Raw genomic sequence first — 72,089 nt, forward strand, 5'->3', positions numbered from 1 at the left:
GGTTTGTGATCGCTTTTCTAAGATGGTCCATTTGGTACCTTTGTCTAAATTGCCTTCCTCCTCTGATTTGGTGCCATTATTTTTCCAGCATGTGGTTCGTTTACATGGTATCCCGGAGAACATCGTTTCTGACAGAGGTTCCCAGTTTGTTTCGAGGTTTTGGCGATCCTTTTGTGTTAGGATGGCCATTGATTTGTCTTTTTCCTCGGCTTTCCATCCTCAGACAAATGGCCAAACCGAACGAACTAATCAAACTTTGGAAACATATCTGAGATGCTTTGTTTCTGCTGATCAGGATGATTGGGTGTCCTTTTTGCCGTTGGCTGAGTTCGCCCTTAATAATCGGGCCAGCTCGGCTACTTTGGTTTCGCCGTTTTTCTGCAATTCTGGTTTCCATCCTCGTTTCTCTTCAGGGCAGGTTGAGTCTTCGGACTGTCCTGGTGTAGATACTGTGGTGGATAGGTTGCAGCAGATTTGGACTCATGTGGTGGACAATTTGACATTGTCCCAGGAGAAGGCTCAACGTTTCGCAAACCACCGGCGCTGTGTGGGGCCCTCGACTTCGTGTTGGTGATATGGTTTGGTTGTCGTCTCGTTATGTTCCTATGAAGGTTTCCTCTCCTAAGTTTAAGCCTCGTTTCATTGGTCCGTATAAGATTTCTGAGGTTATCAATCCTGTGGCATTTCGTTTGGCCCTTCCTGCTTCTTTTGCCATCCATAATGTGTTCCATAGGTCGTTAGTGCGGAGATACGTGGCGCCTGTGGTTCCATCCGTTGATCCTCCTGCCCCGGTGTTGGTTGAGGGGGAGTTGGAGTATGTGGTGGAGAAGATTTTGGATTCTCGTATTTCGAGACGGAAACTCCAGTACCTGGTCAAGTGGAAGGGTTATGGTCAGGAAGATAATTCCTGGGTTTTTGCCTCTGATGTTCATGCTGCCGATCTGGTTCATGCCTTTCATTTGGCTCTGGTGAGGGTTCAGTGACCCCTCCTCAAGGGGGGGTACTGTTGTGAATTCTGTGGTCAGGCTCCCTCCTGTGGTCATGAATGGTACTTCGGCTGGTTCTGTCCATGGACTTCCTCTGGGTGTTTCTGAGTTTCCTTCCACAGGTGACGAGGCTAAGTCGTTAGTGGGCTGCTCTATTTAACTCCACTTAGATCTTTGCTCCATGCCACCTGTCAATGTTCCAGTATTGGTCTAGTTCACTCCTGGATCGTTCTTGTGACCTGTCTTCCCATCAGAAGCTAAGTTCCTGTTTGTTTTTCTTTGGTTTGCTATTTTTCTGTCCAGCTTGCTATTTTTATTATTGTCTTGCTTGCTGGAAGCTCTGGGACGCAGAGGGAGCGCCTCCGCACCGTGAGTCGGTGCGGAGGGTCTTTTTGCGCCCTCTGCGTGGTCTTTTTGTAGGTTTTTGTGCTGACCGCAAAGCAACCTTTCCTATCCTCAGTCTGTTCAGTAAGTCGGGCCTCGCTTTGCTAAATCTATTTCATCTCTGTGTTTGTATTTTCATCTTTACTCACAGTCATTATATGTGGGGGGCTGCCTTTTCCTTTGGGGAATTTCTCTGAGGCAAGGTAGGCTTTATTTTTCTATCTTCAGGGCTAGCTAGTTCCTTAGGCTGTGCCGAGTTGCATAGGGAGTGTTAGGCGCAATCCACGGCTATTTCTAGTGTGTGTTATAGGATTAGGGATTGCAGTCAGCAGAGTTCCCACGTCCCAGAGCTCGTCCTTAATTATCAGTGACTATCAGGTCATTCTGTGTGCTCTTAACCACCAGGTCCATTATAGTCCTGACTACCAGGTCATAACAGCTCACAGTCAGTGCGGGAAGCTGACAGCGGGGGACGTGACAGACACCGGAATGTGAGTATGTACTGTTTTTTTTACTTTTACAATGGTAACCATGGTAAATATTGGGTTACTAAGCGCGGCCCTGCGCTTAGTAACCCGATGTTTACCCTGGTTACAAGTGAACACATCGCTGGATCGGCGTCACACACGCCGATCCAGCGATGACAGCAGGTGATCCAGCGACAAAATAAAGTTCTGGCCTTCTAGCTCCGACCAGCGATGTCACAGCAGGATCCTGATCGCTGCTGCGTGTCAAACACAATGATATCGCTATCCAGGACGCTGCAACGTCACGGATCGCTATCGTTCTCGTTCAAAAGTTGCTCATTGTGAAGGTACCTTTACCAGTCATTTGACATGAGGCCAAAATTGCAGTCATGTTATCTTTTTAGGTTGTAGCGAGCCTGGCTTGGATTAAATGTAGGAATATGGGGACACTGGGACGTCTTGGTATTTAACGTTCAACTCTCAGACAAGGATCTGGAGTTCACTGTAGAGTAGCGATGAGCAAAAAGTTTTTCACTACTTTGGTCCAGTGTCCAGTCGGATCCTGAGTGGAAGCCGGACATAGGCAGTGTTCCCTTCTGCACTTGCAATCCTCTTCCCAGTATCCTATGCATCTCTACCAACTATTAGTAACTGGTGCTCAAGTAAGGTCATAATGTTATGGAGGCTCCCAAGAGATGCCAAACAAGTGCACAACAACCTGGTTCGGCTGTAATGAGATCCTGTTCTTCAGGTAGATGCAGTACGATCAACATGTATGGGACATTTATGGCAAATCGACAGGATGTCCCAGATGGGGACACCTCTTTAAGTATCCTTCATCAGACGAATATTGGGTGAAGAAGACAAACTAGGGTGTGAGCTGGCCCTTTATGAGGTAAAGATTCTCATAGGCCATGCGATGTTCCTCTGGGAAATCAAATATTTCATGGCCTTTAAGTCTCCTTACACTTTCATGGTACCCTCCACAAGGAGAGACGTTACCCCTTATAGACCTGAATCAGAGGTCTCTCATCCAGCCAAATTAGATCTGATGCTTTGCACTTTGGAGGGGCAAACACCCCGAAACAGATGACTGCAAATTCATTATTTGGTTTAGCTTTTATCCTAAGTCATATGGCACAGCATGGCTCCTTAATATGGCACTAGAGTCCTAGACCTCCTATTCTCTGAAAAGGCAGTTTTCATACTAGCCCACCATAGAGACAGCACCAGAAGGATGACCTAGAGGAGGATGTGACCTAAGTCATGTGACTGCTGGAGGAGAGCGGGGGACAGCAATAGAGCAGCATGATTTCATAGCTCAGGTACAAAACAAAGACACATTTGAAATGGCCTAACAAATGGCCTCAAAGTAACGGATGACAAATTTTTAATGACTCTTTATAGCCCTTTTAATCCAGGTCATGTAAAAAAAACAATGTGTTGGGAAAGCATTGACTTGCCTCTAACATTACTTTGTGTGCATCATTTTGGTGCAAGCATCTCATTAATAGGTGTGCCTTGTAGATTTAGCAAATAATGCTGTGAGATTGCATCTCTGAAGTCTGCACAATGGTGAATGCAGCTTTCATATTTATATAGGCTATAAAGGTAAGAATCAGTAAGAGTTAAATAATTGATTGGATTTGGAGAAGTGCTCTGCTTTTGAAGTATTTTTTACATTATTTAGGATTGCATATAGGGGCTCAGAGCAGGACACTTTCATTAGTCCCCTTCGCTCATGCTAATTGCTGTCATCTGGCGAAGGTGAGATGCTGAGATTTATTTGTGTTAAGCTTGTGATATTAACTAGAGAGCGTTGGTAACTTATTTCCATCATGTTATCTGGCTCTGACTATTACTGTGTGAACCAGGCAGCATTATTGTTGAATTTTGTAATGGACTGTACTATTATACAATGTGAGACCGCACTATTATACAGTTTTCTATCTGGTGGGGTTCATAGTTTTATCCAGTATAGAAAGTTATGAAACTTTGCAAATCAATCTATTATGGGATTTGTCTTCATTCCTGCAAAATAAATATCATTTAACAAATGACTTCCAGACCCCGGCTTTTCCCAAGTCTGTTTCCTGCCTTCAGCTGTATTGATATCAGATTGCACGCATTACAGTACAGATGATGGCAGTGATGGGACAGCTTCTGTCTCCTCCTCTGTTGTTCTTAAGGTACCTTCACACATAACGATTTCGTTAACGATATCGTTGCAACATCACGCTTTTTGTGACGCAGCAACGATCCCGCTAACGATCTCGTTACGTGTGACAGCGACCAACGATCAGGCCCCTGCTGGGAGATCGTTGGTCGTTGGGGAATGATCAGGACCTTTTTTTGGTGTGTGACGCCGATCCAGCGATGTGTTCACTTGTAACCAGGGTAAATATCAGGTTATTAAGCACAGGGCCGCGCTTAGTAACCCGATATTAACCCTGGTTACCATTGTAAAAGTAAAAAAAAAAAAAACAGTACATAATCACATTCCGATGTCTGTCACGTTCCCCGCCGTCAGCTTCCCTGCACTGACTGTCAGCGCCGGCCGTAAAGCAGAGCACAGCGGTGATGTCACTGACACAGTGCGGGAAGCTGACGGCGGGGGACGTGACAGACATCGGAATGTGAGTATGTAGTGTTTTTTTTTTTTACTTTTACAATGGTAACCAGGATAAATATCGGGTTACTAAGTGCGGCCCTGCCCTTAGTAACCCGATGTTTACCCTGGTTACCCAGGGACTTCGGCATCGTTGAAGACAGTTTCAACGATGCCGAAGTCTTTCCCCTGATCGTTGGTCGCTGGAGAGAGCTGTCTGTGTGACAGCTCCCCAGCGACCACACAACGACTTACCAACGATCACGGCCAGGTCGTATCGCTGGTCGTGATCGTTGGTAAGTCGTTTAGTGTAACGGTACCTTTAGAAGTCGCTCACATAAGTGTATAACTCAGACAAGTGCTATCTAATGTTTTATCGGACAGCACTTGGCCCAACATTGTACTATTGGGCAGTGCACAGCGGCGATTATTTTCTCATGCAGATTCAGATTGCACACACTTATACAAGTCAATGGGTGCATGTGAAATAGTGGACAGCATTTCGATGTTATTCAAGTGCAGTTTGATGTATGCTCACAGAGACAATGTGCTGTGATTCTCTCATGGGAGAGCATCGGATCACACTCAGATGACACTCGGATCACACTCAGATGACACTCGGATCACACTCAGATGACACTCGGATCACACACGGATGACACTCGGATGACACTCGGATCACACTCGGATGACGCTCGGATCACACTCGGATGACACTCGGATCACACTCGGATCACACTCGGACCACACTCAGACGATACTCAGATGACACTCGAATAACACTCAGATAAAACACATCACACTTAAATGACACTCACATGATACGCAGATGACACTCGGATGACACTTGGATCACATTCGGATAGCACTCAGATGACACTCGCATCACACTCAGATGAAACTCGGATGACACTTGAATCACACTCGGATGACACTCAGATTTCACTCAGATAATACTAGCATTGCACTCAAATGACAGTCGGAAAACACTCAGATGAAACTCACATCAAACTCAGATGACACACGGATGATACTCGGATGACACTTGGATCACACTAAAATGACACTCGCATCACACTCAGATCACACTCGGATGACACTTGAATCACACTCAGATAACACAGGGAAGATATATATCTTGGTACCGTGTTAGCCAGTGGATAGAAAAATATTTAGAATTGAGAGTGGTTGATACCTTTTAATGGCTAACTGAAAAGATGGTAACAAATTGCAAGCTTTTGAGACTACTCAGGTCTATGCCTGATGAAGAGACCTGAGTAGTCTCGAAAGCTTGCAATTTGTTACCATCTTTTCAGTTAGCCATTAAAAGGTATCAACCACTGAGGACTCTCAATTCTAAATACTCTGATGACAATCAGATGACACTCGCACTACACTCGGATGAAACTCACATCGCACTCAGATGACACTCGGATGATACTCAAATGACACTCGGATGTCACTTGGATCACAATCGGATGACACTCGGATGATACTCAGATGACACTCGCATCACACTCAGATGACACTCAGATAACACTCAGATGAGACTCACATCACACTCAAATGCCACTCAGATCACACTCAGATCACACTGGCATCAGAACAGATAACACTCGGATCACACTCAGATGAACAGATAACACTCGGATCACACTCAGATGACACTCGGTTCATTCACAGATGACACATGGATAATACTCAGATCACACTTGGATCAGACTCAGATGACACTTGGATCACAGTGGATTACACTCAGATAACACTCTGATCACACTCAGAGGACACTCGGATCACACTCAGATGACACTTGTATCATACTCAGCGATACAATGAATATACCAGCGCACTACTAATCACCCATATAAATCAGTAAGGGGTGCAAACGAGTGGTAATATAGTATAAGACCCACAAAAGAAAAAAGAGCCACTCGAAAATACTGCACACCACAAAATATAATTGAAAATATAACAAGGTAAACTTTTATTGGTATACAGATAAAAACATCTAAAAACAGTGAAAAATAACAAACTCCATACTAATCCCTGCAAATGACAGTAGCTATAGAGAGCACATATCCTGCACACTGCATGAATAAAGCATCACATCAATAAGACAATAAAGACGCAGTATATGATGCAAGAAATACCCTATCTGATATAGCCCCATAAACACAATAAAACCTCAAACATGAGAAATATGACAAATATATATACACTGCCTGAGGGGGCCAGAGTGAGAAAAGAAATATATATATAATACCTAACAATATGCTCACAGATATATCCGCCCACTAATAAGAGCAGCGATAAAGAGCCCAGGACCCATGTAAATAATACAATGTGCAACTAGTAAAGACATGTAATTACCATGGACAAGGAGCAAGCATGAAGGTCCCAGGTCCAGCCATATAACTGGTACAGAGCATGTAAAAAAATGCCAGCAGAGGTAGATGAAAGGGCAAAAGGCAAGGAAAAGTGTGGAGAGACACCCCACGCGTATCGCCGTTACAGGGACGGCTTCGTCAGGGGAAGAGTGGTAAAACCGCTACCAAAGCAAGTTTAAATACCATATGGTATGATCAGGAATGAGCGAGGCGCACCTGGAGCCCGGAACCGGAAGTGACACAAAGTCCGGGCGGAAGAGCATGAAAGGGCAGACGTCTCTGCCAGTACTGCACAATGCGCATGCGCCCGGATCCCCAGCGCAGCGCATTGTGCATAGGTAGTAAAAATATAAACAGAAGTCCCCCAAAGAGGGAAAAAGGGGGAAAAAAGGTGGAAAAGGGGGGGCGGGCAGAGCAAACACCGAGAAAGGCACATGCATAAAAAGCGGGGAGGAGCCAACCAAACCAATGCACACACATAGATATTAATAGGGAGACAGAATGTACCAGTCGTAAGGGGAAATAGTCCCCACAAGAAGTAATCAAACAACAGAATAAAGAAATCATTATAGCATAATGGTGTAATCTTTTATTCAAAAAAGAAAAAGAAAGAAAACATGTAAAGAAAAATAATAATAATGGAAAACCAAAATAAAAATAATGTATTCCTATTATAGCCAATATATATCTCCAAAAGGTAAGCCTATTTTTCTTAATGGTCCCATAGTACCAACAATAAGAATCCACAGATATCTAAAGTATAATATTAGTACTCCTAAATTCCTGGCCCCAAACGGACTGCCATCCAAATTTACATATAAAGATATTACAAGCCATGTATGAAAGAAGCTTGGTCCAGCTTGTATCCATGTGTCCAGGATCCTAGTCCAGAAGTAGAAAGGACCAAAATAGATAATGAGCTCCATAGTAAACGGGACCTAAAAAATGAATAACAGAAAACATATACGGTCAAAAATCAGTCATCCCAAGAAGCCAGTAAAAAACAGGTCCTCATTGATACCAAGAGGAGCTGTAGAATGTAACAAAAAAATCCAGCGTGCTTCTACCTGTAAAAGTTTGCGCTCAAGTGATTCTCCTCTACCCGAACCTCGGACATGCTCTAGACCAACAATACTGGTCCCTGCGTGTCTACCTGCATGTTGTGTTAAAAAATGAGATGCCACTGTGGTAAGAGTTTTACCCTTACGGGAGTCAGCCGATGCAGTGTTGATCGTAGATAGATGCTTCTGAATACGTCGACGAAGCTCCTAAGACGTCTGTCCCACATATATACGTGGGCATGGGCAAATGATTGCATAAATGACGTTTGTAGTCTTGCAATTGATGTAAGATTTTAACCCGTGTGTGATGTGATCAGTAGGGTTACAAAAACAATCCCTTACTGGGCGCATATACTGGCAGACGTTACAATCTCCGCAGGGAAAGGAGCCCTTAAGCGAGATTCCCCGATTCAATCTTACCGTGGGCCTGATGTAATGACTTCTCGTAACAATGTCTCTCAAATTTGGTGCCCTCCTGGCCGTCATCAAGGGCCGCTCACTGACAATTTGTGATGTTACCAAATCCGTGGTTAGGATGCCCCAATGTTTTTGCAAAATGCTTCTTACCTTGGACCAGTGGGTGTTATATCCCGTAATGAAACGGACAAATTTATCTGGCGGCTTCTTTTTTGGCTCCAACAAAGAAACCTGCGACTGGTTATTGGCCCTCTGGTAAGCTTGTGACACACATCTCTTGGGGTATGTCCTCCTTTTAAATCTCATAGTAAGATCTCGTGCTTCTCTTTGAAAATCTTCATCGAGCGTACAATTTCTCCTGGCTCTAAGAAATTGCCCGACAGGGACCCCCCTTTTGGTATGGAATGGGTGGAAGCTGCGAAATTCCAATAGACTGTTGGTGGCTGTAGGCTTACGGTACAAGCAAGTTGACAAAAAGCCGTCCCGATTGACGACGTTAAGGTCCAGAAAGCTCACTGAGGAAGGGGAACATGAAAAGGTCAAAAACACTTTATTAAATCTTTACAAGGTATCACCCTGGATCAGGGTGATATCATGGTTACATGTGATGTTGAGTCTCTATACTCAAACATTGATCACGACCATGGTTTGCAGGCTGTTCTTTTCTTTCTCGACTCACAACAGAATTCGGACAGGTTACATGACTCTTTCATTGTTGATCTTCTTGATTTCATTCTTAAGCACAATTTTTTCTTGTTCGACAGGAATTTCTATCTCCAAGTTTCCGGCGTGGCTATGGGGGCCCGCTGTGCCCCGGCGCTTGCAAATATCTTTTTGGGGTGGTGGGAGTCTACTGTTGTCTATAACTCCACATGGTACAAGTCTAAGGTACGTTGTTGGTCCAGATTTATAGACGATGTGTTTTTCATCTGGTCAGGCTCCCAGGAGGAAGTTGGGGCCTTTATAAATTCACTCAATGAAAATCCTTTCAATATTTTTTTGACCTTTTCATGTTCCCCTTCCTCAGTGAGCTTTCTGGACCTTAACGTCGTCAATCGGGACGGCTTTTTGTCAACTTGCTTGTACCGTAAGCCTACAGCCACCAACAGTCTATTGGAATTTCGCAGCTTCCACCCATTCCATACCAAAAGGGGGGTCCCTGTCGGGCAATTTCTTAGAACCAGGAGAAATTGTACGCTCGATGAAGATTTTCAAAGAGAAGCACGAGATCTTACTATGAGATTTAAAAGGAGGACATACCCCAAGAGATGTGTGTCACAAGCTTACCAGAGGGCCAATAACCAGTCGCAGGTTTCTTTGTTGGAGCCAAAAAAGAAGCCGCCAGATAAATTTGTCCGTTTCATTACGGGATATAACACCCACTGGTCCAAGGTAAGAAGCATTTTGCAAAAACATTGGGGCATCCTAACCACGGATTTGGTAACATCACAGATTGTCAGTGAGCGGCCCTTGATGACGGCCAGGAGGGCACCAAATTTGAGAGACATTGTTACGAGAAGTCATTACATCAGGCCCACGGTAAGATTGAATCGGGGAATCTCGCTTAAGGGCTCCTTTCCCTGCGGAGATTGTAACGTCTGCCAGTATATGCGCCCAGTAAGGGATTGTTTTTGTAACCCTACTGATCACATCACACACGGGTTAAAATCTTACATCAATTGCAAGACTACAAACGTCATTTATGCAATCATTTGCCCATGCCCACGTATATATGTGGGACAGACGTCTCAGGAGCTTCGTCGACGTATTCAGAAGAATCTATCTACGATCAACACTGCATCGGCTGACTCCCGTAGGGGTAAAACTCTTACCACAGTGGCATCTCATTTTTTAACACAACATGCAGGTAGACACGCAGGGACCAGTATTGTTGGTCTAGAGCATGTCCGAGGTTCGGGTAGAGGAGAATCACTTGAGCGCAAACTTTTACAGGTAGAAGCACGCTGGATTTTTTTGTTACATTCTACAGCTCCTCTTGGTATCAATGAGGACCTGTTTTTTACTGGCTTCTTGGGATGACTGATTTTTGACCGTATATGTTTTCTGTTATTCATTTTTTAGGTCCCGTTTACTATGGAGCTCATTATCTATTTTGGTCCTTTCTACTTCTGGACTAGGATCCTGGACACATGGATACAAGCTGGACCAAGCTTCTTTCATACATGGCTTGTAATATCTTTATATGTAAATTTGGATGGCAGTCCGTTTGGGGCCAGGAATTTAGGAGTACTAATATTATACTTTAGATATCTGTGGATTCTTATTGTTGGTACTATGGGACCATTAAGAAAAATAGGCTTACCTTTTGGAGATATATATTGGCTATAATAGGAATACATTATTTTTATTTTGGTTTTCCATTATTATTATTTTTCTTTACATGTTTTCTTTCTTTTTCTTTTTCTTTTTTGAATAAAAGATTACACCATTATGCTATAATGATTTCTTTATTCTGTTGTTTGATTACTTCTTGTGGGGACTATTTCCCCTTACGACTGGTACATTCTGTCTCCCTATTAATATCTATGTGTGTGCATTGGTTTGGTTGGCTCCTCCCCGCTTTTTATGCATGTGCCTTTCTCGGTGTTTGCTCTGCCCGCCCCCCCTTTTCCACCTTTTTTCCCCCTTTTTCCCTCTTTGGGGGACTTCTGTTTATATTTTTACTACCTATGCACAATGCGCTGCGCTGGGGATCCGGGCGCATGCGCATTGTGCAGTACTGGCAGAGACGTCTGCCCTTTCATGCTCTTCCGCCCGGACTTTGTGTCACTTCCGGTTCCGAGCTCCAGGTGCGCCTCGCTCATTCCTGATCATACCATATGGTATTTAAATTTGCTTTGGTAGCGGTTTTACCACTCTTCCCCTGACGAAGCCGTCCCTGTAACGGCGATACGCGTGGGGTGTCTCTCCACACTTTTCCTTGCCTTTTGCCCTTTCATCTACCTCTGCTGGCATTTTTTTACATGCTCTGTACCAGTTATATGGCTGGACCTGGGACCTTCATGCTTGCTCCTTGTCCATGGTAATTACATGTCTTTACTAGTTGCACATTGTATTATTTACATGGGTCCTGGGCTCTTTATCGCTGCTCTTATTAGTGGGCGGATATATCTGTGAGCATATTGTTAGGTATTATATATGTATTTCTTTTCTCACTCTGGCCCCCTCAGGCAGTGTATATATATTTGTCATATTTCTCATGTTTGAGGTTTTATTGTGTTTATGGGGCTATATCAGATAGGGTATTTCTTGCATCATATACTGCGTCTTTATTGTCTTATTGATGTGATGCTTTATTCATGCAGTGTGCAGGATATGTGCTCTCTATAGCTACTGTCATTTGCAGGGATTAGTATGGAGTTTGTTATTTTTCACTGTTTTTAGATGTTTTTATCTGTATACCAATAAAAGTTTACCTTGTTATATTTTCAATTATATTTTGTGGTGTGCAGTATTTTCGAGTGGCTCTTTTTTCTTTTGTGGGTTGTATCATACTCAGATCACACTTGGATCACACTCAGATAACAATTGGATCACACTCGGATCACACTCAGATGGCACTCAGATCGGCACTCAGATCGGCACTCGGATCACACTCAGATGACACTTGGATAGCACTCAGATGACACTCGAATCACACTCAGATGACACTCGGATCACACTCAGATGACACTTGGATAACACTCAGATGACACTCGAATCACACTCAGATGACACTCGGATCACACTCAGATCACACTCACATGATGCTTAGATCACATTTGGATCACAGTCAGATGACACTGGTATCACACTCGGATAACACTCAGATGACATTCGAATCACACTCAGATGACACTTGGATCACACTCAGGTCACACGCAGGTCACACTCAAATGACACTCAGATAACACTCAGATGAAATTCGAATCACACTCAAATGACACTCAGATCACATCCAGATCAGTCGCATCACAACAGATAACACTCGTATCACACTCAGATGACACTCGGATCACAACAGATAACACTCAGATCACACTCAGATGACACTCGGATCACTCTCAGATGACACTCGGTTCACTCACAGATGACACTTGGATAATACTCAGATCACACTTGGATCACACTCAGATCACACTTGTATCACACTGGATTACACTCAGATGACACTCTGATCACACTCAGAAGATACTCGGATCACGCTCAGATAACACTTGCAGCATACTCAGATCACACTTGGATCACACTCAGATGACAATTGGATCACACTAAAATGGCACACGAATCACACTCAGATGACACTTGGATCACACTCAGATGACACTTGGATAATACTCAGATGACACTCGAAGCACACTCAGATGACACTCAGATGACACTTGGATCACACTCATAACAGTCGGGTCACACTCAGATGACATTGGATCACACTCAGATGACACTTGGATCACACTCGGATGACACTCAGATGACACTTTGATCACACTCAGATGACGCTTAGATCACACTTGGATCACACTCAGTTGACACTCAGATGACACTTTGATCACACTAAGATGATGCTTAGATCACACTTGGATCACACTCGGATGACACTCAGATGACACTTTGATCACACTCAGATGACGCTTAGATCACACTTGGATCACACTCAGATGACACTTAGATCACACTCAGATGATGCTTAGATCACACTTGGATCACACTCAGATAACACTCAGATGACATTCGAATCACACTCAGACGACATTTGGATCACACTCAGATGACACTTGGATCACACTTAGATCACACACAGATCACACTCAAATGACACTCAGATCACACTCAGATGACACTCGGATCACACTCAGATGACACTTGAATCACACTGGATTACCCTCAGACACCACTCGGATAACACTCAGATGACATTGGATCACATTCAGATGACACTTGGATCACACTCAGATGACACTCAGATGACACTTTGATCACACTCAGATGACACTTAGATCACACTTGGATCACACTCAGTTGACACTCAGATGACGCTTATGCAGCGCCCCAGGGTCCTGGTCGTTGCAGTAATATTGTTCTCCTCTAGGCGGGAGTGATGTTACGTCTGAAGGCAATAAAGGAGATCTCTTTACCAGGTATCATAAACCATGCAACACATTTCACACTCCAGTCCACCAGGGGGAGCTATACTCCTATTTATTAGGGCACTCTTCACAATTAGGTAAAACTTGACGTCTGGATAGGAAGTGAGTCAGAAGCTGGCTGAACTTCACTCAGTCCAGTCCCTGTCAGGCAGACAGAGGGAAAGGAGGAACATCTAGCAGCTGCTAACAGGGTGGTCCCTGACAGGGGTGGGATCCTGTCGGAGGCCTAGACAGAAGGCAATGGAGCTGTGACTGCCTACCGATGCGGCAGCATCCTAGGAAAGAGACACGAACAGCGAATTGTATTGTAGAGGGTGAGAAACGAAGTCATAGCAGAAGGAATTCTGCCCAACACAGGCTGCCTCCTTCTGAGGCGCAGGATCCGGTAGCCGGAACACCGAGGGAGCAATAGTCTCCATGCCTTGCTCCAGAGACCGGCAGGACAGCTAATTCCACGTTACCGGACCGACCTATACCCAGGAGGCATGGTGGCAACTTGTGGGGGCTGGGGCATGCTAGAGTCCCTGTAAAAAGCCTCAGGCCACCAGTCATACAGGTTTGTTCCTATACATCTGGGGGACAGAGAGAGACATAACATCTACAACAGTTGTGAGGACCTTATGAGAGGCTCAGCAGTAAGGTACTACAACATCCAGGCGCTAGAGGAAGGCTACTGATTTCCACCTGGATAAGGGGACTCTGGATTTGCCTTCAGACCGGCCGGACTCTGCCAGCCCTTTGATATGGTGCTCTGGACTGTGGACGCTGAAGCTTTCAGTAAAGGTAAAGAGACTGCAACCTTGTGTCCTCATTCTTCACTGCACCTGACACCATCCACCATCTACACACTGGGATGCCCTGGGGATACACTTCACCTGTGGGAAGGTATACCATCTAGCTGCCATAACATCACCCCAGCAGACCCCTAAGCAGCATCGGTCACCCTGACCGAATACCACAGGTGGCGTCACGAACATTTCCCCTTTAAAGACCTTTCCCTTTTACAATGGACCTCCCGAGGGCCACGGATCGGGTCAGCCACCGTGACATCCCCCTTGAGGACCGAAGGACCTGGTACCGAGTACCCCACTGCCCTTAAGGGGGGGCTCTAATCTGATCACACTTGGATCACACTCAGTTGGCACTCAGATGACACTAGGATAACACTTGGATGACACTTTGATCACAATCTAATAGAGCTTGATCCAAATGACATTAGCATAAACCATACACGGCCTGATTCTCTGGCCTTCAGTGCAATCTCCTGGAGATGTCCCCTGCTGCAGGAAATTGTTCTGATAAGTACAACACTCAGGAGGAGACAGGGGCTGACCCATCAATGCCATCATCTTTACTCCAATTGAGTACGCTTGATAACAATGCAGCAGAAGGCAGGAAAATAGCCCTGGGAAAAGCCAAAGTCTTGTAGCCACTTACATGTAATTTCTTTACAGGAATGCAGACTAATCCGCTAAAAGGTTGATTTCCAAAATTTCATTACTTTCCATGCTGGACCCATTAAATAAAAAAAAAAAAGTTTAGTTACTCTTTATTTACCATGACCGTGTATGGCCAAAATGGCTCCTTCTTACCCATAAAACCGTCACCTACTAACCTGTGTACACAAAACACCAAACTTTAAATAAAAACGAAACACAGTAGCTTCTTTTTGGATAATTTTGGCCACAGCGGCCAGTTTATTAACAAACAATAACAAACATTTACTTTAAGCATTAACATACATTTATGCAAAAATTCGAGGGGAGGGTTCTTGGAGCCCTCCGGGAAAAATTCTGGCTTAAAATATTTTGGCAAAACCAAAAACAGAATTTAAACACCTCAATTTTCCCTCAGCTGTACCACCAGCTCGAGGGCACCATAATTCCCATTCCGGGAAAAAATTAACCACCACCAGCTCCCAGGGTAAAACCCCGTCCAGAGCCTGTAACCAAAATGCCAGAACAACAAACCCATTTAACTGTCCGGAATTTCCTTCAAATTCCTTCCCCGCTGAATCTGCATCAACTCCAAGAACCCCACCCCCGCCACAAAACTCACAGCCCTGAACACCTCAGGCTTGTGAGTGCCCCAATGCCACCACAGCTCTCTCAATTCCTTCCTGTATTGACAGGGCCCACAAGTCAATGCCAATCTCATTAAGGTGAACCCCGTCTTCCCTCCAATAATTACCAACACACGCTTCCAAATCGAAATGCCGAACACTTATACCCCCGTTCCTCGATACAAACTTTGCAACCGCCCTGTTCAACTTCACCCTAGCCCTATTGATTCCCTTAAAAGATCGCGCGAACATCCACTTCTTACGAGGAACAATATCTGACCAGACCGTTAACACCCCCGGGAATGCCATCCACAACCGGAGAAAATCAAATCGAATGTCCCTTATCAAGTCTCTGACCGGTTTGGAGAGTAAGTCATTCCCCCCCAAATGAACCTCCAAGATATTGGGTGTTCTATCCAAATGGGCAGCTCATGAAAAATAAGAAATCACCGTGCTCCAAACCATTCCCCGAAAACCGAGCCACCGAACAACAACCTGCTCCCTACTGAAACCTAAATGCCTACCGTCCGGCCTGGCGTCCACCCGGAGTGCCCCCCAATAGACAAAAGAATGTCCAAAAATCCTGGCAAGGTATGGGTCCCGACCTGAAATATAATAACAACAGTAACCGTTAAGTAAAGACCATTACACGACAAAGCTACCGCAATTAGTGCCGTACATAAGACAAATAACGGCCTGAGCTCCAGCGTCCGATCCGCTTGATCACTTCCGACCCCAGGCCAAGGCTATCAGCCTCCGACGCTGCCCCGATCCTGAACGAATGCGATCCGAACTCGTCCCGCGAAAAACCCAAATCCCTTAAACTTTTGTGAAGAATCGCAATAAACTGAAAACGGGACAGAAAACCCCGTCTTGATGGCACAACAATGGGCCCGCCCGACTGGACCACAAACTCCAATAAGCCTTTAAACACTGCTCCGGGCACATCAATGACCCAACAACTCTGCCCAACACTACCCGTTTTCCCGCCCCAGCTTGATCCGTCTTGGAACGCCAGATCAAAAACACAATACCACCAGTCCAAAAATCAACATCTTGAACCGATAATCCACCCGCAATAACTCTGCTACGGGACACCAACTCCCCTATTCATAAAGCCCAAAAAAAGGCCAAAGAAAAAGCCAAACAAAACAATACCATTTCAAAATGAGAGCAGCAAATACCATCCAATATGCCGCCTAAACGTTCAAGGACATTAAACGATATAGGCCAGCGCCCGTCTACGCTCCTATTACCCCTCTGAAAACCTTTCAACGCTTGCCGCACCAGAAATTTTTTTGTCACATCAACCGAGCTCTCTAGCTTGAAACCAAAAGCTAAGCCGGCCACAAATTTGTTCACCTTAGAGATAGATCAGCCTAAATCTGCCGCCCTACCAACCAAACACAAAACGGCTAACAACTTGTCGTCCTCCGACCCTAACGCACCCCACTGTAACACCGAACTCTGCCAAATATTCCATGATGCTTCATATGCCGCCCAAGTCTGTCTCGTAACTGAGACTCGAATCAACCATCCTGCTCCTCCATAGGAATCAGCCACAAGTGCGAAGGGCATACCGCTCCTGCTGCGTCCGCTTCTGGTGCCAGCTCCCGGAAATGCTCCCACTGTAAACGAGATAAGGCATCTGCTAACGAATTTTGCACACCTGATACATGCACCGCTGAAATCCATGCATTGATCTCCAGACATCGTAAGACAAGTTCTCTCACCAACTTTATCACGGGAGGCGATGACACTGACAGCGTGTTGATCACCGACACCACCCTCATATTGTCGCAATGAAACCTAATTCTGCGATTCGCAAACACCTCACCCCAAATTAAAACTGCCACCACAATGGGAAACAATTCCAACAAAGCGAGGTTTTTTGTGAGACCTTCCTTATGCCAACAGTCTGGCCACTTTCCAACGCTCCACTGGCCTGCGCAATAGGCCCCATAACCAACGCTGCCTGCCGCGTCCGTATAAATCTCGAAATCAAAATTATTCACCAACTGCTGCTGTATCAGAGAGCGACCATTATAGTGCACCAAAAAACTCTGCCACACCAACAAATCATCCTTATGCTCTTGTCGCAGTCGAATGAAATGGTGCAGGGCCTGCACCCCCGCCGTCGCCCGGGACAACCTACGGAAAAAAATTTGTCCCATGGGCATGATCCTACAAGCAAAATTCAAGCGGCCGAGCAAAGACTGCAACTCTTTCAAAGTCACCTTTTTGAGCCTGACAATGCGACCAACCTCCTGTTTCAGGGACAACAGTTTATCCTCTGGCAATCGACATTCCATTTTTTCCAAGTCTATCAGTATACCCAGAAAACTTAAAACAGTGCAAGGGCCCTCAGTTTTTTCCTTATCCAAGGGGACACCAAAAAGCTCCGCCACCCATTCCATGGCGGCCAAAGTATTTCTACACACATTAGAATTGGGAGGACCTATAAACAAAAAATCATCCAAGAGACACCAGCCACCTCTTTGACCACCCATTCTAAAAAGGTACTAAACGTCTTGAACAAGGAACATGAAATGGCACAACCCATCGGCAAACATCTGTCTAGATAATAACCGCCATTCCAAGAACATCCCAACAATGGAATACTGTCCGGGTGAATCGGAAATAATCTAAAGGCCGACTCCACATCCGTCTTTGCCAACAAAGCTCCCGTGCCGTAACTGCGCACCCAGTGCAACGCCATATCAAATGACGTATAGACCACGGAACATAACTCCTGCGAAATGCCATCGTTAACAGTCAACCCCTTCGGGTACAACAAATGCTGAATTAAACAAAATTTATTTGGTTCCTTTTTTGGGACCACCCCCAACGGGGAGACAATCATCCCTTCAACAGATAAACCTGAAAAAGGACCAGCCATTCTCCCTAATTCCACCTCCCTTTTTAACTTGTCACTGACCACTGCTGCATGTAACGCAGCCAACCTCAAATTCTTAACCGAAAACGGAACCACGTGGTTAGGGGGGATATGAAAACCTTCCCAAAACCCCTACTAATAACTCCAGCCTTCTCCTGATCAGGGTACCTACTTAGAAAAGGGGCCATCTTTTGAAGCCTCACCAGCGTCTCCCCCTTGATCGGCACCCACTGCCGGCTTCCCTCTTGCTTTCTTAAAGCATTTGGCGGCCCCATGGGAACTTCCATTACAGTGGGAGCACACATGTTTAAACTTGCAGGCATTCCCGAATTTGCACTGGCCCTCGTTAAATTGCCAGCACGTTCCTGATTTCTCCTTTGCTCCCTGTGACCCCTGACCACTACTGCCATGGCCTGCCTGCTGGGTGCCGCTCCCCCCGCTCCCATGAAAGGACTGCCCGTACCTGACTGGCGCCATGACTTTTAACCAAAGTCCTATGTCTTTTTGGTCCCACCGTATCTCCGGCCTGACCGCCTTCCTCTGCCTAAACTGTTCATCATATTGCAACCAGGCCTGCCCTCCATACGTACGGTGCGCTTCCCCAATCGCATCAAGATAACAGAATAAGCCGGAACAATTTTCAGGAGACTTCTCACCTATTACACTCACTAAGATTGCAAACGCTTGCAACCAAATAGCAAACATCTGTGGAATAAGTTGCCACCTCCTCTTTTCCTCATCCTCCTTCTTACTGTCATCCTTTTTTCCCTTGTCCAGATTAAACTTCTCTAATGGGAGTAGGGAAAAAATCTCCACATAGTCGTCGCGCCAAATCTTTTCTTTGACCTCCTTCTTCAAATGAACCCCTAACAGCCCTTCAAAACATACATACACCTCACCCTTAGCCCTGTCATCCAACTTCACTGTGTCCTCTTTATCTTTTTCCATTTGCACGGATACGGATACACCGGACACCGACGGCGACTGCCCAATCACTACCGGTCTACCTGGTTCCGATACCAGCTTACCCGCAACCCCTGCCCCCAAGAGCCATGCCCCGACCGGTGATGCCACCGCCTCTCTCGCTGCCCCGCTCTGCAATCTGCTCAAAAGTTGTGACACGCTAACCAAGACGTCTCGCAGCCCGGGTTCAACCGACCCACTGGTACCTCCTAAATCCATCGCCCTCCCACTCGACGCCTGATTACCCCTAACCTCAGCTGCTAAAACCCCCATGGGCAACAAACTAGACATAGATTGATACTCACCGATCTGCGCAGGTGCTGTGTCCCAGCCAGCCGTACATCCCGAATTCCGACGTTCCCCATCCGCCTCTGGATCGTTGTCAGTAAGAGTCTTCAGCGCCACTGCACTGCTCCTGGCCCGTGCCCCTGGCTTCCACATCACCTGGGGGGACCGGAGTGTCTGCCTTGCCTTGCCCCACCAACCTCATCCTGGATCTGGACCATGCTTGCTCTGCAGGCCGTGAATTCCTGTCCGGCTCTCGTCCTCTGCGTCTGCCAGGCAGTGAGGCCCCACTGCCCGCCGCACATCCCATCTGGTGCAGATCTTCTGAACCTTGCTGCCGGGACGTCCCCTGCACCGCTGTGCCCGCCGAAGTCCTTTTACCCGCACTCCTGCTAACAGGCCCTGATCCTGTGGCCGTGTTGCTGATGTCCACCACTCTGGTGACATCTTGCCCAGTGTCCGCCACTCCAGGCGTGCGCCTGCCTGACAGCAGTGCAGCCGTGCCGCTCCTTGAGTCCGGTCTTCTCCCAGCTGTGCCCTGCTGAGGTGCTGCAGGCCTCACTTCCGGTGCGGTCCTCGCTTCCTGTGCAGCCCTCTCCACCGCTGCGCTCCTGCGTCCTATGCCAGCTGGCCGGCGAGGAGGATTCCTGCCAGAGGGGGCACAGTGGGGGGACGCCGCACCGCTGCACCTAGCCTCTGCAGGATCCCCGGAAGGGCTCCTAAGCCTGCGCCTGCAGAGCGTGCTCACCTCCGGTGAGAGTCTCTGCGGGGGCCTCGTCCGCCTGCCGCGCCTGCTGCCGGTGTCCTGCACTCCTGCGTTTCCGAGCAGCGAAGTGAGCTTCTCCTCCAGCCATCCTCCCCTTCTGGACCTGGCGACGTCTCTCAGGCGCCCCACCAAGTCATCCACCGACTCCATCGCAGTAAAGGTAATCCAACAGGCTGTGGAGGGGAGGCTGCTCTCTCTCTTCACTCTGGCTTTCCCGGTGTCAAGTGACACCTTTCCCGCACTTTTTCCCTATATACCCACGCCCCTCCACTAAAACCCCTCCCTACACTCCCCCTTTTACCCAATCATCTTCTCCTGGCACAAGTTTTAAAAAATGCCTATGACCAAGCACAGTCATGGGGGGCCTACATTGAGCTGTACTTATCCCTGCCCCCTCCTTTCTCTGCTGCTTTAGAGGACCCACGGGTCTATGTCAACAGTGATGGTTTGCAGACGTATTCTCATCACTGATAGAGTTGGCATGTGACTGCTGAACCCAGAAAATGGCTGCAGTGGTCTCATACGCATAGTTGGCAAGTTATTAGTGTGGATAGTCACTCGGGACCACCAAAATGGCAGTACTGGGTCTCTAAGTGTTAGTAAGTGTTGCATTCCTTCCTGGTTTCGTTTAGCATTGCTCAGTTGTGGGACGAGGATCTCCGTGGAGTTGTGTTCACCTATAAGGTAAACATCTACACTTTCACATCCACCCCTCCCCCTGTATCTTATCATACTCACTCTATGTATGCCTATTTGTTTTTCTTTCTTTTTGTATATGCATCATCAATGGTTCAAGGTGAGTATCACTTACTTAGCAGGATTTTATCACTTCCCCTGCTTAGTGACCATTTTTGAAATTCTTGGTCAACCCCTTTAAAGCAAATCTGTCAGCAGGATTGTGCTGATTAACCTACAGGCACTGTCAGGCTGGCGCCGTTACACTGATTAAAATGATACCTTGGTTGAGGAAATCCGTCCTGTGGTTGTTGTTGTTTAATCTTCCAATAAAGGCCACTGCGACGACACTTTGATAGAGAAAAAAAAATGTGGGCAGGTGCCGGCGCCATTTTGCTAGAGAAGAAAAAAAAATTGGCTGCAGTAAAATGGCGCCGACGGCTATTGCACTTGCACAGTAGCATCTATCAGAATGCGCATGCGCCCTGGCTGACACCATTTTGATGAAGGTATTTTTTTTTTACCCAACAATATTATAAGCATAATGCTTTACATGTTAGTCCGCAGGCATCACCGCCGGCGCCATTTTGCTCAATGTATATGCAGTCTGTAAAATAGGGGGCAGGTCACTGAAGGATAAGTATTAGTCATTCTGTCATTAGTCCATACAGATGCCTATGTGAGCAGAGCACCATATATAGGCCCCGCCCACAGGCTGCATTAAAGCACTAGAATCTCATTAACTGAAAATTACAAATAAAGATTAAACAACAACCACAAGACGGATTTTACCAACCAAGATATCATTGTAATCAGTATAACGGTTCCGACCTGACACTATCTGTAGGTTACTGAGCACAACCCTGCTAACAGGTTCCCTTTAAGTGAATGGGACTCTGCTGTAGTACCAGGCACAACCATAAGCATGAATGGCGCTGTGCTTTGTAAGCAGTGAAGGGTGCCATTATTCAACTGCTCTGGACAGAAGCTGGACCCTGTCAAATGCTGTAGTATCTAAAAAGAACTAGTGTGAAACATACAATAATAATATTCAAAGTAAAGAGTCATTGAAGGCTCTTGGGAGTTACTGAATATTTTTTGAATGACTGTATAATATTTTCCCAGGAAAGGCCACTTTATTTATGGAGTACGATATTTGCAGTTCCTAGTGTTAATACAAATGTAGTAAGATGTTTTTTCCATTCTTCTGGAACGAAATACGAGGCATTTAAGGTAAACAACAGTCTTTTTGGGAACTCTATTCTGAGCCAAGAGCTTACCAAACATTTCCATCGGATTCTGAGGTCAGAAAGTGCATTGCCGGAAAAGAAAATAGCTGGATCACATAAGTAGATCAATTCTTACTCCAGTGCCTGCCTTAAACAATCACTCCTTAGGCAGGTTTAGATGCCCATGCACATGTAGGGCAGCTAGAACTATCGTATAAAGTGGCAAGCAAAAGTTAGGGCACCCCTGATCAAAATTACTGTTATTGTGAACAGTTAACCCCTTCGCCCCCAGGGTGGTTTGCACGTTAATGACCGGGCCAGTTTTTACAATTCTGACCACTGTCCCTTTATGAGGTTATAACTCTTCAACGCTTCAACGGATACTGGTGATTCTGACATAGTTTTCTCGTGACATATTGTACTTCATGATAGTGGTAAAATTTATTTGATATTATCTGTGTTTATTTGTGAAAAAAATGGAAATTTGGCAAAAATTTTGAAAAATTTCGCAATTTTCCATCTTTGAATTTTTATGCAATTAAATCACAGAGATATGTCACACAAAATACTTAATAAGTAACATTTCCCACATGTCTACTTTACATTAGCACAATTGTGGAACCAACTTTTTTTTTTGTTAGGAAGTTATAAGGGTTAAAAGTCAAACAGCGATTTCTCATTTTTAAAACACCATTTTTTTTAGGGACCACATCACATTTGAAGACACTTTGAGGGGTCTATATGCAGGGCCGTATTTAGAGTTTCTGCTGCCCTAGGCACTTTTAGTGCTGCCTCCCCCATTGGTGAGTATGACACTATCGGCATAGACTTTGGCAAGAATCGCTGATGTGAAAGTCGCCTTTTGGAGCAGATCCGGCAGTTTTTCTGCATCTGCTGCGTAACGGATTACTTACAGCAACACTGCGTTTGGCCTCATTCATTCCCTATGGGATTTGCAGCACTTGCCGTGATCTGGCAAATGCGGTACCATACCTCCCAACTTTTGAAGAAGGGAAAGAGGTATAAAGTTTGCGGCACGCGTAGTGTGCCGTGGCAAATTTTAGGCCACGCCCCTGACCACACCCATTTCACAACTAGTCACACCCATATCCTCGTCCCAACCACACCCATTTAGCACTGCTGATCACACTGTTTCATAAACAATAATTATAAACAAAAAAAATATGGCCACACAGTGCACCATACTGTACAATGGCCACACATGATGCTCAATACTGTATAATGGCCACACATGATGCTACATACTGTATAATGGCCACACATGATGCTCAATACTGTATAACGGCCACCACATATGATGCTCCATACTGTATAATGGCCCCACATGATGCTCAATACTGTATAATGGCCACAGATGATGCTCCATACTGTATAATGGCCACACATCATACTCCATACTGTATAAAGGCCACACAAGATGCCACTGTATAATGACACCAGATTATGCTTAATACTGTAAAATGGCCACACATGATGCTCCATACTGTATAATGACCCAATATGATGCTCAATACTGTATAGTGGCCCCACATGATGCTCAATACTGTATAATGGCCCCACATGATGCTCCATACTGTATAATGGCCACACATGATGCTCCATACTGTATAATGGCCACACAAGATGCTCCATACTGTATAATGGCCACACATGATGCTCTATACTCTATAATGGCCCCAAATAATGCTCCATACTGTATAATGTTTCCTTCCCATCTTGTATATGCAGCGCCCCAGAGTCCTGGTCATTGCAGGAATGTTGTTCTTCCACCACGGGGGAGCGATGTTGCGTTTGACGGCACCATAGGAGTTCACCCTGCCAGGTATCACAGCTACACACACACTTCACACGCCAGCCACCAGGGGGAGCAAAAGTTTCTATCTATTAGGCCACTCCTCACACTTGGGTAAAACTGGGGGTTGGTTAGGAAGTCAGACAGAAGCTGACTGGAGGGAGAAGGAGATAGTCAGGAGGAGAGGAGCAGACTGGGCTCGGCCCAGGAAAGGGAAAGAAGGATACGGAGCTGCGCCTGCAACCCATGCAGCAGCCTCCTAGGAAAGGACAAGAAAGGATGTGTGCTGAAGTGAGTGAGCTCAGAAGTCGTAGCAATAGGAGTAAAACACCAGTGGGAGACCAGCTAGGAGCAGGCTGCCTCCCACTGAGCGCAGATCCGGTGGCCAGAACATCAAGGGAGTAATAGACTCTACGCTTTACTTCAGAGACCGGCAGGACAGTCGATTCCAAGTTGGCTGTCCGACCAATGAACCTAAGCAGACAAGGTGGCAACGTGGAGGAGGGGCGACGCTAGGGTCTCTATAAAATAGCCTCAGGCCACCACCGTCATATGGGTTTGTCCTATCCATCTGGGGGACAGAGAGAGAAGAGTAACAAGAGTGATGACCTTATTGGAGCTTATGCAAGTAGGGACTTACTAAGTTACTGTGCGCAAGGGGTAGGCTACTGATTTCCACCCGGATAAGGGGACTCTGGAATTGCCATCAGACCGGCCGGACTCTGCCTACCCTGTCATCCGGCACCCTGGACTGTGGATGCTGAAGCCATCAGTAAAGGTAAAGAGACTGCACCCCTTTTGTCCTCGTTATTCACCGCGCCTGGCACCATCAACACCTACAATCCTGGGACCCCTGGGGATATACTTCACCTGTGGGAAGGTTTACCATCTAGCTGCCATTCCATCACCCCAGCGGACCCCTAAGCAGCGTCGGTCACTCTGACTGAATACCACAGTTGGCATCATGAATACTACCATTATCTACAAACTCTACCCTTTTATTTGGCGCCCCTCATAGGGCCACGGTCCGGGTCGGGCCACCGTGACATCCCAGCTGAGGGAACTGAAGGACCCAGTACCGAGTACCCCATTGCCCTTACGTGGGGGGGCGGCAAAATCTTGGCGTCATGAACAGGATCTACTTAAGCCTGAAAATCAGGTCATGTGCACCTAAGAACTGTGCTAGAATTGTATTGGAACTGTGAATTGCTTAAAAACTGCGTATTGCTGGTTACCCGGGTGACACCGTGATATATACCAGGCACTTCGGTGAGAAGGGCTGGTTTGCCCTCAACATGCATAAAAAGAGGGACGCTGTCGTGCATCAGGCTAAAGCCCCTGCTCAATCTACTCCCATGGCAACAGTGCCTCCTTGTGTTCAGACGTCCGCTGTCACGAAGACTACAATTGCTACTCCGACGAGCGCCATTGTCAGGACCACTACCTGTACGGTAGCCACCACTACCACCGTGGTTGCCAAAGAGTCGACTGCAGTAATGGTTTGTGCACCAGCTGCGCCTACGTAGAGAACTGTGGGTACGCAGACCCCTGTGTGGAGTGAGGGAGCCCCTTATGTGGCACCGGGTAGCCGCCAGTATCCGGCTGGGCTACCTCGACCTTTGCTACCACCAGAACCTCGAGTAAACCTCGAAGCCCTGAAAAACTGTAAATAGTTAACTGTTTCTTTCTTTGCTACTTTAAACCCGTCCAGGGTTAATTCTTAATGGGATCCCTTAGTTTACCCGGGGTCCCTATTTTGTTCCAGTTTTGCACACAAGTTCATCATGGTTTTAAAGGAACATTGGAATCATGGACGGTGAATGGTTCCCGAACTGTCCTCTGTAAATAGTTTGCACCTTCTTAAGGGTGCTCTCTACTGGTTTTACAAGCAAGAAGACTTTGCGAAGAAACTGTTCCGGATGATGACGTGAAAGTTTCTATGGTCTTAAAGTTTATTAGTGACTTGTTGATTGTTTGCACTACCTCAGAAAAGACTAGTTTCTCTCTTAAAGGGAATGTTCGGTTGTTGCACATTGATAATGTTTACATAGCTGATAATATGTATTTAGATAGTGATAGAATGTTAATGACGTACTTTAGATAAAAGTGAGGTTTTAAGAAGAAAAATGCAGTAGGCCCGTAGGGGTAGACAGATAGTCCTGCATGTGAAGAAGAAGAATAAGGAATATGTTAAATTGCACATTAAGGGTTAATGATAGTATACCCTTAGAGGGTAATTGCACTTAGTAGATAGAATACCTGTATGGGTAATCGTATGCCATAGTAAGTTAGTAATTCTTATTCTTCTACTTTTGCCTTAAAAGGTAATACGCACAATGTGAATATGTTTTCTTGTTTGCAACGTTCAAGTGTTCTCACCTCCCATAAAGGGAAGCACTGTTAATTTATTTGTTTAAAGCATTCCAAAATTTTGCATGTCTTTTGCTAACCTGTAATTGTTGTGTTCTTTCCCCAGCCTGGGAGTGCTGGATTTAACGGGGGGGGGGGGGGGGGAAGTGCAGCGCCCCAGAGTCCTGGTCATTGCAGTAATGTCGTTCTTCCACCAGGGGGAAGCGATGTTACGTCTGATGGCAATAAAGGAGTTCACCCTGCCAGGTATCACAGCCACACACACACTTCACACGCCGGCCACCAGGGGGAGCAAAAGGTTCTATCTATTTGGCCACTCCTCACACTTGGGTAAAACTGGGGGTTGGTTAGGAAGTCAGACAGAAGCTGACTGGAGGGAGGAGATAGTCAGGAGGAGAGGAGAGGAGCAGACTGGGCTCAGCCCAGGAAAGGGAAAGAAGGATACGGAGCTGCGCCTGCAACCCATGCGGCAGCCTCCTAGGAAAGGACAAGACAGGAAGTGTGCCGTAGTGAGTGAGCACAGAAGTCATAGCAATAGGAGCAAAACACCAGTGGGAGACCAGCTAGGAGCAGGCTGCCTCCCACTGAGCGCAGATCCGGTGGCCGGAACACCAAGGGAGTAATAGACTCTACGCTTTACTTCAGAGACCGGCAGGACAGTCGATTCCAAGTTGGCTGTCTGACCTAAGAACTTAAGCAGACAAGGTGGCAATGCGGAGGAGGGGTGACGCTAGGGTCCCTATAAAATAGCCTCAGGCCACCACTGTCATACGGGTTTGTCCTATCCATCTGGGGGACAGAGAGAGAAGAGTAACAAGAGTGAGGACCTTATTGGAGCTTATGCAAGTAAGGACCTACTACGTTACTGTGCGCAAGGGGTAGGCTACTGATTTCCACCCGGATAAGGGGACTCTGGAATTGCCATCAGACCGGCCGGACTCTGCCTACCCTGTCATCCGGCACCCTGGACTGTGGATGCTGAAGCTATCAGTAAAGGTAAAGAGACTGCACCTCTTGTGTCCTCGTTATTCACCGTGCCTGGCACCATCCACCATCAACACCTACACTTCTGGGAAGCCCTGGGGATATACTTCACCTGTGGGAAGGTTTACCATCTAGCTGCCATTCCATCACCCCAGCGGACCTCTAAGCAGCATCGGTCACTCTGACCGAATACCACAGGTGGCGTCACGAACACTACCGTTATCTACAAACTCTACCCTTTTATTTGGCGCCCCTCATAGGGCCACCGTCCGGGTCGGGCCACCGTGACATCCCAGCTGAGGGAACTGAAGGACCCGGTACCGAGTACCCCATTGCACTTACGTGGGGGCGCAGCATTTGCATGGCTCATCTCCCCCCTATCCTGTATGCATGGCTCATCTCCCTCTCATCCTGTATGCATGGCTCATATCCTCCCTCCTGTGTGCATGGCTCATATCCCTCCCCCCTGTATGCATGGCTCATCTCCTTCCCATCCCATATGCATGGCTCATATTCCCCCCTCCTTCATGTATGGCTCATATTCCCCCCTCCTGTATGCATGGCTCATCTCCCTCCTATCCCATATGCATGGCTCATATTCCCCCTCCTGTATGCATGGCTCATATTCCCCCCCCCCTCCTGTATGCATGACTCATCTCCCTCCCATCCCATGTGCATGGCTCATATTCCCCCCCATATGCATGGCTCATATTCCCCCCCAACTGTATGCATGGCTCATATTCCCCCCTCCTGTATGCATGGCTCATATTCCCCTCCCCTCCTGTATGCATGGCTCATATTCCCCCCCCCTGTATGCATGGCTCATATTACCCCCGCCTGTATGCAATGCTCATATTCCCCCCCTCCTGTATGCATGGCTCATATTCCCCCCCTCCTGTATGCATGGCTCATATTCCCCCCCTCCTGTATGCATGGCTCATCTCTCAACACTCCCGCTCCTGCTCTCATCTTGCATGGCTTGGCTCCCCGTCCTCCTTCATCCCACCGTCCCCTGTCCCCCAGTCCCTCATACTCACCTTTCCCACACAGCGCGGCCGCGCCGAACATCCCTCTAGCTCTGTCCCGACTTCTGGCGCAGCACCTTTTTCCTGCGTGAGCGGTCACGTGGTACCACTCATTTAGGTCATGAATATGCCCATATTCATGACCTTAATGAGCGGTACCACGTGACCACTCACTCAGGACAAGCTGCAGGTGCTGAGACCAGGCATCGCTGGAGCAGGGTGAGTATGACGCCTTCAAAGAGGGTGGGAGGCAGGTGGGCCGGCGGGCAGGCGCCGGGGGGGCAGGTGACCAAGGACACCATTCTAAAATCTGCACCCCTCCCTCAAGGTGCTCAAAACCACATTCAAGATGTTTCTTAACCCTTCAGGTGCTTCACAGGAATTTTTGGAATGTTTAAAAAAAAATGTATTCACAAAAAATTTAATTCAGACCAAATTTTTTTTATTCTTCCAAGGGAAACAGGAGAAATTGGACCCCAAAAGTTGTTGTGCAATTTGTTCTGAGAATGCTGATATCTCATATGTGGAGGTAAACCACTGTTTGGAGCATGGCAGCGCTCAGAAGGGAAGGAGCGCCGTTTTACTTTTTCAATACAAATTGGCTGGAATTAAGATCAGACGCCATGTCGCATTTGGAGAGCCCCTGACGTGCCTAAACAGTGGAAACTCCCCACAAGTGACACCATTTTGGAAACTAGACCCCCTAAGGAACTTATCTAGATGTGTGGTGAGCACTTTGAATCCCCAAGTGCTTCACATAAGTTTATAACGTAGAGCCGTAAAAATAGAAAGCCCTGGACCCGTGGAAGCGCACAAGCGCGAAACAATCGTAGTCCTGTTCTTTCTCCCCGCACCGCTGATCTCTCCCAGCCGCCTCTCCTTACTATGTCCGTTGTTACGTTACGATGAATAAAGGACTTTGATTCGCAATCTACCTGGGTGAGTGCCGCATTTTCCTTTTTCTCCTTGGATATTTGTTCACTGCTTTTTATGCTGAACACCACCCGAACATTGCAGACTATATACGTGCTATAGGAGTCTTGCAGTGGAATCCTCAGGCTGCGGCTACACCGCCTGCTGCGATAACACCTAGTGCCGTTCATATTTTGTGCTTTTTGTAAAAATAGAAAGTCATATTTTTTTAACAAAAATGATCTTTTCGCCCCCAATTTTTTATTTTCCCAAGGGTAACAGAGAAATTGGACCCAAAAAGTTATTATGCAATTTTTTCTGAGTACGCTGAAATCCCCTATGTGGGGATAAACCACTGTTTGGGTGCATGGCAGAGCTCAGAAGGGAAGGAGCGCCACATTTTACTGTTATGGTTTGCAGGTGCCATGACCCACTGGGAGAGCCCATGAGGTGCCAATACAGCAGATACATGACCCCATTTTAAGAACTAAACCTCTCATTGAATTCATCTAGGGGTGCAGTGATCAAATTAACACCATGGGTGTGTCACAAAATTTTATACCATTGGGCAGTGAGGACAAAATAACTATATTTTTACCACCAAAATTTTGTTTTAGCCAAAGATTTTACATTTTCACACAAGTGGATAAAAATGGCAATAAAATTTGTCCCACAATTTCTAATGAACATGGCAATACCCTATATGTGGCTGCACAGTGCTAGTTAGCCATGCGGAGAGACTCTGCTCACGATTGGCGCAAGCGGGGCGAATGATGAGAGTTACATTTAAGTAATAAAAGAGACAACAGGCGGTGGCTGATGGAACGATTACTCCCATCAGCCTACCCCTGCTGCTGCTAATAACAGTGACAGCAGGAGCGGTGGATGGGAGTATTCATCTGCCACTCTTGCGCTGTAAATAAATACGGTAATTTTAAAAAAAACACAGTGTAGGTTCCCCCCTATTTTTGATAATCAGCCAGACAAAACTCACAGCTGGGGGCTGCAACCCTCAGCTGTCAGCTTCAGCAAGGTTGCACATCAAGAATAGAGGGGTCCCCATGCCATATTTTTCAATTATTTACATAAATAATAAAAAAAAGTAATAGTACCTTCAGTCGCCTCCTGTTGTCTCTTTTAATACTTAAATGTAACTCTCATCATTCTACCCTGCTCGCGCCGATCGCCGGCAGAGCAGGGGAGAAAGATGAAAGCCGTGTTCAGCACCCGCTACCCGGGAACAGTGCTTACTGTAACACTTTTTCCCTGGTGCCACAAATATTACACACACGAACCCTGACATCTCCGGTACCAGAAATATCAGGATGTGCGAAAGAGACCTTATAGCGAGATTTTATGTTTGGCTGCTGTCACACACGAAGACGCTTTTTATTGCAAAAAATAGTTTTTATTGATGTTGATGTTTTTATTGGTACCATTTTCGGGATCATGACAGTTTTTCATCGCTTTCTATTCCGATTTTTGGGAGGCTAAATGAACAAAAAACAGCAATTCATGAATTTCTTTTGGGGGGCATTTATACAGTGCCATGTGTGGTAAAATTGATAAAGCAGTTTTATTCTTCGGGTTAGTACGATTACAGCAATAACTCATTTATATATTTTTTTATGTGTCTTCTCCCTGCAACACCCCCTGCCACGGGATGTTGCCTGAATCCAACCCAGTCAGCTTCTGACTAACTTCCTATCCAACCCCTAGTTTTACCAGTGTGAGGAGTGGCCCAATAAATAATGCCCTTTGCTCCCCCTAGTGGCCGGAGTGTGAAGTGTAATGTGTGCTGGTGATACCTGGTCAGTAGAATTCCTTCAGTGCCATCAGACGTACCATCACTCCCATTAGTGGCAGAGTGTCATACTGCAATGGCTACATCTCTGGGGCGCTGCACTACCCCCCTCCCCCCCCTCCCCCCGGTTAAATCCAGTACTCCTGGACTGGGAAGAAGAACAACAATACATTTCAGCAAAAGACATACAAAATTTTTGAAATGCTTAAAACAAGTAAATAGAACAATGCTTCCCTTTATGGGAGGTGAGGACACTTGAACGTTACAAACAAAAACAGGATTAAATATTTTTAAATAACATTATGACTATAAATAATATACTCAGTGCAAATTCTGAACAATAAGTTAACTTTTCCTTTAAGGGCGTATAAGCTGAACCCACTAAAGGCCTACTACAAAATACTATAAAATAACTCAACTTGTCTTTCCTTTCTAGCTTCACCAATGCAGGACCACCTAGCTCCTGGGCCGGGTCTACTGTCATTGTCCCTCTTTCAGCAACCAATTGTCGTTCTACGGTTCTCAGGATTTCTCTCTCTCTAACCCCAGAAGCATTATCTTCGCAAAGTCTTACTTCTATGTAAAACCAGTAGGGAGCACCTTTAAGAAGGTGCAAACTATATACAAAACAGTTTCGGAATCATTCACTGTTCATGATCCGGCAGTCTTTTAAACAATGATGAACTTGTGCAAAGTAGAAAAAGGAATGAAAACAATAGGGATCCCGGGTCAACAAAGGGATCCCCTTAAGAAATAACCCTGGACGAGTTTAAAGCAGCAACAGCAGGAAACAGTTAACTATTTACATTTGTTGGGGTTCCGAGGTTTATTGCTGCGACGGTGGGTTGCAGAGCACCAGCCGGAAACGCACACTTCCTGACCGGGGAAGGTCTGTATCCGAATTCTCGTCCAATGCCATATCACCGTGATGGGTTTGTCTCTCCAGTGTGGTCAAGTCATTAACAGGTTTGATATGAATGTCAATTTTTATAGCAGATCCTGCAGGAGTACCAATACGCACGGTGGTAGCAATGCTAGCATCCGCTAGGCCGAATACCAGGGAACGTCTGTCGTTAATCTCAGTCGCGGCAGAAGGGGGCGCCACAGTAGGCTCATATCGTTGGACATTCTTGGCATACCACCCCTGCTCACTCCGGGTGGCGGGTGTAGGTCACATGGTCCCCCCTGCACAAGCTTCGATTAGGGGCCCCACCACGGGACTGAGTTTCCACATTATAATTGGCAACAAAGATTTCGGTCGGCAGTCCCGGCTCCAGAATGAAACCCCAACCCCTCTTCGGGTGAAAGGCTAATACTGTCCCTCGTCTCACCGGATCCCCTTTGCCACGTTTAGTCTTAGATTTCTGTACTCTTTGGGCAGTCTGTTTCGTTTGTTCTCGGTCTTCCCATTGTGCAACTAAGCATTGTCTATACTGCTCCCAGGTGAGCCCAACAACGTAAGAGCCCTCCTGTCTGGACCCGTCTGGCTGGATCCTCAGCGCATCCCACTCAAAGATCACCCCCTCGGGACTCACGTCTAACGGTTCGCCCATAGATATCGGTAGCGGTGACAGTATCCCCTTCATGGCGTACAGGGTTGTCACCCCAATCTCGGTAACGGGAGGCTGGTCACAGCTGGGATGCGGAGCGGTCACCGGAGCTGGATCGGTCGGCGGGGCAGGGTCGCTTTTGGTACCTGCATCTGTTGTGGTTCCACCGATGTCGATCGGCTCTGCTGACGAGGACGCTGGAGTCTGCGGCGGCTCTGACCACGGCGCTCCCTGTGCGATCTTCTTGCACAGCTCCGACTTCCATTTCTTCGCCGTCGCCGAACCCTCGCCTGGAGTCGGGTGGTTCGATGCCTCCTCCGGCAATTCCAGGGGATCCGGATCCCCCTGTGGTGGTAAGCCCTGGTCCGGCTCCGCTGGGTTGCAGTGATCCTGGGTCACTTCATCGTTGTTCAGGCACTCGCTGGTCGCCGTCTCCTCTCCTGACCCTGCGGGAGCACACACACGAGGCTCCTCCATTTTCTGGGGTTTGAGCTCCTCCATTCCTGAGCTCGTCATCCGGCAGGCGTAGTCGGAGGGGGCGGATGCTGCTGTTCGCGCTGTTTTCTCGTTCTCCTCCCATAACACGCCCTCCTTCTCCTGCGCTCCTCGTGGCGCGGCGGTTTTGGCAGGAATCATGCGACAATAGCAGTACACAGTCTTTGCAATAAAGCACAGTCCAAACACGCTTCAATCACAGTTCCAAGGCACACATGACCTGCTTCTCAGGCTTAAGTACGATCCTGTTCGTGACGCCAAGTTGGAGTGCCCCCAGACACAGGGCCACGAGTTCTTGGTACCGGGCCTCTCTGGTTCGGTTCTGAGGCTGTCACGGTGGCTAGACCCGGTCCGTGACCCTGCTAAGGGGCGTCCAGTAAAAGGTGATAGGAGTCTGTCAAGGTTTCGTGACACCACCTGTGGTGTTCGGTCAGGGTGACCGACGCTGCTGTGGGGTCCGCTGGGATGATGGAATGGCAGCTGGATGGTATACCTTCCCACAGGTGAAGTATGTCCCCAGGGCTACACAGTGAGGTGAATGGTGATGGTGTGAGGTGCAGTCAATAACGAGGACACAAGGTTGCAGTCTCTTTACCTCTTTACTGAAGACTTCAGGATCCGCAATCCAGAGCACGTTTAACAGGGCTATCTGAGACTGGCCGGTCCGATGGGCACTTCCAGAATTCCCTTTGCAGGTGGAAATCGTTGCCTACCAATAGCGCCTGTGTGTTGTAGTGCTACCCTGCTGAGCATTCGGAATAGTCCTCACAACTTCTGTTCTCATTCGTTCGTTCTTTCTAATTCGTTCCAGATGTTTCTAGTTCAACGTCCCCCAGGTATGTTATGGCTAGGACGCACCCGTATGACGGGAAGGCCTGGAGTTCTTCCGGGACCCTAGAGACGCCCCTCTCCCACAGTTGCCCCCTATGTCTTCGTAGGTGTTTAGGTGAGACAGCCAACCTATAATTAACTGTCCTGCGGAGTTTGAAGTAAAGCGTAGAGTCAGTTACTCCCTCGGTGTTCCGGCCACCGGCTACGCACCTCAGTAGGATGTTGCCTCGGTCTCACGGCACGACTCCTACTGGCTCTCCTTTGTGCTTGATCTCGTTTCTCACTGTTCCACAATATCCTTCGCTTCGTGTCTCTTTCTTAGGATACCGCCGCGGGGTGTGCAGGCGCGGTTCCGTAATGTTCTATTCTGGTCGCTAGGTACCTGCCAGGTTCCCACGCCTGACAGGGACCCCCCTGTGTCTTCTCCCTGCAACACCCCCTTACACGGGATGTTGCCTGAATCCAACCCAGTCAGCTTCTGACTAACTTCCTATCCAACCCCTAGTTTTACTAGTGTGAGGAGTGGCCCAATAAATAAAGCCCTTTGCTCCCCCTAGTGGCCGGAGTGTGAAGTGTAATGTGTGCTGGTGATACCTGGTCAGTAGAATTCCTTCAGTGCCATCAGACGTACCATCACTCCCCTTAGTGGCAGAGTGTCATACTGCAACGGCCAGATCTCTGGGGCGCTGCATAAGGGCTATTTGACCAAGAAGGAGAGTGATGGGTGCTACGCCAGATGACCTGGCCTCCACAGTCACCAGACCTGAACCCAATCAAGATGGTTTGGAGTGAGCTGGACTGCAGAGTGAAGGCAAAAGGGCCAACAAGTGCTAAGCATCTCTGGGAACTCCTTCAAGATTGTTGGAAGACCATTCCTGGTGACTACCTCTTGAAGCTCATCAAGAGAATGCCAAGAGTGTGCAAAGCAGTCATCAAAGCAGAAGGTGGCTACTTTGAAGAACCTAGAATATAAGACATATTTTCAGTTGTTTCACACTTTTTTGTTAAGTATATAATTCCACATATGTTAATTCATAGTTTTGATGCCTTCAGTGTGAATATACAATTTTCATAGTCATGAAAATACAGAAAAATCTTTAAATGAGAAGGTGTATCCAAACTTTTGCTCTGTACTGTATATATATATATTTTTACAATTATTTAAAAAAAAATTCTGACTTGGTCCCACTATGGGACAATCATTTTTTGCAGGCTGGTCGCTTCTATAGCATGCAGATGAAGCAGCATCTGCATGCTATAGAAGCTGTCAGAGCTGCACTTAGTGCACTGACACTGAGAGACTTTGGCTATGTGCACACGTTGTGGTTTTGGCCCTGCGGATTCGCAGCAGTTTTCCCTGAGTTTACTATACCATGTAAACCTATGGAAAACCAAATCCGCAGTGCACATGCTGCGGAAAAAAACACGTGGAAACATAGCGTTGTTTATTCCGCAGCATGTCAATTCTTTGTGCAGACTCCTCAATAAGAATCCGCAGGTGCAAAACCGCAGGTGGAATCCACACAGAAACTGCTGTAAATCTGTGGCAAATCCGCGGGTAATCAGCAGTGTGGTTTACCTGCGGATTTTGCAAAAACAGTGCAGAAAAATCCCCACACCAATCCGCAACGTGTGCACATAGCCTTCCTGATCATGCACTGTGCCTGACCAGGAAGTTTCTTAGCTCTTGTAACCCGGATGTCGTCATGACGACATCGGGTTACCATGGTAGTGATCGATGCAAAGGCAGAGGGGCTGTCAGCCCCTGTGCCGGCTTCTGAAATGCTGCGATCGTGTTCGATCAAAGTATTTTGAGGGTTAAAGTGCTGGGAGCGGTCCATGACCTAGTGCCGGGTATCGGCTGTGAGAATTAGCTGACACGCGGTAGCGATCGGCCGTGCAACCCCGAAGTGCGTGGTGGATCACAATGATGTACTATCCCGTCCATGGTCAGACAGGCCCAGGTCAAATGGACGGGATAATACGTCAGATGTCAGTGAGGGGTTAAGCAAGTTGATGATGAAAGGATCTCTAAAAAAACTAAAGTTAAAGATGACACATTTCCATTGTATTTTAGGCAAAAAAATATATATTATCATTTTTTACATTATGAAAATTGGAAAAAAGAAAATGTGCAGATGCAAAAGTTTGGCACACTTGGAGATTTATGTGCTCAGATAACTTTGACCAAGATTTCAGACTTTAATTAGCCTGTTAGGGTTATGGCTTATTCACTACCATCATTAGGAAAGGTCCGGTGATGCAAATTTCACAGTTTTATAAAAACCTAGACTCCTCTAACCTTGTGCCAAAAAATAGCAGCCATGGGTTCTTAGCACTCTGAAAATGAAATTGGTGAAGGCCTACAAATCATTATTGCCGGTCAAACAGCTACATTCCCACAGCGTGAGTCTGCAGCTGTGATCGGAGGTGAAATGTTTACCTAAGGACGTTGGAGTCGGCTGATGGTACGACTAGTCACATCAGCCTATGCCTGCTGCTGCTAATAACAGCGAGAGCAGGCAACATCTGATGGGAGTATTCATCCGACGGCTCCTGTGCTCTAAATAAACAATTAAAAAAAAAAAACAGAGTGGGTTTCCCTGTATTTTTTATAACCAGCCAGGCAAAACTGACAGCTGGGGGGCTGCATTGCTCAGCTGTCAGCATTAGCAAGGCTGGTTATCAAGAATACAGGGGCTTTTTTACATTGTTATTATTTATTTAAATAAATAACTTAACCCCTTAGTGACAGAGCCATTTTTTTTAAATCTGACCAGTGTCCCTTTATGTGGTAATAACTCTGGAACACTTCTACAAATTCCAGTGATTTTGAGAATGTTTTTTCGTGACACATTATACTTTATGATAATGGTAAATTTAGGTTGATATGTTTTGTGTTTATTTATAAAAAATATCAGAAGTTGTAGAAAAATGTTAAAAAAATAGCAATTGTGAGTGTTTGAATGATTATATCCCTTTAATCCAGATAGTCATACCACAGCAAGCCATTAATAAATAACATTTCCCACATGCCAGCTTTACATCAGCTCCATTTGTAAAATGTTCTTTTATTTTGTTAGCATTTTAGGAGGTTTAAAAGTGTAGCAGTAATTTTTCATTTTTTCAAGGAAATTTACAAAATTTATTTTTTTAGGGGCTTATCCATGTTTGAAGTGACTTTAGGGGTCCCATATTTAGGGAAACCCACAAAAATTATACCATTTTAAAAACAGCACCTCCTGGCATATTGAAAACTGCAGTCAGATAGTTTATTAACCCTTCAGGTGATGTTCAAGAATTAATGCAAAGTTGCATGACAGAAATGAAAATGTGTATTTTTACCACCTAAATGCCACTAACTTCTGAACAGGTTACAACAGCCAGCAGACTCTAAGGCCACTTTTTGGTCATGAATTGCTATGGCAAACATCAGGACAACACAATCATGATCTGAGGGCACCGATTGGGATAAAGTCGAAGCCCCCACACTCTGTTAACCATTTATATGATGTAGTCACTATTTACAGCAGCATCTAAGGGGTTAAACAGATTTGGACGATGCAAACACTGATCGTGGCTGATGCAGCAAGTTGGCAGCTATAGTGTACAGCTGATAGCTAAAGGATTGTCACCTGTATGGGGAGGCTATTCGCTTATATCTCAGGTCAGTTAAAAGACGTATCAGGCAGCATGACCAGGAAGTTTCTTAGCTCTAAGGCTGGTATTCTCAGACTGGTAAGAGGCCATGGATATTGGCCCCCCGCCTAAAGATAGCAGCCCACAGTTGCCTAATTCTGGCATTTTGCAGCTCATTCATCGGTGGCTCTCAGCCTGGACGGTCACATCTTGGCGATGTCCATATTGAAAACTGCTTATCCCCAGACATGGATTATGGCGTGGGACAGAACGATGGACAGGTGAGGGATTACTAAGCTGTGGGCTTGATGTCACCGGACAATACAAAGGTGACATCAACTCCACAAATATGAACCCCACTTGCCACCGCCACAGGGTAAGTGGGAAGAGCTGGACAAAACTCCAGAATTGGGGAATCTAGTAGATGCGACTTTTCTGAGTGGCTGTGGGCTGCTATTTTTAGGCTGGAGGGAACAATATCCATGGCCCCTTACCAGTCTGGGGATACCAGACCCCAGTTGTCTGTTTTAGCTTGGCTGGTTGTCAAAAATGGGGGGGACCCTATGCAGTTTTTAGAAATTATTTAATTAAATAATTTAAACAAAACAGCGTAGGGACCCCTCTATTCTTGAAAACCAGCCTTGCTAACACTAAAAGCTGAGGGTTGCAGCCCGCAGACATCAGTTTTGCCTGGTTGGTTAGCAAAAATACAGGGGAACCAACCCGTTTTTTTTTTAATTATTTATTTAGAGCGTAGGCGCCAGCTGATGAATACTCTCATCAGTTGCCACCTGCTCTCGTTGTTATTAGTGGCAACAGGTCTAGGCTGATGGGAGTAGTAATCCCATCAGCCGACGCCAGTGACAAGGGGTAAACTTTATACCTCCAATCATAGCTGCGAGCTCCCAATGTCATTTGATAGCAAGGGAACTGGGGCCCTCTGACCGGCGGTAATGATGTTACCGACAGTCGGAGGCAGTGTTTGCCACACTGTCATGCAGATGACAGAAAGAGAAACACCCGGTGTTTGTCGGGACGAACTTTACTGTTTGGGTTTGCCCATCTCTAAAAATTACCTATTGTTTAAATCAGTTTTTTCTGTTAAATGTATTTTTGAAAAATGTTATTCCCCAAGCCATAATGTACTCTTAGTTTTCTGTACATTTAGAATTAATCATATGTGCCAATACAACCTATATTTTTGTTTAAATAGTCACTGACTTGCATCTAACACCCCCTACTAATGTCCCTCCAGGGCTCTTTTTATCCTCCATTGCCTCCAGTAGTTTTAATGCTCTCGATGGAACTTGCTCAAATGCAACTATGCCCCTGTCTAGTAAAACACTATTACAGTATGCGTCTTGTCCTGACAGCAATGTTGTAATACAGCTCAGCTATTCTATGCTCAGTTTTGCTATGCATGCAGCAGAGAGCATGATCATTCAATGTAGATCTCCATCATCTAACAATAAAATGTGGAATTTGTAAATGGTAATTAATATTGGTCAAATAGTGGGTGATGGTCGCTGCATGCACAAGTACCAATCTTTATCTCATCCATAGAAATAGAAATAAAATTTGCCCATGTTGAGATCTGTACCTATCTCTATCAGGAAAGACATAAGAGAAAGGGGCCTGCAGCACTGAGGAGGAGCAGGGTGCTACTGGGAAATTTAGTTTTAGCAGATACGAATAGAACTGCTCATTCAGCTCTGTGAAGCTGGATGCACAGAGAGGCAGAATAAGATAAAAAAATATACAAAAGTACAAGAAACATTACACTGAATTGTACTACTGTGCATTAACAATAACCATGCCGATACTGTGATTTCTAAAAAAAAATATTGTCTTTGTGAGAATAACTCTTTATAGGGGTTGTCCACTACTTAGAGATCCACTTCTCAATGACTAGATTTCACCCATGTAAAATAATAACCACCTATACACACCACTTGTGCAGGCATTGTTCCAGCAATTTCACTCTCACCTTCTTCAGAAGCAATTGACATCCTGAGAAAGTCAGAGAACAGCAGAAGCTTTCATTTCTCCCAGGTGTCAGATTTGTAGAAAGGAAGTGAGAGTGAAGTGGCTGCTGATTGGCTGCAGGGCTCCTGTGAAATAACAATCTGAAACAGCATGGGGAAATGTCTAGAGAAATGTGATGGAGCCTTTTAGATAGACCTACCAATTCTCTTAGAATGACCTATATATCACTCCTTGCTGGTGGCCATTGCAAGCCTTGAACCTGGTGATGCATCCTCTCCAGGAACTCCATGTGGTCTCAGCCACACACACACTATTTTTCTGTCTCACAGCTCTTTTTATAGTCTATGGCCCTTGAGTGGCCCTAGTGGTCCCAAGTATCATTGCTGGTATATAAGGTGGAGAAGACAACACTTTCCCCAACAAAAAATATAAAAATCAGCCAGGTATATTATGAGTTAAAAGCATTAGCATGATATGTTTGTACCACATGTGACTGACCGCAAATTGTCCCCAGATAAGTCGGCACAGGTCCAGCTTCATTAATCCCCCAGCATACAGAAGAAAAGGGGCACAGAATAATCGTATAGACTTATAGGCTGCCTGGTGATGACTACTGAAGTAAACGTAGAGGTTACCAGGAGAAATGAAATATTAGTAGTGAATGGGTGCATTGAGTGGTTGTGTACCCTGGCAGCTACAAAGCTTTTCGCTTGCCTTAAAATGTCACCAAAGAAACAGAGCTCTGTGCTCATTCATTAAGGTGTTTTATTAATTACCGCAGCTTGGCAGTAATGACAGTTTAACTGCTTTTGGCCTGAATAAAAATAACAAATTGGTAGTCAGATAATGTGATCTAACAGGGGTCTATTTTCTGTCTGATGCCTGGTGCACCACGCATCCGGATGTCAGACCTCCTGCTCGATGTTCTGGCTTCACCGCTCTTGGCACTCACCCATTGTTAGAAAGCCTATCGACATTTAGCCTGATTACCAATCCAGGCCAAACTAGGGACATGATGTGACCCAAAAAATCTCTATATGCATGTGGGCGTTATATGGAAACCTGCAAAAATGTAGAATCACAAAAATACATGATAGCTTTGATTGATCCTTTATGCAGAAGGGTGTCTAAATCTAAGGTCGGTTCTTAGAAGAATTTTACAGTCAAAAGTGCCCGCATACAGAGGACTGATGAGCCAAGGCTATGTGGACACGGAGTCTTTTTGCTGAGTTTTTGGAGTAGAAACTGGCACATAGCATCTTTTTCAGGTGTTTTTTGTCGCAGAAACCGCCTGAAAACATATTTAAAAACATTTAAAAGAATGAACATATGCAAATCTATTGAAAAACGACAGTGATGGTATAAGTGAGTGATGGACTGTTCTGCTGCGTTCCTACCCCTGTAGACAACAATTGTGTTATGTGTAGTGCCATGTGGTTTTACGATTAATGTGGTGTGCATCTTTTATAATGTGTGATGGTAATGTGCAGCGCATAAGTAATTTAAAGTGTTAATGTGCAATGTGAGTACTGCCTAGTGCAGGGTAAGCACAGGATTATACTTGGGATAGAACTACCCCAGTGGGTTGGGACATGTGTTAGTAAAAGGTGGGCAGTTCCTGGTAGATAGTTAGATCATGAAGCTCAGTGACAAAGTCAAGTTCAAGTACAGTGGGCTGCTAGGGCCAGTACGTACCAATCATTCCTGCAGCATCTGGAGCCTAGGGCTCGGCTCAGGTACTAGGACAGTACCTCGTCTTCTGACATACAGAAGTCGGTGGACACAAAACTGTGTGAAGGGCAGGTGGCTGGTCCCGGGAGCACTGCTGAAATTGACAGGAAATTTCTGAGGCTGATGGAGTCAGTGGGCTTAGAGATAGTTGAGGACAAACGAGTTGTAGGGCTGAAAATGCATTGTACTACAGAAAAATATTTTGAATTGAGAGTCTTCAGTGGTTGATAACTATTAATGGATAACTGAAAAGTTGGTAACAAATTGCAAGCTTTTGAAGCTATTAGAGTCTCTTCAGCAGGCATAGTGCTAGCCATTAAAAGGTATCAACCACTGACAACTCTCAAATCTTAATCATTTTTTTTCTACTGTCTAACATGATACAAAGATATATATCTTTTTAGTACTACAAAAGTAAGATATATGAAGTGCTGTGCCCTATCCCACGTGTTATAACTTGATGGACTTGAACTGACCAGTAAACGTTTGCTTGTTGCAATGCACTTCGTGTCGCCTGAATTTTGTGCGACGGCTCCTGAAGGTAAAGTCCTGGAGACAGCGGAGGCCTGCGGCCTACAAGTAAGTGTGATGCACTTACAGCACACTGGGACACGGTTTTCCTGTAAAGTGTCAGAGCATAACCGGACAGCAGCATGACTACCGGTCTTGGCCACTTTACACTGCCAGATGTTCTGCCTTTTGTTACTTCTTTTAACCTCTACAGGGTTCAGAAATCCTGGAGTAGTTTAAAGAAGTATCATTTTCATTTTTTATAAGAGACATAGTAAAAAGATGACAGCATCAGAGCTGTTTTGAAAAGAAAGGCAAGACGACTACGAAGCCGCTTCAGGAAAAGAGCAGCTGATTTTTTTTGGAGAGTTAGCCTTCATGCACACATCTTTTTCAGGCATATTTTGCTGCTGAAACTACCTGAAAAATTCTATTAACAAAATGCTAAAAATGCACATCTATATTTCTATGTAAAATCGACTTGCAGTACATATATTCATGCTTTTAAACATCTTTGAACCACTTCAAGTTTCTAAAAACAGCAATATGGGTGAGTCGACATGTCCTTCTTGTGACGTTTTCTTCTCTGAAGAGGCTCTGTACCTTACAATTTATGTCAACTGGAAAGTGTCAAAGACGACCAGATGTTTATTGGACCAGGTGGACATCATTTTTACCTTAAATATAACACTAGCACTATTCATTATTCAATAGAGTAAAAAAAAACATTATAAAACCATGGGAAAACTTCAAAAAAACACTGTTTGAAAGAACTTTTTGAAAAATGCTCAGGAAACAACTGAGAGAACAACACAAGTATCACTTCGTGAAGCATCTTCTGCTTGAAAAAGTCATTGGGTTCTTTTGAGTTTAAAAGACATCATGTGCACATAGCCACTAAGCAGAAACTATTCAAATCGTCTACAAAAATGCTAAATTTCTCAAAAACTTCTTGCTCAGTGGCTATGTGCATTCAAAGTTTTTCAAGGAGTTTTTGATGAAGAAACAGATGAGAAAATATCTAAATCATCCTTCAAATCTTCAAACTCACAAGCGTGGACATTCTGTTCAGTTAGTGCTCCAAAATCAGTATATTAAGACTCATCATGCACATAGCCTTAGAAATGAAAACTTCCTCCATAAAACAAGCATTTTCTAAAGTGATTTCCTCTCGAAAAACGTCTAAAATCTGGAATGATCAGAAATGGAGACCAGGATCAGTGCTGTCTTCTGTTGCCACAATTGAATTGAGAACTATGTATTTTTGATTGCTTCAATGAGCATTTATTTAAAAATAAAATATTATTAAAACACTAGCTTACACAACACGTTTCGGCTGCTTGCAGGCTTCATCAGGTGTGATGTGTCATGACATCTGGTGAAGGCTGTAAGCAGCGAAACGCGTTGTGTAAACAAGTGTTTTAATAATCTTTTATTTTCAAATAAATGCTCATTGAAGCAATGAAAAAGACACCGTCCTTAATTCATTCGTGGCCATAGAAGAGAGCACTGAACCTCTTCTCCATTTTTGATTGGAGTGGTTTCCCCCGGTCTCTCCGGGAATAGCTGCAGTCTATCACTTTTGAATCCAAACCAAAACGAGAGTTGTGCCTCAGGCAACAGAACTACATCAGGTGAGCAAGTTTCCTTATACAACTCACCTTTTACAACTAGATATAAACTTGCTACGCTTATATAGCATCACATGTTTTTTTCTCTTTTAGGATATTCCATACGAATAGTGTAATCTGGAATGTTTCACCTGCGTAGTGTATCAATCCGAAAAAGTCTGCCTTCTCTAATTTCCAGAGAACACAGAACTCAAGATCAATGCTTAGAATGTTAGTGGAGCAGCTTGTTTATATCACCAGCGTTCTTCGTCCTGGAAGTGGAGTCCTGACAATATCAGGGGTCTTAGCGATATTAAGTGGAGGCCGGAAATGCACGGTTGGCCAGATGGCTCGGATCAACAACTTGTGACTTTTACTATAAACAAACACTTCTCTAAGCAAAAGATTTAGTTTTACACAGTCAACAACATGTTTAATGGACGTAGCTTGTCCCTTGCACCACATTTGGAAATGTAGTGCTCTAATGATAGATGGACCAGAAAACATCGCGATTAGTGATGAGCAAATATACTCGTTACTCGAGATTTCCCGAGCACGCTCGGGTGTCCTACCGAGTATTTGTAAGTGCTTGGAGATTTAGTTTTCAGCGCTGCAACTGAATGATTTACATCTGTTAGCCAGCTTGATTACATGTGGGGATTCCCTAGCAACCAGGCAACCCCCACATCTACTTATGCTGGCTAACAGATGTAAATCATTCAGCTGCGGTGCTGAAAACTATATCTCCGAGCACTAAAAAATACTCGGACACCCGAGCATGCTCGAGAAATCTCGAGTACCGAGTATATTCGCTCATCACTAATCGCAATTTCTAATGGTCAAATCCAGCTTTATCCATTATCCTGATCAGCGATATAGTGAGAGGGGCGGCAAACAATGGGTTGCCCAAATTCTATGGGGATGCAAAATATCATGGCTCCCTGCTCCCACTGTCAAATGATCCGAAAGAGCTGCTTTTTCTTGCAGTGATTTAATAAAGGAGTCACTGCTTTTTTATTTAAGTCGCTCCAGTCAGATCCTATGCAGAGCGCAGCAGAGATTATTTTATCATCGGCTGCTGTGCTCTACATAGGCAGTGACTGTGATGACAAAGTTCTCAGCATAATGATATGAGCTTTGTCACATACAGCTCTGGCAAAAATTAAGAGACCACCACATCAAATCCCTGTCATGGGCAGCCCAATCTCCAGACCTGAACCCCATTGAAAATATCTGGAATGTAATCAAGAGGTGTTAGGGCTAGCGGAACGCACCGAGTAAATAGATGAAGTTATTGGTGTGTTCGTAGCCCGGGGTCCACCGTGCAGGAGGAACCTGCTGCTAGCAAATGGCACTATAGGACGGTATAAGTGAACTCTGTTACTTCACAGAGTCTCCGACAAAAGAAAGCACTGCGCCCTGTTAGACTCCCAGGAGTACACAGCTAACTGCTGAGCTGATAGCAGTCAGTGGTCTTGCGAACACACAAACTCCTCACCGGAGGTGCCGGTATACTAGGGGCTTATTTCAGCTGGGGCCCTAAATACATACACACAAGACCACACTGGCGCAAAGCACATAACATAGATTGATACTAGCGCATGGCCGTGCGGTCATGCTAACCTTTTATAGCTGAGGCAATTACAGGACCTTCCCAGAAGGACCAATGGGAGGCTGCCACAGAACTTGAGCAACTTCAGGACCTTCCTAGAGGACCAATGGGAGTTGCTGCAGTACCTGAGCATGTGACCCTTGATCTCCAATGAGAGATCTTACCCTGGGTATGCTCAGAAGGGGAAAAGTAGGACTTGGTCCCAAAGACGTCTGCTCGCCGCTGACCAGTACTGGCTACAATGGCAGAAGCTGGAAAGGCAGCAGTAACCCTTTGCACAGTGTCAGACTGAGGCTACGTTCACATTTGTGTTGTTGGACGTTGCGTCGGGGTCGCAACGCACAACGCATGCAAAACACATGCAAAAACGCATTGTTTTGTGATGCATGCAACATGCTGCATCCTCTGTGCCCTGATGCTTGCGCCAAAAATGACGCATGAATCCCAAAACGCAAGACAACGCATGTCCATGCGCCCCCATGTTAAATATAGGGGCGCATGACGCATGCGTCTCTATGCGTCGCCGAACCTGTGCCCGACGCAACGCAAATGTGAACGTAGCCTGAGCGAGATGCTGGGACTGATGCCTCCGCTGAGCAGGCTCCACTGCGGCAAGAGAAGAATGGGAGAATGCAGCGGAGATGGCTCGAGATTCCCCCTGTGCAGAGGCAGGAACTCGACCCTTAACAAGATGATGATGGATAGTCACAAGCCATCAAACAAAGAAGAACTTAAATTGTTGCGGCAGGAGCAGTGTGAAAGACTGGTGGAAAGCATGCCAAGAGGCATGAAAACTGTGAATAAAAATCATGGTTATTCCACAAAACATTGATTTCTGAACTCTTCCTGAGTTAAAACTTTAGTATTGTTGTTTCTAAATGATTATGAACTTCTTTTCTTTGCATTATTTGAGATCTGAAAGCATTGTTGTTTTTTTTTTCTAATTTTGACCATTTCTCTTTTTCAGAGAAAAAATATACAAAATGTATTGATTGGAAATTCGGAGACATGTTGTCAGAAGTTTATAGACTAAAAGAACAATTTACATTTTACTCAAAAATATACCTATAACGAGAAAAATCAGACAAACTGAACATTTTGCAGTGGTCTCTTCATTTTTGCCAGAGCTGTAGGTTGTTGCCTATGCAGAGGACAGCAGCAGATGACAAACTAATTTCTACTGTTGCACCCTAGACAACAAGGAGGCTTAGCAGCTAATAAGTATAATATCATATCATGTATTGCACTGCCTCTCTTTCTTTCTTGTAAATTTGTAAGAGTATGAGAGCACTAGAGGGCAGGCAATGTGATTAAAGTTTAATAGTTATGTCTGGTGAATATGGATGGGTGTAACAAACTGTCGTTGGTTTAAAGTAGTTCTCCACTCCACCATTACATTTCATCCTGTTAAAGGGAATCTGTCAGTAGTATCAACCTTACTAAACCGTCTATGTGTGCAAGTAGGTCATATGGAACTGATAAAATGATATCTTTATATCTGCAATCAGAAGTCATATTTCAGAAAAATTCTGTTTTTTTTTTAAATATGTAAATGAGTTGCTAATATCTATGAGCCAGACATAGATCTCCCTGAGAATCTGCCCCCAGAGATAATTATTATAAACTAGATGGTAGCCTGATTCTAACGCATCGGGTATTCTAGAATATGTATGTAGTTTATTTATGAAGATTTTAGAATAATACATTGAAAACACAGGATATGGCCAACCGCGACCAATTAGCGAACCGTGCTTCAAATCCCGTGCCAAATTGCGGTCGGACTGCGTCTGTCGCTGATTGTTCGCAGCTGGCCACATAGTATATAGCACAGCCATGTAGTATATAACAGCCCACATAGTAAATAGCACAGCCACGTAGTACATAGCACAGCCATGTAGTATATTGCACAGCCACGTAGTATATAGCATAGCCACGTAGCATATAACAGCCCACATAGTAAATAGCACAGCCACGTAGCACATAGCACAGCCACGTAGTATATAACACAGCCCAAGGACTATATAGCACAGCTCATGGATTGTATAACAGCCCACATAGCATATAACACAGCCACGTAGGCTATAACAGCCCACGTAGCATATAACACAGCTCACGTAGTATATAACAGCCCACGCACGCAGTATATAATGCAGCCCACGTAGTGTATAACACAGCCCACTTAGTGTAAAACACAGCCCATGTAGTGTATAACACAGCCCACGTAGTATATGACAGCCCACGTAGTGTATAACACAGCCCTCATAGTATATAGCACAGCCCACATAGTATATAGCACAGCCACATAGTATATTGCACAGCCCACGTAGTATATAGCACCGCCACATAGTATATTGCACAGCCCACATAGTATATTGCACAGCCCACGTAGTATATAACAGCCCATGTAGTGTATAACACAGTCACATAGTATATTGCACAGCCCACGTAGTATATTGCACAGCCCACGTAGTATATTGCACAGCCCACGTAGTATATAGCAATGTGGGCATCATATCCCTGTTAAAAAAATAATTAAAATAAAAAACAGTTATATACTCACCTTCCGTTGGCCCCCCGATTCCAGGCGAAGCGAGACCGCTACGTCATCATCTCGCGAGATCGCAATGCATGGAGCGGTTACCGGAGCGTCGCGAGGAGCGGGAAAGGCCTGCTCTGGATCCGAGGGGCCGACGGACGGTGAGTATATAATGATTTTTTATTTTTTTAATTATTTTTAACAGATCTTTTTACTATTGAAGCTGCATAGGCAGAAGCAAAGTGGATATACTTCAGTCCTGTTAGTTTGTCGTATGTCAGCCAGCCACTTTCTGTCACTTAGATTGCGTTGTTATATACACTGGGCCTGAGTTTTGGTTCAGTCTCCCAAAAAAAAGGGAGATTCAAATTCTCATAAAGTGGATATACTTCAGTCCTGTTAGTTTGTCGTTTATCAGCCAGCCACTTTCTGCCACTTACATTGTGTTGTTTTATGCACAGGGCCTGAGTTTTGGTTCTGTCTCCCCCCCAAAAAAGTGAGATTCAAATTCTCACAAAATGGATATACTTCAGTCCTGTTAGTTTGTCGTATATTAGCCAGCCACTTTCTGCCACTTACATTGTGTTGTTTTATGCACAGGGCCTGAGTTTTGGTTCAGTCTCCCAAAAAAAAAGGAGATTTAAATTCTCAACAAGTTTATATACACCTTCTACCTTGTTTTACAGTACCATATAACGGTTGTTATTTTGGTTACATTTTGCCAAAAAATGAGGAAGTCTGGTGGAAGAGCCCGTGGGCGGTGGTTGCCAGCTGGTACTGATGGTGGTGGTGATGCATCTGGTGGTAGTGGCAAAAGCACAATAGCATCTAAGGCTGGAGGTGTTGAGTCAGCGTCATCGTCTGGCTACACAAGGCCTCGAAGGCTCCCTTATCTGGGAGTAGGAAAACAGCTTTTAAAGCCGGAGCAGCAGGAAAAAGTTTTGGCTTTCCTTGCTGACTCAGCCTCTAGCTCTTTTGCCTCCTCTTCAGAAAGTTCCAAATATAACAGCAGTGAGTCGTCAGTGGATTTTTCCGGTCAGGAACAAGACGTTTCCTTGTGTCCTTCACCCAAACCAAAAGTGAAGGATGCGTCAGGCAACACTACAGGTTACTCCATGGAGCTCTTCACACATACCGTGCCTGGGTTAGAAAGGGAAATTGTTAACTGCCCATTACAAGATGAATCGGACATGGAGTGCACTGATGCACAGCCACAGCTAGATTATTATGCTGTTCCATTGACTCAGATCACTACATTGCCCTCGCAGTGTACTGATCCAGAATCTGACCCTGATGAGACTATGGTACCCCGTCCCGAACGCTATAGCACCTTACACGGTGACACAGAGGAAGGTGCACATGACATTGAAGAGGAGGTGATAGATGACCCAGTTGTGGACCCAGATTGGCAGCCATTGGGGGAAGAGGGTGCCGCTGCCAGTAGCTCAGAAGCCGAGGAGGATGATCCGCAGCAGCCATCTACATCGCAACAGCTGTCATCCAGCAGGCCTATATCTGGCCAAAAACGTTTGTCAAAAACAAAAACAGTTTTAGGACAGCGTGGCCATCCGGTGAAAGTAGCACAGAGTGCAATGCCTGAAAAGGTATTCCATAGTAGGAAGAGTGCAGTGTGGCAATTTTTTAACCAAGATCCGAATGATCAGTCAAAAGTTATCTGTAAGAAATGCTCAAAGTCATTTAGCAGAGGGAAGAATCTTCAAAATTTAAATGCAACGTGCATGCTTAGACATTTAACCAGCATGCACTTGCAAGCCTGGACTAACTACCAAACGTCCCGTACCGTTGGTACACCTGCTCAGAATGAAGGTTGTCAGCAATGCTACATTGCTTCCCTCACTGTAAGCCCACCGGTTAGGACACCACCAGCAGCAAATGTGGAGGTATCGTCGCAAGGCCAAAGCAGTCAGGGAATCACAAGGTTATTGTTAGGAAACACTGTATATAGGCCAAAATCAAGAATACCATCACCAACCCTCTCTCAATCCACCATGTCCACCACCACCACCGCTAGTTCCACCATATGCAGCTCTCCAGTCCAGCTCACCCTACAAGAGGCTTTCGTTAGGAAAATAAAGTACTCATCCTCTCATCCGCGTACACAGGGTTTGAACGCCCACATTGCTATACTAACCTCGTTAGAGATGATGCCCTACCGGTTGGTTGAAAGCAAAGCATTCAAAGACCTGGTGGCCTATGCAGTACCATGCTATGACCTACCCAGTCGGCACTTCTTTGCAAGAAAAGCCATCCCAGCCCTCCACCAGCATGTCAAAGACCGCATTGTCCATGCACTGAGGCAGTCAGTCAGTGGAAAGGTGCACCTCACAACAGATGCATGGACCAGTAGGCATGGCCAGAGACGTTACGTGTCCATCACGGTGCACTGGGTTAATGTGGTGGATGCAGAGTCCACAGGGGACAGCCATAGTGGGACAGTTCTGCCTAGCCCATGGTCTAGGAAACAGTTGGCTGTAGGCGTTCTCCACCCCTCCTCCTCCTCCAGAAGTGAAAGCTCGTCCACAGAGCGCAGTCGCACGACCACTCCATCTGCAGCTGCCAGTGTTGCACACGAGGTGTCCCATTATCGAACAGCTAGTAGTAAGCATCAGCAGGCTGTGCTACAAATGAAGTGTTTGGGCGACAACAGACACACCGCGGAAGTATTGGCCAAGTACTTGCAGCAACAAACTCAGTCATGGCTGGGCAGTGTAAATCTTGAGGCAGTCAAGGTAGTCAGTGATAACGGAAGGAATTTTATGGCTGCCATAGCCCTTTCAGAACTTAAACACATACCTTGCCTGGCTCACACCTTGAACCTGGTGGTGCAGTGCATCCTCAAAAATTATCCAGAGTTACCAGCCCTGCTCCTGAAGGTGCGAAACTTTGCTTGCACATCTGCCAGTCGCCCGTACACTCCAGCCGTATGCTGAACCATCAGCGATCACTGAATCTTCCCCAGCACCGCCTAATAATCGACGTTGCAACAAGGTGGAACTCCACATTGCACATGGTTCAGAGGCTGTGCGAACAGAGGCATGCTGTAATTAATTTGTGGGAGGATACACATACACGGGCAGGCACTTAGATGGCAGACATGGAGTTGTCTGGTGTGCAGTGGTCAAAGCTACAAGACCTCTGTCAAGTCCTTCAGTGTTTTGAGGAATGCACACGGCTGGTAAGTGCAGATGACGCCATCATAAACATGAGCATCCCACTAATGCATCTGCTGATGCAAAGTTTGACGCACATTAAGGAGCTGGCGTCTGCAGCCGAGGAGGAGGGAAGCCTTGATTACAGTCAGCCATTGTCTGCTCAGGGAACTCTCCTGGATGAGGTGGCAGATGAAGAGGAGGAGGAGCAGCATGATGGGGATGAATATTTATGGGAGGAGGATGCTTCTCAGGGGGCAATAGAAACTGGTGGCGTTGCAAGGTCAGGTTCAGGGTTTTTGCGGGACACAAGTGATGTTGATTTGCAAGAAAGTGCTCCTCAACCCAGCACAAGCAGTGAATTGACACCTGGAACATTGGCCCATATGGCTGAGTATGCCTTGCGTATCCCAAAAAGGGACCCCCCCATTATCAAAATGATGACCGATGACGATTACTGGTTGGCCTGCCTCCTGGATCCACTATATAAAGGAAAATTACAAAATATCATGCCACATGAGAACCTTCAGCAAATATTGGCTACCAAACAAGCAACTCTTGTAGACCGTTTGGTTGAGGCATTCTCAGCACGCAGCGGCGGTGTTGGTTCTCACACGAGCCGTAGGGGGCAACATGGCAGAGGTGTAGAGGTGCACAAATCCGAAGTGGTGTTGGACAGAGGGGTTTTATGACCAGGTTGTGGAGTGATTTCGCAATGACCGCTGACATGACAGGTACTGCTACATCGATTCAAAGTGCCATGAGACAGCATTTGTCCAGTATGGTTACGCACTACTTTTCCTCCCTTATTGATGTTCTCCCTCACAGGTCATTCCCCTTTGATTACTGGGCATCTAAAATAGACACCTGGCCTGAATTGGCAGAATATGCATTACAGGAGCTTGCATGCCCTGCTGCTAGTGTGCTATCAGAAAGAGTCTTCAGTGCTGCTGGTTCAATACTGACCGAAAAAAGGACACGTCTGGCTACCCAGAATGTTGATGATCTAACCTTCATTAAAATGAACCAATCATGGATTTCAAATTATTTTGCCCCACCTTCACCTGCTGACACGTAGCTTGCCTGAAAAATGTCTTGCTTTTGGCCTCCTCTTACTGACTGCTCCAATTCCTCCATTTGCAGCTGCTGAATGTCCACCATAGGCCATTTTTATACCTCCCTAAATGGGCTGATTCCCCCCACAGGGCCATGGGGACCACCTGGCGCAAGCACCCGTGCGAGTGCCGTTTGCCTGGACAGGTGCATTGGCCCACTCTTGGGCGACGGCACTGGCACAGGGTCCCTCATAGTACAATGAAGTGTCTCTGATGGTGGTGGTGTACAACCAACGTCAGACACACCGTCGTAATATGAGGGGCCCTGTGCTAGTACCACCGCCCACGAGAGTGTTCCCCCCCAGCTTGAACAGTGCTGTACCACTTGCAATACTTACCTCTACCTGCTCCACCACTGTGTAGTCTGTGCTGTTAAATCCTTCAATGGCACTGCCAATACAAATTTTTGAAATGATAGATGATAGTTAAAATATACAGGGGCCCTGGCCTCCATTTAGACCAGTTAATACTTTGCGCCTACTACCACTGTCTGCTACTCAGCAGAGGAGCCCACCCCTGTACCTAGCTATGCCACCTGTATATTTATGAACAATTTTTTGTCAGACATTTAGCCCACTTTATTATTTGGGCCTACTAACTTAGTCTGCTACTCATTACAATTTTCCGACACTGAGCAAAGCAATGTCACCTGTTTATTTATGAACAATTTTTTTGGCAGACATTTAGTCCACTTTATTATTTGGGCCTACTAACTGTGTCTGCCACTCATTACAGTTTTCCTCCACTGAACAAAGCAATGCCACCTGTTTAATCCTGTTACCAATTTTGAACTGCATTTAGCCTACTTTATTATTTGGCCTATATCTGTGTTTCCTCCTCATCCTGCCCATTGCCCAGCCACTGCTAGATGAGTCTGCTGGTACATTCACCCAGACCACTACATTCGCCTTGCACTCTACACAGCCAGAATATGACCCTGCTGAAAGTCAGGTTCCCCTTCCCGCATACCATACCACCTTACACGGGGACAAAGAGGAAGGTGCAGATGAAAGTGCAGATTCCTTCATCAGGTGGGGGGCATACTCGTTGGAGACATCACTGGCACAGGGCCCCTCATAGTACACAAAAAGTGTCTCTGCCAGTGGGAGGCGCCACCCGCCATCAAACACACCGCCGTACTATGAGGGGCCCTATGCCAGTGCCAACAAGTGGGCCCCCCCGCTTGCCCAGGATCACAGCACTTGCAAAGTTGAAATACTTACCTCTCCCTGCTCCACTGCAGTGACGTATTCTGCATTTCCTGGGCCCACGAAAATCTTGAGCCAGCCCTACCCCCCCACAACTTTAGCCAAATGACCCCCAGTTTTCAATGCCTAACTATTATTACAAAGTAAATTAAGATTGACAAGCTTAACGCCTTAATGACAGCCAATACGTCTTTTAACTGACCTGACATATAAGAAAATAGCCTCCCCATACAGGTAACAATCCAGCATCTGTCGGTTGTGCACTATAGCTGACAACTTTATGCATCAGCCACGATCAGTGTTTGCACCGTCCAAATCTGTTTAAAGGGAACCTGTCACCCCGTTTTTTCAGTAGGAGATAAAAATACCGTTAAATAGGGCCTGAGCTGTGCTTTACAATAGGGTATTTTTGTCCCCTGATTCCCTACCTATGCTGCCGAAATACCTTACAAAAGTGTCCTTTTTCGCCTGTCAATCAGGCTGGTCAGGTCAGATGGGCGTGGTCACAGCGCTGTTTCTCCCCCACATCTTGCTTAAGTTCCCGTTGGTGGCGTAGTGCTTCTCGCATGCGCAAGTGCCGAATGCACTGCGCAGCTATAGAAAAAGAGCGCGCTCGCCGCTATTCAGCGGTTTCTCGGTGTGCGCGGCCATCTTCCTGAGGCCGCGCGTGCGCAGGTGGAGTCTCCTGCTTCCCGGGGCTTCAGGAAAATGGCCGCGGGATGCCGCGCATGCGCAGATGGACATCGCGGCGGCCATTTTCCTGAAGCCGAGATTCGAACTTGGCTTCAAGAAAATGGCCGCCGCGATGTCCATCTGCGCACGCGCGGCATCCCGCGGCCATTTTCCTGAAGCCCCGGGAAGCAGGAGACTCCACCTGCGCACGCGCGGCCTCAGGAAGATGGCCGCGCACACCGAGAAACCGCTGAATAGCGGCGAGCGCGCTCTTTTTCTATAGCTGCGCAGTGCATTCGGCACTTGCGCATGCGAGAAGCACTACGCCACCAACGGGAACCTAAGCAAGATGTGGGGGAGAAACAGCGCTGTGACCACGCCCATCTGACCTGACCAGCCTGATTGACAGGCGAAAAAGGACACTTTTGTAAGGTATTTCGGCAGCATAGGTAGGGAATCAGGGGACAAAAAATACCCTATTGTAAAGCACAGCTCAGGCCCTATTTAACGGTATTTTTATCTCCTACTGAAAAAACGGGGTGACAGGTTCCCTTTAACCCCTTAGATGCTGCTGTAAATAGTGACTACATCATTATATATGGTTAACAGAGTGTGGGGGCTTCCTCTTTATCCCAATTGGTGCCCTCAGATCATGATTGTTTGGTCCTGATGTTTGTCATGGCAATTCATGACCAAATGGCGGCCTTAGAGTCTGACGGTTGTAGTAGTCTGTTCAGAAGTTAGAGACATTTAGGTGGTAAAAATACACATTTTCATTTCTGTCATACCACTTTGCATTAATTCCTGAAAAGCACCTGAAGGGTTAATAAACTACCTGACAGCAGTTTTCGATATGTCAGGGGGTGCTGTTTTTAAAATGGTATCACGTTTGTGGGTTTCCGAATATATGAGACCCCTAAAGTCACTTCAAACATGGATAAGTCCCTAAAAAAATTACTTTAGTAAATTTCCTTGAAAAAATAAAAAAAATTGGTGCTACATTTTTAAACCTCCTAAAATGCTAACAAAATAAAATAACATTTTACAAATGGTGCTGCTGTAAAGCAGACATGTGGGAAATGTGATTTATTAATGGTTTGCTGTGGTATGACTATCTGGATTAAAGGGATAATCATTCAAATTTTGAAAATTGCTAATTTTTTAACATTTTTCTCAAATTTTTGATATTTTTTTTATAAAGAAACACAAAACATATTGACCTAAATTTACCATTATCATAAAGTATAATGTGTCACGAAAAAAACAGTCTCAAAATCACTGGGATTTGTTGAAGCGTTGCAGAGTTATTACCACATAAAGTGACACTGGTCAGATTTCAAAAATTTGGCTCCGTCACTAAGGGGTTAAGTTATAAGAATTGATGTTTTTGGCATTAAAATGGGCACAGTAGGTGTTTTCCTATCCTCCATTCACTGCCGACTTTGATTCCCCATTGACTTGCATTGGGTTTCGTGTTTCAGTCGGCCCCCGACTTTTCGCAATAATCGGCCGATTTCACCCGACCCGACTTTTGACAAAGTCGGGTTTCGCTAAACCTGACTCGATCCGAAAAAAGTAAAAGTCCCTCAACTCTAGTCGTGGCTGTTTTGCCGCGACCAATCAGCGACTTGGGATTTCCGGGACAGAGAGAAAGACAGACAGAAGAACGGAAGTGACCCTTAGACAATTATATAGCAGATGAAAGGGGGGGTTACCAGTGTGAGACATGCAGTGACTGAGAGTCTGCTTTCCTGATCTACATGTCTCACTCTTGTCATGCTCCTGGATTCAATCCCTTGAGCTTGTGTTCTGTGGTCGGCTGCTCTTTCTGCTGAGCCACAGGAGATGTAGCTTTTCTCTTGTTGTCTGGGCTCTGCTATTCTGGCTGCATTTTGTCTAGCTTAGCACAGGTGTTTTCATTTGTGTGCCTATCACCTTTTGGGTGCAACTTTATACTTTGTCCCCTTGCAAATGTTTCCTGCTAGTGGTATATTCAGTTGGATATTCTGACATTTTATTAATTTGGAGCCAGTCTGTGAGATTCCAGCTAGGGATTTTCGTTTTACTGTTTCTTTGTTATACTTTGCACCTAGCTTCCGTTTAGCTTTAGGAAGTAGGCTGTATATTTGATAACAGAACTTGCTTTATTCTTTGTTTGATATATCATTATTTACTTTACGCACTCTGACATTTTTGCCATTTTTCCTTTGGTCAGCACGTTTCTCCTCTTTAAGGTAATCCACACTCTGCACTGTCCTCTGGTTCTTTAGGAGGAACATGAAGCATCTCAACGGCCATTTAGGCAAACTAGGTCCAAGTTGTCATCTCTAAGTCTGTGGTTAGGGCTATCTCTGCACCAGCAAGCACCACTAGAGACTATCAGGATACTAATCTGTACAGGAACCAGCAGGGTCAGTTGCAGTTTTTAATATATTACCAATTTTCCCAAGTGAGTTTCTATACAAGCAAAGGTTCTACAACACCTAAAACTGTCTTCTCAGACTAACCTAAATTTGCCAGATTGACGGGGACCAAAATAAGTCTTTCATTTTTCTTTCTTCATGTAAGGCCGGTTTCACATTAGCGTTTTGAGGAGCTGCGAAAGGCTGCGGACTTCCTCCGTGAAGCCCCGCCCTCAGCCGCACCTCCACCGGTAGCTCTGCCTACTTCTGCATGTGGCCTGCATGCGGCCTGCGTACCTATCTTTAACATTAGGTACGCAGGTCGTGCGGCTGTATGCGGATGCTTCCGCATGCATCGTTTTGATGATGCGGTGACAAGCGTAGGACGCAGCTGGTTGCAATTTCTTTTTTCTCTGCATCGTCAAAACGACGCATGCGGAAACATCCGCATACACCCGCACGACCTGCATACCTAATGTTAAAGATAGGTATGCATGCCACATACAGGCCGCAGGCAGAAGTAGGCAGAGCTAGCGGCGGAGGTGCGGCCAAGGGCGGGGCTTCACGGAGGAAGTCCGCAGCCCTCCGCAGCTCCTCAAAATGCTAGTGTGAAACTAGCCTAAGTTGTTTTTTCATCTCCTTCCTGTTTCATCTGGAAGTGAGAGACATCCTGGACTGACCCCACTCTCTGTAGTCAATTTTGCTATGAACTTACCAATAGGATAAGAGATATGATGACTTATGATGTAGAAAATAATCTCCAGCGTTGATTAGGAAAGGAAAATTTCACATTAATTTATTGTATATCCTTTAAAAGTGACATATTGATTTCACCAGCAAGGAAACCCAGAGGGCACAAACCGACACGTTTCGCCTAGGCAGACTTATTCATGGTCTGGTACAAAGTCACTCTGTTAAAACTTATATACACACCTTTAACACGACACCTGTGAGTCAACTAATTAGTGGGTGAGTCTAGATCTAAATAACCCTGCTTTGTCTGAAGAAATAGAGTGCATAATAGTTAAAGAGCAGAAAACACAAAAAAAGGCTCTGAAATGCAATAAGAAAAAATTACTAATTATATTGTACTATTAAATCTTGTCTTGTATTAAGACCTTGTAGAACTCTAGTTTGAAGTTTGAAAATCCAATAGGATTTTTCTTCTCAAATCACCACCTCCAAAAGGGCTTAAAAACTTTCTCTATCCCTGTGACTTGGAGGCATTTAGTATTCCCATTATGTACTTGTGAACAGTGCCTTGAAAATGCAGGTATATTTATCACTGTAGGGTCGACAGCATCTGAGAGATGCCTCCTGATGCGTTTCTTGAGCGGTCCTGATGTCCATCCAACATACTGAATCTTACACTCAATGCATGCTATGATGAATACCAATCCTATCCTATTGCAAGTGATAAAGATCTTTGTAGAAATTCTTGTCCTGTGATATGGGAGAAGAAAGTGACCGCTTTCTGAACATGAAAAAATATATAGAAAAACGTCAGCTCATCCATCTATCGGTCCTAGTATCCAAGCACGGAAGCTGCAGTGTAGCAGGAACAAGTGAATCATGAAGGTATAATTCAGCTCAGAAAGGTCTGATAAAAAAATGCTTTAAATCTTAATTAGAAAAATATCTTTCATAAAAAAAGTTACATATGTTAAAAAGCCGCAACTTCCATATGGGAATGTAATGTGGGCAGACGCGTTTCGAACAACAGTTCTTAGTCTTTGCAAAATAGGAAAGATATTTTTCTAATAAAGATTTAAAAAAAAAATTTATGGACCTTTCTGAGCTGGATTATACCTTCATGATACACTTTCTTAACATGGTTGCACACTTTACAAGGTGCAAGGGTGGTTTCACACTTGCGTTTTTGTCTGCAGCGCTTTTTTTCAAAAAAAGCATGCGTTTTTTTTTCCTATCTTTAACATTGAAAACGCATGCGTTTTTTTGTGTACGCGTTTGGTCGCGTTTTTTGACGCATGCGTTTTTTTACTGCATGTGTTCATTTTCTGAAATGCTACTTGAAGTATTTTTAGAAGCGTTTTTTGGACCAAAAAAAAACGCATGCGTTTTCATGCGTTTTTTTTGGGTCAAAAAATACATTGGAGTCAATGGGGACGCATGCGTTTTTTGGTGCATGCGTTTTTGCGGTAAAAAACGCATGCGTTTTTTTATTAAAAAACCAGAAAACACACTGATATGCCACCCCCCAACATAAAGGTGATAAAGGGAACCTAACCCTACCCCTAACCCTACCCCTAACCCTAACCCTACCCCTAACCCTAACCCTAAGGGATCCTAACCCTACCCCTAACCCTACCCCTAACCCTAACCCTAACCCTAAGGGATCCTAACCCTAATCCCTTTATGGTTAGGGTTAGGGGTAGGGTTAGGGTTAGGGGTAGGGTTAGGGTTAGGATCCCTTAGGGTTAGGGTTAGGGTTAGGGTTAGGATCCCTTAGGGTTAGGGGTAGGGTTAGGGGTAGGATCCCTTTAGGGTTAGGGTTAGGGTTATGATCCCTACCCCTACCCCTAACCCTAACCCTAACTGTTTCTGTTTATAGTGGGTTTCTTCCTTTTTTTTGATGATTGGCAGCTGTCACACATTTCTCAGCATGCATTTAAAAAACGCAAACGCATGTAAAAACGCATGTAAACGCTTCAAAACGCCGCGTTTTTTTCACCACATGCAAAAACGCATGCGTCAAAAAAACGCAGCGTTTACACGCGTTTACATGCGTTTTTTCACCATGCGTTTTTTTGCGTTTTTTACCGCAAAAACGCACCCCAAAAAACACCAATGTGAAACCAGCCTAAGACTGCATTTTAAAAAACCCTTAACCTTCGTTAGGCTACATAATTTTACAACGTTAACAGGCTGCAGAGGTACAATTGTACCTTCATATATACCTCCACTGTGATATTTGGCCAATATATTCTGGACCAAAACTGCAGAGATCTCACGAAATTTCAGCCCTCTACGGCTTTTCGAAAAAAAGTTATTGCAATTTTAAAAAACGGAATAGTTACAATTGTACCTACTCAGCCGGACGAAGGTTAAAGGAAAGCCATGTAGTATTTGCTTTATTATTATTATTTTGGAAAAAGCTTGGGGAAGGTATCCCTCCTAATGTGGGAGTTTTTATTTGTCATAAATCAGATGTCAGATTTTTTTAGGATGTTTGCAAGCTTTTTGTCTTTTTGGCAAATTTTTTTATTATAGCTACTATCTTCTGATATTGCGGACTATAGTACGTTGAAAATGTGATAGCTATACTATTATGATTATTAGTCTTTCTTTGTATTGTTAATTTTAGTAATATTTTTAGAGCTGTCTAGCAATGTGTCCCTGTCTATATGGTTAACTATAGACTCTGCTCTGTTTAGAGATTGGCTCATTTCTGTCTATACTGTGGCTAATAATTATTCTTTCTATAGCGCCAACATATTCCGCAGCACTTGACATTTTAGAGGGACCTGTACAGACAATAAAGACATTACAGAATAATAATATTACATAAATTCACAGATACCAAGAGGAATGAGGGCCCTGCTCGCAAGCTTACAATCTATGAGGAAAAGGGGAGACACGAGAGGTGGATGGTAACAATTGCTTTCATTATATGATCCCGCCATCAATGTAATAAATAGAGTATTGACATAACGCTGCATGAACCGGTCACCAGCCAGTATATCTACAGACATAGAGGGCTATCAACTGCATGGAGGGAGTGAACAGATGATGCAAGTGTTCTGATTGGAAGGAAATTTTGTATGGGAAAAACAGGAAGAGTTATATAAGTGAGGTTATGGGATAGGTCAGTCTAAAGAAATGCATTTTTAGGCCACACTTAAGTGTGGGTATTTGGGATTAATCATAGTGTCCTGAGTGATGCATTCCACAGAATTGGTGCAGCACGCGATAAGTCTTGGAGATGGGAGTGGGCAATTCGGATTATTGAGGATGTTAACCTTAAGTCATTAGCAGAACGGAGGGCACGGGTAGGGTGGTAGGCTGAGATAAGGAAGGAGATGTAGGGTGGTGCTGAATCGTGGAGCGCTTTGTGGGTGAGAATGATAAGGTTATATTGAACTCTGGAGTGGATGGGTAACCAGTGTAATGACTGGCACAGCGTAGAGGCATTGGTGTAGTGTTGGCGAGGAATATGATCCTGGGTGCAGCATTCAGGACAGATTGGAGAGGGGAGAGTTTAGTAAAAGGATGACTGATTATTAGAGAGTTGCAATAGTCCAGATGAGAATAAATAAGAGCTAGGGTAAGGGTTTTTGCAGAGTCAAAGATAAGAAAAGGTCGAAATCTAGAAATGTTTTTGAGATGAAGATGACCAGAGCGAGCCAGTGATCAGATGTAGGGAGTGAATGAAAGATCTGAATCATGTATGACCCCAAGACAGCGGGCATGTTGCTGGGGAGTAATGGTGGAGCCACACACAGAAATGGCAATATCGGGTATAGGTAGGTTATTGGAGGGAGGAAACACAACACAAAAAGATTAGTTTTGGACTGGTTCAGTTTTCTCACGGACGTGGTTTGTGGAACCACTGTGCCTTGGATTGCAGAGAGCCTGGAGGGGCGTGACTAAGTGAGCACTAGGCTCCCGATGAACGCCAGGTGCCACTCCAGGACAGACCAATGGATGCGCAGAAGCTGGACCCAGGGGACAGACTGGAGGGAGCAGCTGGCAGAGTTTGATTTAGAAAGCAGCAGACAGAGTTCGCATCAGAGTGCAGCAGACAGAGTTCACATCAGAGTGCAGCAGACAGAGTTCACATCAGAGTGCAGCAGACAAAGTTCGCACCAGAGTGCAGCAGACAGTGTTTGTATCAGAGTGCAACAGGCAGGATCTGCATCAGAGTGCAGCAGGAAGGATTTGCACCAGAGTCCAGCAGGCAGTGTTTGCATCAGAGTGCGGCAGGCAGGATCTGCATCAGAGTGCAGCAGGCAGGATTTGCACCAGAATGCAGCAGGCAGGATTTGCACCAGAGTGCAGCAGGTAGGATTTTCACAAAAAACATACAACTGTGCCCTTTATCTCTCCAAACATACCTATTTCTGCCCCCTCATTACCTCACTGTCCAACAATCCTAACTGTCTCTTTGACACTTTTCATTTCCTCCTCAATCTGAGATTAAAGGCCCTGATAATTTGGCCAATTAATTCAAAGAAAAAATCAACCATATCCGACAGTAAATTTTCTCCCAAACCCCTAATATCTTGCACAAGCCTCCCTCCACCATTGCATCTAGCTCACGCTCTGTATTTGAACCAGTCATGGAAAAAGAAGTGATCAGGCTACTTGCATCTTCTTACTCTACTACCAGCACCAGTGACCCTATTCCCTCACATCTCCACAAGTCCATTAACCCGTCATCTGAGTCTCCATCAGCTGCAGGGACTTAAACATAATATACGAGCATGCCCAAGATACTTGGAGAACACCTGAGCATACTCGGAAAACTCGAGTAACGAGCACACTCACTCATCACTAGTACTTATTTTTCCTCTCGGTCGACTGAGCCTGTTGATGCTTTTGCTGCCCTCAAGACAGCTTTTTCTAAAGCTCCTATCCTCAGTCAAAAAGATGTTGAGTTCTTTGTGACACATCTCCTTGATACTAAGAATGGTGATGTGGAAAAATTTTATGACAAGGATTATGAGGGAGAGTATGGGTTTGGTTACAGACTTGTCAGAAATCGACAGCAACATCACGTTAAATGTAAAAGTTTAGGTTAGGAGGAAATTGCTGGGGTCAGTGTCGGACTGGGGTGACAAGGGCCCACCAATAACATTGACTTTGGGGGGGAGCCCACTTTTCATCTGCATGCAAATATTATACTACCTTCGTTCACAAATATACCTATATCTCTATATAATAATAAACTGGGTAGCATGGTTAATGAATGATGAGATGCTGCTTTTTTCTGTACAGAGTGAATCAAGTGAATTATGCCAAGTACTGTCCGTACAGTGGGGTTGGGGGCCCAGGTCTACACAGGGGCCCACCGGGAGATTCCCCTGTTACCCTGTGAGCCAGTCCGAGCCTGGCTGGGGTTGATGCAAAAGATTTGCATGTGGGCCGCCTAGTGAGGGATTTCCGTCTGCTGCTGGGTATCTCTGCAGGTCCAGTGGCCCTTGGTAGGAGGGGGAGAGCTGTTATGCTCCTGGATTTAATCCCTTGAGCTTGTGTTCTGTGGTTGGCTTCTTTTTCTGCCGAGCCACAGGAGACACACCTTTTCTCTGAGTGTTTGGGTTCTGCTATTCTGGCTGCAGTCTGTGCAACTTAGCACAGGGATTTTCATTTGTATGCCTATCATCTTTTGGGTGCAGCTTTATTTTCTGTCCTCCAACGGGCATTTCCTGCTGGTGATAGATTTTGTTTTCTTCTGATATTCTATTGATGTTTGGAGCCAGTCTGTGAGATTGCAGCTAGGGATTTTCGCTTTACAGTTTCTTTGCTATACTTTGCACCTAGCTTCTTTAGGAAGTAGGCAGTATATTTGTTAACAGTACTTGATTTATTCTTTGCTTGGTATTTCACTATTTACTTTATTCACTCTGGGATCTTTTCTTTGTTCAGCACACTTCTCCTCTTGTAGGTAACTCAAATTCTGCTTTGCCCTCCAGTTCTTTAGGAGGAATGGGAAGCAATTCGGCGGCTGGATGTTTAGGCAGGTTAAGCCCGAATTGCCATCTCCTACTCTGTGGTTGGGGCTATCTCTGCATGTGCAAGCACCCTTAAGGACTATGGAGTCAGGATATCTTATCTGTACAGGAACAGGCAGAGTCTGCTGCAGTTTTTAGTTTCTGGCCTATTTTCCTGAGTGAGTTGCTACACAAGCATAACAACACTGGTAACTTCACCTTTAAAAAAAAAAATCTGTAGAGGCAGGTTATCAAGAAGATCATTAATATATTAAGAATAATGTGGATTTCCCTGGAATAAGACATCAGATCGCAGATATGAAGTTATCATTTTATTCAGCTTCCTATGACCTATATGCCAATATACAGTCATGGACAGAAATTTTGAGAATGAGACAAATATTAATTTTTCCAAAGTCTACTGCTTCATTTTTTCTAATGGCAATTTGCATATACTCCTGAATGTCAGAGTGATCAGCTTAACAGCAATTACTGTACTTGCAAAGTCAATATTTGCTCAGAAAATGAACTTTAACCCCCAAAACACATTTCAACATCATTGCAGCCCTGCCTTAAAAGGAGCAGCTAACATCGTTTTAGTGATTGCTCCATTAACACAGGTGTGGGTGTTGATGAGGACAGGGCTGGCAATCAATCAGACATGATTAAGTAAGAATGACATCACTGGACACTTTAACCCCTTAGTGACAGAGCCAATTTGGTACTTAATGACCGAGCCAATTTTTGCAATTCTGACCACTGTCACTTTATGAGGTTATAACTCTGGAACGCTTCAACGGATCCCGCTGATTCTGAGACTGTTTTTTCGTGACATATTGTACTTCATGTTAGTGGTAACATTTCTTCGATATTACTTGCGATTATTTATGAAAAAAATGGAAATATGGCGAAAATTTTTAAAATTTTGCAATTTTCAAACTTTGTATTTTTATGCCCTTAAATCAGAGAGATATGTCACGAAAAATAGTTAATAAATAACATTTGCCACATGTCTACTTTACATCAGCACAATTTTGGAAACAAAATTTTTTTTTGTTAGGGAGTTATAAGGGTTAAAAGTTGACCAGCAATTTCTCATTTTTACAACACCATTTTTTTTAGGGACCACATCACATTTGAAGTCATTTTGAGGAGTCTATATGATAGAAAATACCCAAGTGTGACACCATTCTAAAAACTACACCCCTCAAGGTTCTCAAAACCACATTCAAGAAGTTTATTAACCCTTTACGTGCTTCACAGGAACTGAAACAATGTGGAAGGAAAAAATGAACATTTAACTTTTTTTTGCAAACATCTTAATTCAGAACCATTTTTTTTATTTTCACATGTGTAAAAACAGAAATGTAACCATAAATTTTGTTATGCAATTTCTCCTGAATACGCCAATACCCCATATGTGGGGGTAAACCACTTTTTGGACGCACTGCAGAACTTAGAAGTGAAGGAGCGCCGTTTGACTTTTTCAATGCAGAATTGGCTGGAATTGAGAAGGGACGCCATGTCACATTTAGAGAGCCCCTGATGTGCCTAAACAGTGGAAACCCCTCAAGTGACACCATTTTGGAAACTAGACCCCTTAAGGAATTTATCTAGATGTGTGGTGAGCACTTTGAACCCTCAAGTGCTTCACAGAAGTTTATAACGTAGAGCCGTGAAAATAAAAAATCGCTTTTGTTTACACAAAAATGATCTTTTCGCCCACAAATTCTTATTTTCACAAGGGTAACAGGAGAAATTAGACCACAAAAGTTGTTGTGCGATTTCTCCTGAATACGTCGATACCCCATATGTGAGGGTAAACCACTGTTTGGGTGCACTGCAGAGCTTGGAAGTGAAGGAGCGCCGTTTTACTTTTTCAATGTAGAATTGGCTGGAATTGAGATTGGACGCCATGTCGTGTTTGGAGAGCCCCTGATGTGCCTAAACAGTGGAAACCCCCCACAAGTTACACCATTTTGGAAACTAGACCCCTTAAGGAACTTATCTAGATGTGTGGTGAGCACTTTGAACCCCCATGTGCTTCACAGAAGTTTATAACGTAGAGCCCTGAAAAAAAAAAATCGCATTTTTTCTACAAAAATGATTTTTTGCCCACAAATTTTAATTTTTACAAGGGTAACAGGAGAAATTAGACCACAAAAGTTGTTGTGCAATTTCTCCTGAGTATGTCGATACCCAATATGTAGGGGTAAACCACTGTTTGGGCGCACCGCAGAGCTTGGAAGAGAAGGAGTGCCGTTTTACTTTTTCAATGTAGAATTGGCTGGAATTGAGATCGGACGCCATGTTGCGTTTGCAGAGCCCCTGATGTGCCTAAACAGTGGAAACCCCCCACAAGTGACACCATTTTGGAAACTAGACCCCTTAAGGAACTTATCTAGATGTGTGGTGAGCACTTTGAACCCCCATGTGCTTCACAGAAGTTTATAACGTAGAGCCGTGAAAAAAAAAAATCGCATTTTTTCTACAAATATGATCTTTTTGCCCACAAATTTTTATTTTCACAAGGGTAACAGGAGAAATTAGACCACTAAAGTTGTTGTGCAATTTCTCCTGAGTACGTCGATACCCAATATGTGGGGGTAAACCACTGTTTGGGCGCACCGCAGAGATTGGAAGAGAAAGAGTGCCGTTTTACTTTTTCAATGTAGAATTGGCTGGAATTAAGATCGGACGCCATGTCGCGTTTAGAGAGCCCCTGATGTGCCTAAACAGTAGAAATCCCCCACAAGTGACCCCATTTTGGAAACTAGACCCCCCATGGAACTTATCTAGATGTGTGGTGAGAACTTTGAATGCCCAAGTGCTTCACAGAAGTTTATAATGCAGAGTCGTGAAAATAAACAATATTTTTTATTCCACAAAAAAGATTTTTTAGCCCCCAAGTTTTTATTTTCACAAGGGTAACAAGAGAAATTGGACCCCAAAAGTTGTTGTCCAATTTGTCCTGAGTATGCTGGTACCCCATATGTGGGGGTAAACCACTGTTTAGGCGCACGGCAGAGCTCGGAAGGAAGGAGCGCCGTTTTGGAATGCAGACTTTGATAGAATGGTCTGCGAGCATTATGTTGCGTTTGCAGAGCCCCTGATGTACCTAACCAGTAGAAACCCTCCACAAGTGACCCCATTTTGGAAACTAGACCCCCCAAGGAACTTATCTAGATGTGTGATGAGAACTTTGAATGCCAAATCGCTTCACAGAAGTTTAGAATGCAGAGTCGTGAAAATAAAAAAAAAAAATTTTTTCACAAAAAAGATATTGTAGCCCCCAAGTTTTTATTTTCACAAGGGTAGCAGGAGAAATTGGACTGCAATAGTTGTTGTCCAATTTATCCCAAGTACGCTGATGCGCCATATGTGGGGGTAAACCACTGTTTGGGCGCACGGCAGAGCTCGGAAGTGAAGGAGCGCCGTTTTGGAATGCAGACTTTGATAGAATGGTCTGTGGGCATTATGTTGCGATTGCAGAGCCCCTGACAGGCTCGGACTGGCCCACCGGGGAACCGGAGGATCCTCCGGTGGGCCCTGACACTGGCATCTGCTGGCAGGGCCTCCCCCAGCTCCAGGGCCCTCCCCCCGCTCCAGGGCCCCCCCGCCGCCGCCCGCCCGCTCGCTCGCTCGCTCGCCTGCTCGCCTTGAATACTCACCCTGCCTGCTCCAGCGATGGTCTTGGCGTCTGCACTGCATGAGCGGTCACGTGACACCGCTCATTAAGATCATGAATATGCGCATATTCATGATCTTAATGAACGGTGTCACATGACCGCTCAAGCAGGAAGAAGGTGCTGCGCCGGCGCCGCCGCCTGGAGTCGGGACAGAGCGCGAGGGATGTCGGCACGGCCGTGCAGTGGGAAGACAGGTGAGTATGAGGGACGGGGGAACAAGGGGGGGGATGAAGGAGGACATAAGCCGGCGCGCCGAGCAGGAGCAGGAGCGGAGATATGCAGGCTGCATACAGGGGGGAATATGAGCCATGCAGGGGGGGATATAAGCCATGCAGGGGGGAATATGAGCCATGCAGGGGGGGATATGAGCCATGCAGGGGGGAATATGAGCCATGCAGGGGGGGATATGAGCCATGCAGGGGGGGATATAAGCCATGCAGGGGGGAATATGAGCCATGCAGGGGGGAATATGAGCCATACAGGGGGGAATATGAGCCATGCAGGGGGGAATATGAGCCATGCAGGGGGGGATATAAGCCATGCAGGGGGGAATATGAGCCATGCAGGGGGGAATATGAGCCATGCAGGGGGGAATATGAGCCATGCAGGGGGGGATATAAGCCATGCAGGGGGGAATATGAGCCATGCAGGGGGGGATATAAGCCATGCATGGGGGGAATATGAGCCATGCAGGGGGGAATATGAGCCATACAGGGGGGAATATGAGCCATGCATACAGGAGGGGTAATATGAGCTATGTATATGGGATAGGAGGGAGATGAGCCATGCATACAGGAGGGGGGTCATTATACAGTATGGAGCATCATGTGTGGCCGTTATACAGTATGGAGCATCATGTGTGGCCGTTATACAGTATGGAGCATCATTTGTGGTCATTATACAGTATTGAGCATTATGTGGGATCATTATACAGTATGGAGCATCATGTGTAGCCATTATACAGTATGGAGCACCATGTGTGACCATTATACAGTATGGAGCATCATGTGTGGCCGTTATACAGTATGGAGCATCATTTGTGGTCATTATACAGTATGGAGCATCATGTATGGCCGTTATACAGTATGGAGCATCATTTGTGGTCATTATACAGTATTGAGCATTATGTGTGGCCATTATACAGTATTGAGCATTATGTGGGATCATTATACAGTATGGAGCATCATGTGCGGCCGTTATACAGTATGGAGCATCATGTGTGGTCATTATACAGTATGGAGCATTATGTGGGATCATTATACAGTATGGAGCATCATGTGCGGCCGTTATACAGTATGGAGCATCATTTGTGGTCATTATACAGTATTGAGCATCATGTGTGGTCATTATACAGTATGGAGAACTGTGTGGCCGTTATACACTATGGAGCATCATTTGTGGTCATTATACAGTATTGAGCATCATGTGCAGTCATTATACAGTATGGAGCACTGTGTGGCCATATTTTTTTGTTTATAATTATTGTATATAAAACAGTGTGATCAGCAGTGCTAAATGGCTGCGGTTGGGACGTGGATATGGGTGTGACTAGTTGTGAAATGGGTCTAGTCAGAGGCGTGGCCTAAAATTTGCCGCGGCGCACTACGCGCGCCGCAAACTTTATACCTCCTTCCCTTCTTCAAAAGTTGGGAGGTATGGTACCACATTTGCCAGATCACGGCAAGTGCCGCAAATCCCATAGAGAATGACTGAGGCCGAACGCAGTGTTGCCATAAGTGATCCGTTACGCGGCAGATGCAGAAAAACTGCCGGATCTGCTGCAAAAGGCGACTTTCACATCAGCGATTTTTGCCAAAGTCACTGCCGATAGTGTCATACTCACCAAAAGGGGAGGCAGCGCTAAAAGTGCCTAGGGCAGCAGAAACTCTAAATACGGCCCTGGGGGGCTACATTATATTCTGTGGGGGGACTGCATTATACTCAAGGTACTACATTATATTATGGGGGCTACATCATACTATATGAGGGGTTACAGTATACTCTATGGGGGGCTGCATTATATTCTGTGGTGGGGCTGCATTATTCTCTCAGGGGACTACATAATATTATGGGGGCTACATCATACTATATGAGGGGGCTACAGTATACTCTATGGGGGGGCTGCATTATATTCTGTGGTGGAACTGCATTCTCTCAGGGGACTACATTATATTCTGTGCTGGGTGGCATTATACTATATGAGGGGGGGCTGCATTATACCCTATGGGGGTGCTACATTATATTCTATGGTGGGGACTGTGTCATACCTGAGAGGGTTGCATTATATTTTGTGGGGTGCTGCATTATATTCTATGAGAGGGGACTGCATTATATTTTATGAGGGGGCTACATTATATTCTGTGAGGGGGCTACCCCAACCCTTGCTACATTATTAAGACGTGAACTACCTTATATTATACCCTGATATTAGCGCTTTTTACCGCACAATTGGTGGTCTTGTATCTATTTCTATGTAGCTACATAGTGGGCCCCAAGAATTATTATTATTATTATTATTATACATTTTTATAGCGCCATTTATTCCATGGCGCTTTACATGTGAATACGGGGCAAATATAGACAAATACATTAAACATGAGCAGATAACAAGGCACACGAGTACATAAGGAGGGAGGACCCTGCCCGCGAGGGCTCACAGTCTGCAGAATGATTTTCTCTGGTGGGCCCAAGGTGCTCCAGTCCGACGCTGGCCCCTGATGTACCTAAACAGTAGTAGCCCCCCACAAGTGACCCTATTTTGGAAACTAGACCCCCCAAGGAACTTATCTAGATGTGTGGTGAGAACTTTGAATGACCAAGTGCTTCACAGAAGTTTAGAATGCAGAGTCGTGAAAATAAAAAATATTTTTTTTTTTCACAAAAAAGATATTGTAGCCCCCAAGTTTTTATTTTCACAAAGGTAACAGGAGAAATTGGACTGCAATAGTTGTTGTCCAATTTATCCCGAGTACGCTGATGCGCCATATGTGGGGGTAAACCACTGTTTGGGCGCACGGCAGAGCTCGGAAAGGAAGGAGCGCCGTTTTGGAATGCAGACTTTGATAGAATGGTCTGTGGGCGTTATGTTGCGTTTGCAGAGCCCCTGATGTACCTAAACAGTAGTAACCCCCCACAAGTGACCCCGTTTTGCAAACTAGACCCCCCAAGGAACTTATATAGATGTGTGGTGAGAACTTTGAATGCCCAAGTGCTTCACAGAAGTTTATGATGCAGAGTCATAAAAAAAATATATATATATTTTTCCACAAAAAAGATTTTGTAGCCCCCAAGTTTTTATTTTCACAAGGGTAACAAGAGAAATTGGACCCCAGAAGTTGTTGTCCAATTTATCCCGAGTACGCTGATGCCCCATATGTGGGGGTAACCCACTGTTTGGGCGCACGGCAGAGCTCAGAAGGGAGGGAGCACCATTTGACTTTTTGAGCGCAAAATTGGCTGTCGTGTTTGGAGACCCCCTGATGTACCTAAACAGTGGAAACCCCCCAATTCTAGCTCCAACCCAACTCCAACACACCCCTAACCCTAATCCCAACCTGATCCATAATCCTAATCACTAACGCTAACCATAATCACAACCCTTACCCCAAAACAACCCTAATGTCAACCCTAACCATAACCCTAATCAAAACCCTAAATCCAACACACCCCTAATCCTAATCTCAAGCCTAACCTCAAACCTAACCCTAATCCCAATACACCCCTAATCACAACCCTAACCTTAACCCTAATCCCAAACCTAACCCTAATCCCAAGCGTAACCTGTTATGACCTGGTGGTCAGGACAATAATGGACCTGGTGGTTAAGAGCACACGGAATGACCTGATAGTAACTGATAATAAAGGACGAGCTCTGGGACGTGGGAACTCTGCTGACTGCAATCCCTAATCCTATCAAACACACTAGAAATAGCCGTGGATTGCGCCTAACGCTCCCTATGCAACTCGGCACAGCCTAAGGAACTAGCTAGCCCTAAAAATAGAAAAATAAAGCCTACCTTGCCTCAGAGAAATTCCCCAAAGGAAAAGGCAGCCCCCCACATATAATGACTGTGAGTAAAGATGAAAATACAAACACAGAGATGAAATAGATTTAGCAAAGTGAGGCCCGACTTACTGAACAGACCGAGGATAGGAAAGGTTACTTTGCAGTCAGCACAAAAACCTACAAAGAGACCACGCAGAGGGCGCAAAAAGACCCTCCGCACCGACTCACGGTGCGGAGGCGCTCCCTCTGCGTCCCAGAGCTTCCAGCAAGCAAGAAAACAATAAAAATAGCAAGCTGGACAGAAAAATAGGAAACCAAAGAAATACAAGCTGGAACTTAGCTTCTGCTGGGAAGACAGGTCACAAGAACGATCCAGGAGTGAACTAGACCAATACTAGAACATTGACAGGTGACATGGAGCAAAGATCTAAGTGGAGTTAAATAGAGCAGCCAGCTAACGAATTAACCTTGTCACCTGTGGAAGGAAACTCAGAAACACCCACCAGAGGAAGTCCATGGACAGAACCAGCCGAAGTACCATTCATGACCACAGGAGGGAGCCCGACAACAGAATTCACAACAGTACCCCCCCTTGAGGAGGGGTCACCGAACCCTCACCAGAGCCCCCAGGCCGACCAGGATGAGCCAAATGAAAGGCACGAACCAGATCGGCAGCATGAACATCAGAGGCAAAAACCCAGGAATTATCTTCCTGACCATAACCCTTCCACTTGACCAGGTACTGGAGTTTCCGTCTCGAAACACGAAAATCCAAAATCTTCTCCACCACATACTCCAACTCCCCCTCAACCAACACCGGGGCAGGAGGATCAACGGATGGAACCACAGGCGCCACGTATCTCCGCAATAACGACCTATGGAACACATTATGGATGGCAAAAGAAGCAGGAAGGGCCAAACGAAATGACACAGGATTGATAACCTCAGAAATCTTATACGGACCAATGAAACGAGGCTTAAACTTAGGAGAGGAAACCTTCATAGAAACATAACGAGACGACAACCAAACCAAATCCCCAACACGAAGTTGGGGACCCACACAGCGCCGGCGGTTAGCGAAACGTTGAGCCTTCTCCTGGGACAATGTCAAATTGTCCACCACATGAGTCCAAATCTGCTGCAACCTATCCACCACAGTATTTACACCAGGACAGTCCGAAGACTCAACCTGCCCTGAAGAGAAACGAGGATGGAAACCAGAATTGCAGAAAAACGGCGAAACCAAAGTAGCCGAGCTGGCCCGGTTATTAAGGGCGAACTCAGCCAACGGCAAAAAGGACACCCAATCATCGTGATCAGCAGAAACAAAGCATCTCAGATATGTTTCCAAAGTTTGATTAGTTCGTTCGGTTTGGCCATTTGTCTGAGGATGGAAAGCCGAGGGAAAAGACAAA

The sequence above is a fragment of the Ranitomeya imitator genome, chromosome 1 (assembly GCF_032444005.1).
Source record: "Ranitomeya imitator isolate aRanImi1 chromosome 1, aRanImi1.pri, whole genome shotgun sequence".
NCBI lineage: Eukaryota > Metazoa > Chordata > Amphibia > Anura > Dendrobatidae > Ranitomeya > Ranitomeya imitator.